Raw genomic sequence first — 72,089 nt, 5'->3', positions numbered from 1 at the left:
AAAATAATACTATCATTTTCCAGACATAAAATCCCTAAGGATTAACTCAGTGTTGAAATGCATTTGTAAAACCATTATTGTGCCTACAATAGCTATGAATGGGCCACTGATGGTTGCTTTCACCAAAAAAAAGCGGTTGGCACTGCCGCTTTTGCCTCTCTTCAAGTCTGCAGCACCGTCGGCTTGCAACCTGCAAAAAAATGGTCAGCATGTGCAGCAGTACGTACATCAACAGCACACACGCATAACACACTCGAAATGACATTGATTGTAAGTTTAAACATATGCACCGCATCATAGGAGTGTGGCGCAGTGCTGAATGCCCCAGCTGCTAAACGTGTTCCTCATTGTTTTATATTTCACATGTCACTCACTAAGTTGCATTGCAAAATGGCACAGCATGAATTATGTGTTGTTTTTTTTATCATTCAGGTGAGATTTTATTTAATGTGTAGTACACAAACAACACTGAAGCCTTTCGCAACTGCAACTGATTTTGTTTATTATCTGAACACTTGTTCTATTTATTCCAAATTTTCAATTGGATCCTTTTTTTTTGCCAGAGGGATTTGTGTAAGTGTTTTAAGTGCTTTGTCTGTTTCGTGTGTGTGTGTGTGTGTGTGTGTGTGTGTGTGTGTGTGCGTGCGCGCTTGGGCAGTTACATTAGGCGTGTGGGTGGCTGCGTAGGAGGCCATTGAATACAGAAAGGAAGCAGAAGATTGGGGTTGCAAATGGAGCTCACAGTTCTGTATTCAGTAGTGTTAAAATGGAAAGTGAAGAGGAAAAAGGATTTTCATTGCATCCTCTCTATTCTACCAAACTGCACCTGACATTCTACTTTTCTTCACCAGTCAGGAAATATTTGCATTTAGTACAATATATGCTTTTGATCGGTGCCCTGGATGGTAAAAATTCCCTTTCATGCAGAAAAATAGTCAGAAATAATTCAGGTATGTCTTGGTAACATTTAAGTTTCACTAACCACCCGGACCTCCTATTCTCAGCTCACTTGTGAGCAAGACCCCAAAATATTTGAACCCCTCCACTTGGGGAAAAAGCTCATCCACGACCAGGAGAAGGTAACGTCAGTGATGCAACTGTGAAAAGATCTAGCGAAAGCTGAAGATTGCAACCCTAACAAAGCCAGTAGGACTCCATAATTTGCCAAAAGCAGAGATCCAATCTTACAGCCCCTAAAGCAGATCCCTTTGAACGCCTCGCTGCATCTAGAAATTCTATCCATTAAGGTTATAAACAGAATTAGTGACAATATTGCAGCCTCACTCTCACTGGAAACGAGTCAGACCGACTGCCGACAATACGGACCCAGCTCTGATACCAATCATACATGGAACGAACTGCCAGGATCAGTCAGTCCGATTTCCTACACTCCCTGAGTACCCGCCACAGCATTCCTCAAAGGACAGGGTGAAAGGTGTTCTTCAAATACACAAAACACATGCATTGTCCTCAAGGAACCACAGGTATACAGTACAGCTGCTCCACACTTTCACAACCAGGACAAAATCCAAATCCAAGGTTTGACACTCCAGTGGACCCTCCTGGCCAATAGACCTCACTAGAGAGGCTGAGGGGTGTAACCCCAAAATAGTTGGAACACATCTTCCCGTCCCCCTTCTTGCTCTTGCCCTGACCCCTATTGTAATTAAATATTTGGAGAGGATTATTTTTATCCATATCGAAAAAGTCATCCTTAAGTATTTTGCTAACTCCCATTTCTCTTATCGAGAAAACAGATCCATGGAGGATGCAGTCTGTCACTTTTCATTTAGCCTTATCTAATGTGGAACATACAACTCACCAACAACATACAACATATGTCATGATTATTTTTATTCATTTTAGTTATGCTTTTAGTACAATACCGCATAACCTGGGATTATCAGCCTCATTGTGCACATAGATCTTGGACTTCCTTACGCACACATTACAGCGTGTTAGGATTGGCAGCCAGACCTCTTCAACCCTGGTCGTCAACACAGGACACTTTTCACGCATGACATTGCTCCCATGTATCCCACCAACACTGTGATGAAGGTGACACCACTTTAGTGGAACTTATCACAAATGGGGAGGAGACATTATATAGAAAGGAAGTCAAGCAACAAATGGTGTCGGGAAAACAACCTGGTGTTAAATGCCGCCAAAACTATAAGGACATCATCATCAATTCTACCAGATACAAACCCTGTTTCTATGAGTTGGAAAATTGTGTTAGATGTAAATATAAACGGACTACACTGATTTGCGAATCATTTTCAACCCATATTCACTTGAATATGCTACAAAGACAACATATTTGATGTTCAAACTGATAAACTTTTTTTTTTTTTTTTTTGCAAATAATCATTAACTTTAACATTTGATGCCAGAAACACGTGACAAAGAAGTTGGGAAAGGTGGCAAAAAATACTGATAAAGTTGAAGAATGCTCATCAAACACTTATTTGGAAAATCCCACAGGTGTGCAGGCTAATTGGGAACAGGTGGGTGCCATGATTGGGTATAAAAACAGCTTCCCAAAAAATGCTCAGTCTTTCATAAGAAAGGATGGGGCGAGGTACACCCCTTTGCCCACAACTGCGTGAGCAAATAGTCAAACAGTTTAAGAACAACGTTTCTCAAAGTGCAATTGCAAGAAATTTAGGGATTTCAACACCTACGGTCCAAAATATAATCAAAAGGTTCAGAAAATCTGGAGAAATCACTCCACGTAAGCGGCATGGCCGAAAACCAACATTAAATGACCGTGACCTTCGATCCCTCAGATGGCACTGTATCAAAAACCGACATCCATCTCTAAGGGATATCACCACATGGGCTCAGAAACACTTCAGAAAACCGCTGTCACTAAATACAGTTTGTCGCTACATCTGTAAGTGCAAGTTAAAGCTCTACTATGCAAAGCGAAAGCCATTTATCAACAACATCCAGAAACGCCGCCGGCTTCTCCGGGCCCGAGTTCATCTAAGATGGACTGATGCAAATTGGCAAAGTGTTCTGTGGTCTGACGAATCTACATTTCAAATTGTTTTTGGAAATACTCGACATCGTGTCATGCGGACCACAGGAGATACAAACCATCCAGACTAGTATTGACGCAACGTTCAAACATCAGCATCTGTGATGGTATGGGGGTGCATTAGTGCCCAAGGCATGGGTAACTTATACATCTGTGAAGGCACCATTAATTGCAAAAGGTACATACAGGTTTTGGAACAACATATGCTGCCATCTAAGCGCCGTCTTTTTCATGGACGCCCCTGCTTATTTCAGTAAGACAACGCCAAGCCACATTCAGCACGTTTTACAACAGTGTGGCTTCGTAAAAAAAGAGTGGTTTCATCTGACCACATGACATTCTCCCAATCCTCTGCTGTATCATCCATGTATCCATTTTGGAATACACTCAACTCGTCGTATTTGGAGGAAGAAGAATACTGAGTTGCATCCCAAGAGCACCATACCTACTGTGAAGCATGGGGGTGGAAAATCATGCTTTGGGGCTGTTTTTCTGCTAAGGGGACAGGACTATTGATCCGTGTTAAGGAAAGAATGAATGGGGCCATGTATCGTGAGATTTTGAGCCAAAACCTCCTTCCATGAGTAAGAGCTTTGAATGGTTTACCAAATACTTATTTTCCACCATAATTTACAAATAAAATCTTAAAAATTCCTACAATATGAATTCCTTGATTTTTTTTTCACATTCTGTCTCTCACAGTTGAAGTGTACCTATGATGAAAATTACTTAACTCTGTCATCATTTTAAGTGGGAGAACTTGCACAATCGGTGGCAGACTAAATACTTTTTGCCCCACTGTATCTCACGAAAGAATACCCCAACGGCGGAGTCAACCCACAACAACAATACTTTAGGTTTTCTCTGTCTAGATTAATTGTTGTAATTGTTGTAAAATGTTCTTTATCACATTGTCTACTTTCTCATGTTGATTAAAGATTTGATTCATGTATGATGACTCCGGTGTGATTCACTACAATAGGCCCCCCCAGCACACAGGATTCTAGTTAATTGAAATACCACAACACTGGATATTGTTCAAAGGAGATACATTTTAATTTAAAAACTTGCACACAAAACATACAAGTGTAAAATACACAGCAAAAATGTTTACAATATAACTCTTTTAAATAACTTCACAGTGAAGTAAAGTTATCTACTGGAGAGATTGGAGTAGATGGACACTCAGGTGGATTTTTGGGGGGATTTTTTTGCGCATGCGTACTAGGTCGCGTTGCGCCGACTGACGGAGGCGGGCGGTGGTCTTAAACGGGGGCATTGTAGTGTGTGGACACGGATAAGGTTAGGTGTGATTTACCCTTATCAGGGGCCTTAATCTGATCATGTATGGCATTTGAGACACCGGACTAACACCTAGGTTGTGCGATTGGAAGCCAGATCTCTTGACTGGGTGTGTGCTGCCTAAGGGGACCCTTCGTATCACACATGCACTAGTCTCAACACGCAGGTTATAACCAGGAAGCAGATACCATTTAATCAAAACAGGCAACAACTACAATTAAGGGGAGACTTTACTTGCTTCACAAATTAAAAGAATAGAATATTTTGAAGAGCATTAATGGGAGAGAAAAAAAACAAAGATTTATTTGAGAAGGCAGCTAAGGAAATTGAGAATGTCTGCTTCATTCTGGGTTTCACTTTGTAAAGTGCTTTGAGTCACTAGAGAAAAATCACCCCAAAAAAAATCCCTATCGGGTCAAAAACGGTCTTCTCCTTTGTATTTAAAACTTTTCCAATCCACAGAGCTTTTAGAATGAACACGGAGTAATTCAAAAGTTTTGTTTCCATGATTCGCCATCCAAAACATTATCCCGCCAGTCTTTCTTTGCTTCGTACCTGCATCCGCTCCAAGACTTTCTTGGCGATAGTGCCATGTTCGTGGCGCAATCTAAGATAATTTCTTGATACTGTCTGTTATTTAACATTAACATAGCCATTATAGATATAATATTTGTAATCTGTGCCAATATTACAGCAGACATCAGGTACAACAGGACTGCGCTATTGACTTGTAAGGAGCCGCAGGTGCCTTGTTATGGTTTGACGTCATAGTCAACCGGAAAAGAAATACATTAATCCGCGATAAAAGGAAAATGGCGCATGGCGTTAAACCAGAAGTCGCATTAGAGAGTGTACATGGACACTGGTACTTCACATGTAGGTGTGTAAATACTATGAGAAATCAGACTCATTTAGTGCATGGAAACCTAGTTAGTGGGATTGAGGAGTACTTTGACGGGTCCACATCATCTCAAGAAGACATGCTTACAGTGATCTGCTTCCTCTTCTTGAGATAGTGGATGCTGATCCAAAACTTCTTTGAAGCCTTCTGGAAGTCTTTCCCCATGGCTTCCCCGAACTCCTCTCACATCGGTGTTTTTTGCCACGGCCACCACCAAAGCTGCATCGCTTGTCCTGACGGTCGGTACCTGTCCGCTGCCACTGAAGTCCCATCGGCCAGAAATGCCCATTGGGCTTCCTTCTTCATCTTGACCGAATCAGGTGGACAGCAGTCCACCTGTTGTGGGATTACCGCCATGGCAGGCACGGACCACTTTACCGTCACAGCTCCAATTGACTGCGACAATGGAGGCATGAAACATGAACCACTCAAATTCAATATCCATTGCTTTCCTCGGAATATGACCAAAGTTTTCTCCCGAAGGTGGAGATTGAAACTCTTTCTGACCGATCACTCAGAGGTTCCCAGCAGACCCTCAAAATACATTTTGGCCCACAGCACCAGCTCTGACCGGCTTCCTCCTGACAGACAAATGTAAAAAAAAATGGCACCCCTTTTATAGGGAATTTTTTGGCCTAGAAAATTTTAAATTTAGGGATGTTATGTTAAATGTTATGGTGTTGTAATGGTTTGAACAGGTTAAGAAATGTGTACATGGTAAGAATAGAAAACCCTGTGGAAATTTGTGCTTGGAAAATGTGAAAGTTCCTTGTGCAACTTGTAGCAGAGTAAAAAAACATTTTCACTGACGACAAAGACATAAGTCTATGTTGCATCTTAAATGTTCAAATGTTTATTTAAAATCTGCAGCATAGTAGCAACATTAACTTCTTGTTTGTAAAGATGTCAGAGCCACTCAAACATCTTGTTGAGTGCCCTTTAAATCTGGTTTACTTAAATAAATTACATAAATACAGTGCCATTTCAAATAGCATGTATCCCAAATGCAAGATAATATTTTTAGTAACAGTGTCACATTGATACAAAACAATGTCACAACATTCTCTGGCCTGATGAACAAACATTCATCACCATTAGTCCAAGTTCAAATAATATAGACTTTCCCTACCTGGAAAAACCTGTTACCATTATCCAGGTCTGTCCATGTGCTACGTCCTCCCCAATCAGTACAACATCTCCAACTTAAAGTGCTGCAGTTTTAGAAGTTACACATGTGTGAGCTGATTTCAAGTCCATTATAAAATCTTTGCACCAGTGGTTTCAAAAGTCTCAGCCGGTGTTTCTATCTTTGACCCAGTTCCTCACAGTTTTCCTCGGCTAAAACTGGTGTAAGAACAGTCTTTAGAGCTCGAGGAGTTAGACAATTACAAATCAAAAAGTAAAAAGCACTAAGTGGCTGCAATTCTAAAGCGTCCCTGTGTGTATACGGCAGTGTTCTGAAGTTTAACCGATGTTGGGTTGGTTACTGAAAACCAGTAACTAGTTACAGTTACTAGTTACTTTATTTCAAAAGTAACTCAGTTACTTATACCAAAAAGTAATGCGTTACTATGAAAAGTCACTATTTAGTTACTTTTTTTTTTTTTTTTAATTTAAGTCTCCCATTCATGCCCCTTTAACCTTCATTTCAGTACTGTTATTGCACTGGAGAATAATACAATATGTTGATCAACTTGACATGTATTTTCTTTACTGAACTCTGCTAAGCAATGTGGTCTACATATAACACACAAAGACAAAGATACGTTTCAAAGGGCCAATTTATTTTGGGCCAGAACAAATTTACAAAACTATTTTAAATAGCTGCAACATAACATACATAAGTAACAAAACCGCATAATAACAACATGTCACAACATAGCTGCAAACCTGGCTTCACCCAAGAAAGGCACACATGACATGATTATATGTCATGTCACTATATACCGCACACATACTGCTATACACACGCCTATCCAGGCTTTTTTTTCTCTCAAGGAATTGTGAAATAAAATCATGTATTCAGGAGATCAACACTGTACTGAAGCCCAGAACACTGTACGGATTTGCCCAGTTTTAGTTAAGAGAAAAGGAAAGATTGGCCTGGCCCACTAGGATCTCTCTTTATGTTTGTGAACTTCATAGTCTATACATTTAGAGTGATGTTATAATCAAACACTCTAGAAGTCTAGAATGAAAGAGTATATGAGAATTGACAGAGTGTGTGTACCTTCAGTGATGAATGATGAGCAGAGGCAGAGTTTGGAGTGTCTTCTTTAGCTTATTTCCATGTTTATGTACTCACTGTCCAGGTACGTGGAACATGTTCTCCATGCCATTTTCTGTTTGATGACCGATATCATGCTAATTAGCTGCCTGAAAGCGGGTGACCCCACTGTAGAAATAGCCTGCATGTCTTTTAGCACATACGCTGCAATGGCTCTATCAATGTTGTCCTGGCTAGCAGTCCCTCCGTTAAAATCCTTAGGTTGTGGTGGAGGTGGAGGTGAAGGTGAAGTGGCATCGGATTCTGTGTCTCTCTTTACTAGCTTTGTCGAAGCGTGTTGCTTTTGTAGCTGTTTCAGCAGATTTGAATTGCTGTTTTGGGCAGTAGATATGATCTTTGATCCAAGACACACCTTACATATAACTAAAATGTTCTTTTCTTTGTGCTCGACAAAAGAAAAGTAGTGAGAATAGCTCAATGTTAAAAAACTCGGTTTTGGCTCCGTAATGATGTCTTGTTAGTAAAGTCAGACCTGACCCCCCGCCCCACACACACCCACACACAGCGCGCCTCTTGTGACCCAGGAAGAATCTGAAGGATGACACCGGAGCTCTCCAATAAAATACACTCAGATCTTCTAAATTTCTCACTGATACTATAATAAAAATAAAATAAAATAATGCAGTAACGCATCATGTAGTAACGGTAACTGAGTTACTGAATATAAAAAATAACGCGTTGGACAACTAGTTACCGACGAAAATAACGGCGCTACAGTAACACGTTACTTTGTAATGCATTAGTCCCAACACTAAGTTTAACACTACGTCAACTTGTCAGTTCTTCAAAGTTCAATGAGGTTGTTGAAGCCATGTCGGATGATCTTCGAACAGAAGTCAAATTCAACAGCTTTGACATGTGAGCATTAATTACTCGCATTAATTCCTTTAAGTTAAAGGCCTACTGAAACCCACTACTACCCACCACGCAGTCTGATAGTTTTTATATCAATGATGAAATATTAACATTGCAACACATGCCAATACGGTCTTTTTAATTTACTAAATTGCAATTTTTAATTTTCCCGGGAGTTTCTTCTTGAAAACGTCGTGTAATGCTGACGTGTACGCAAGACGTCACGGACTGTTAAAAAATATGAGCAGTGCACACACACACAGCTAAAAGTTGTCTGCTTTAACCGCATAATTACACAGTATTTTGGAGATCTGTGTTGCTGAATCTTTTGCAATTTGTTCAATTAATATTGGAGAAGTCACAGTAGAAAGATGGAGTTGGGAAGCTTTAGCCTTGAGCCACACATACACACGGTGATTCCTTGTTTAAAATTCCCGGAGGGGAAACTTTATTATGGATCACAGCGGTCAAGCGAACATGGATCCCGACCAAATGTCAACCAGCAGGTTTCGGAGAGAAAATTGTTGTAAAAAGTCGCTTCTTACCGGATATCAGCTGAGCTTGCGCCGTCCATAAAGCTGCCGTCGACTTCCTTGAGACACTGGCATCAAGACACCCGTGGACACACACCTCAGACTATCAGGTACTGTTAAACTCACTAATACACTAGCAACATAATAAAAAGATAAGGAATTTCCCAGAATTATCCTAGTAAATGTGTCTAAAAACACCTGAATCCGTCCCAATGCAATCGCGTTTTTTTTTTAACTTTTTTTTTTTCTAGTCCGTCGCTATCAATATCCTCAAACACAAATCTTTCATCCTCGCTCAAATTAATGACGAAATTGTCGTTTTCTCGGTCCGAATAGCTATTTTTTTTGGAAGCTCCCATTAAAAACAATGTCAGGATGTGAAGAGCCATCAACATGTGACATCATCGTCTGCGACTTCCGGTAAAGGCAAGGCTTTTCTGTTAGCGACCAAAAATTGCGAACTTTATCGTGGATGTTCTCTACTAAATCCTTTCAGCAAAAATATGGCAATATCGCAAAATGATCAAGTACGACACATAGAATGGACCTGATATCCCCGTTTAAATAAGAAAATCTCATTTCAGCAGGCCTTCAATTCCTTAAAAAGTTTAAATTTGAAGCCTGACTTTCTGTCTGTAAATACCGTACAAGATCATGTTTATACAACATGAAGTGTCACTGACGACGCATGAGTAATATTTCCATTATGATTTGACATGTTGCCAAGAAAGCATTAAATGTGACGTATGTTCCATCCACGCACTAATGCACGTTTGTGTTCCAGCAAACCTCTGAAGGAACTCGCCCACTGGTGCCATTCTCGAACCAATTAGGATCTCATTTCCTCCATAGGAACATCACACACAGTCCAAATGCACTATCACTGCTAGCTTGTCTGCGCGATGATCATTCCACAATCCTTTATCAACAATCCAGAAGCTTCTTCAATAAGTGACTGAAGCTCTGTGGTGGACACATTGAAAATAGTGCCGTTATTTTCAACAGAGATTTGTGTAATGGCTAGACACGGACAATAGTTTGTTAAAATGTTTAATCGGCTGATATTTTAATAAAACCTTTAACACTGTAAGATGTCTGCAGCAACAGGATTTGGTATTTTTTGCCATTAAACTGACAGTGCCAAGTATTGTCTTTTGCTGATTTTTGCAGGATGTTTATACTGTAAGTATTGTACTTATTACACACCAGTTGTTTTGATTGTAACGTGCATCTTAGTTGTAGCTGATTACAAAATTTGGAGGTGATGTAAATGCTCCAATCATGCTCTAATCATCCATCCATCTATCCATTTTTCTACCGCTTATCCCTTTTGGGATTGCGGGGGCGCTGGAGCCTATCTCAGCTACAATCGGGCGGAAGGCGGTATACACCCTGAACAAGTCGCCACCTCATCGCAGGGCCAACACAGATAGACAGACAACATTCACACTCACATTCACACACTAGGGCCAATTTAGTGTTGCCAATCAACCTATCCCCAGGTGGATGTCTTTGGAGGTGGCAGGAAGCCGGAGTACCCGGAGGGAACCCACGCAGTCACGGGGAAAACATGCAAACTCCAGTAGCATGTATATGACTTAACCAATGTGAATTAGCATCGGGTCAGAGCATTTTGAAAAGTGGAGCCTTACTATCAAGCGATTTCCATTAAGCAGGCTTGCTTTGTTTGCATAGAAAATTTCAAAATTACCTGGAGACAGTCTGGCTGTGTCCGCTCTAGGTGTTTATTTCCCCGCCTAATTTTAGGCTTTCCATTGATATATTTGTCATTACAGTAATCCAAGAGGTGATTTTTGAGATGAGGAGGCTTTGATACAAAGCAGAGTGTGGGTTGTTTACAAATGAGTGATCAAAAGAGACAAGCTTTTTCAGATGTGGGTGTTTCTTACCATTGATTTCCGTGTTGTTTGTGTATCTGAGGCTGTCGTGGTATGGGTTGTAATGATCAGAAGGTTTATACAAGCAATATGTTTATTCCGATCAGCTCTCCATGTAGCATAGGATTCCATTTGTCACAACAACAAGCGTCATAACCTACATCCTGTATGCTGTATCAGAATAAAGGCAACAGACAACACCACCTCTCCCTTTCTAGAAAACTGAACGGACTGTAACAAATACAGCTGTGTGTCAGATAATGTAAATTCTGTCAACCTTTTCATGAAATATAAGATGTGTTTTCACTCAAAATAGAATAATGCACTCATAAGACTTCTCAAGAAAAGAACAAACATTGTCAGGAAATATATTTGGAGGCAAATAGTGTAACCACCAGAACACAAAACATTCAACAGTTTTTCTTGTTTTACATCGTTTTTTGCTTTTCACTTTTTTTTTTCACATTTGTTTCTCTTTCCCCCTCCCAGAGTTCACAAGTCCAGTCTGTGAGGTCTTCTCACCACTCTGCCACACCTATTGGTACGACCATGTGTGCGTGTGTATGGACGGGTGGAAGTGCTTTGAGAGTCTGTGTTGGAGGTGACTCAAGGCGTTCCGGAGAACCCAGTGTGGGCTCACCTGGTTGGGGTGGAGAGCTGGTTGTCAGTGTGTGAGATGTGTGCAGAACAGTCTCTGGAAAAGGAACAAGATTGTGTCTATTCCTTCTGATAGAGCCTGTAGGGCAGTGCACAATGTATGAACGTGGGGCGGAGTGGGATGAAACCACTGTGCCTTGACACTTTGTATTTGTAATCCACACTGGTTGACCTGGAGTGAGTTGAATCAGATCTCTCACACGGTACCTTTTGTTGAAACTTGCAGTGTCCTTTACTCTCCTCTCCCTTTCTCTAGCTGCAACGACAATGCTGTTTGGAAGCTCTGGAGTTAGGAGCTTGCCCATGAGGAGTTGAGCAGGACTGTAGCCATTTGCGAGTGGTGTAGCTCTCCAAGCCAACAGAGCTACATATGGATCTTTAACCTACTTTAGCAGGTTTTTCACGGTCTGCACGTGACGTTCCGTCTCTCCATTACACTGATCGAACCTCGGGCTGCTGGTGGAATGAGTGAACCCATAAACAGCTGCAAAGTCCTAGAATTCTTGACTGGAGTATTGACCTTTGTTATCACTGAAAACATGGACTGGAACACCGAGCCTGGAGATTGACTTGAGATGCACAATAACATCCTGCGATCGTGTGGAACTTAGCTTGGCTATCTCTACAAACCTAGAGTAGGAGTCCTCTACAAGTAGGTAGGTGTCTTGGTTGAGTGGAAATAAATAAGAACCTACTTTTTTCCATGGTCTCTCTGGGAGCGCACTGGACATTAATGGCTCCACCGGATTGGCTCATTCTTTGATGGATGTGTTGCAATTTCTCACCAGCTCATTTAGTTGGCTGCCCAAGCCAGGCCACCATACAGCCTCTCTGGCCTGCTCTCTGCATCTGGTCATCCCCTGATGTCCCTCGTGAAGTGCATCGAGGACAAGGTTGCGCATCACTGTGGGAATAAATAGTCTGGAGCCCCTGAGCAGTAGTCCATCGTGTACTGTAAGTATGGCTCTATCAGGCCAGTAAACCTTCACTGGACCTGTGAGCCTGCTGCGGTCAGGGCATCTTTTCTGACAGTATGACATGACCTCTGAGTCTTGATGCAGTTGTCCTCTCGGTTCAGTCAAGTATGTTGAGCTGGTGGGCATGTTTGTGACGACTTCATCTGCGTAGATGTTTGTATCTGACATTAAGTCTCTGTCTGTCAGTTTCGTGCTTGGGTTTTGACTGACAGGCGGGCGTGAGAGAGTGTCGGCTGTAAACAGGTCTTTGCCAGGGGTGTGTGAGATAGTGTAAATGTACCTCATGAGTCTGAGTCGGAACCGCTGGATTCTGGGAGGAAGCTCAGTGAGTACCTGGTGACCTAGGAGGCTGACAAGTGGTTTGTGGTCACTTTCCATGGCAAAATTCCTCCTAAAAAGGAAGTCCCGGAAACGCTCGTAACACCTTGTCAATCGTAGCGCTTCCTTCTCCACCTGGGCGTATCGCTGTTCTGTCTCTGTCATGCAGCGTGATGCGTACGCGACTGGTTCCCACAGTTTTCCCTCCTTCTGTAGGAGGGATGCCCCCAATCCATTTGAAGAGGCATCCGCCGAAAAGTTCAGCTCTTTGTTAGGGTCGTACAGTGTCAGTACTGGAGGTGATGTGAGATCATTTTTCAGCTGATCAAAAGCTCTCTGTTGTGCACATCCCCAGACCCACTGACACTTATTTAAGAGAAGGTCTCTCAACGGCTTGTCCTTTTCAGCCAGACCTGGAATGTACTTTCCGAGCTGGTGTAACATTCCCAGGAAACTGCGAACCTCTCCTGTGTTGGACGGCTCTATCATTGACATGACAGTCTTTACTTTGTCTGGGTCTGGTTGCACACCTTTAGCCGACAGAATGTGGCCTAAGAACTTGACTTCACTTCTGCTCAGCTCACACTTCTCCATGTTTAGTGTGACCCCAGCTTCCTGGAGTTTGTTGAGGACAGTGTGTAGTCTGATGTCGTGCCCTTGTTGGTCTCTTCCCCAGATGAGAACAATATCCATGTGGCATACGACTCCTTCCAGCCAATCGATGATCATAGACATGTGCCACTGAAAATGTTCTGGGGCTGATGCTATGCCGAAGGGCAGCCTGTTAAAAGTAAAAACGGCCAAAGGGAGTTAAGAACGTGGTGTACAGTGACAACTCGGGGGAGGTCAAGCCAGATGCGCACTGAGCCATTTTTTGTAGGCACTAGAACCATGCCTGAACACCAGTCAGTCGGCTTTTCTACTCTGGATATGACTTCAATTTCTTCCATTTTCTTGACCTCCTCTTTTACTTTGCCTAGTAAAGGGATGGGGACACGTCTTGGTGTGGCCAAGGAAGAAGGAATGGTGTCTGGCCTGAGCTTAATAGTGTATGGCTTCTGCATCATTCCTAAACCTTGCTGTCTGCTTCAAGGCTACATTTAGGTCATTGACAACATAAACATCTTCCTGTACCACCTGCTCTCCTTTGCATAGTGACTCTCTGTATCTGCTTAAAACAGATAAGAGGCATGCAGTCTGGCCCAAACACTGGTCTGTTGGGTTTGGTTAGCTGTCTGTTGCCCTCTGTAATAGCATAGTAAATCTTGGCTGGGTTAACTGAGACATTGGCTCCTGTGTCGATCTCAAACCTGACTTTGTGGTTTCTCACAGTTAAATCAGCAAAACATGGGTCTAAGCCTGCGTTTACTGAGCCTAGGAACAAGGGGGTGCCATCATTACATCGTGTCTCTACAACATGTACTGTTTTGGCAGATTTACATACTTTGTTGTAATGGCCTCTCTTTCCACATGTGTGACATGTGACATCTCTGGCTGGGCACTGGGCGTTGGTATGACCAGGGGACTTCCCACATCTGTAGTATGTCTGGCGATCAGTTGATGGCTGTGGTTTTGCTGCTGAGTGTTTTCGGTGACGAGGGGTCTTGAGTGTGAATGTTTTTTGTCTTCTGCCTTTTATTATTGCATCAATGTCCATCTTACCCCCTCCCTTAGGTCTGTTTGCTGACTCTTGATCACTTCGGACTTTCTTGCCATGTTGACTGCTTTTTCCAGCGTCAAATCTGGGTCTAACTGCATCCTCTCGGATAGACTGACGTCTCTCAGCCCCACCACAATGCGATCGCTTATTAACTCTGTCATGGAGTGCTCCGTATTTGCAGTTTTCTGCCAGGGCATGCAATGCAGTAATAAAAACATCAACAGTCTTGTTTGGTTGTTGCACTCTTTGGCTGAATCTTGCCCTCTCATATATCACCTAGGCACAAAGTATCTTTCAAGCATGGCCTTTACCGAGGTGTACTGCTGTCTCTGTACGTCGGTTAAATCATGACCGCGCAGGATGTTGTCTGCTTTATCCCCCTTGCAGTAAATCAGAGTGTTCACGTGGTTAGCTTAAGTGCTAAGATGGAGGTTGCTCTGCTAGCCAAAATCTCTCGAACCTGCGTACCCATCGTTCCCAGTCCAGAGGCTTTCAAAAGTTGAACGCTTCAGGTGGTTGTATGGAGAACGTAGCGCTCAGAAGAGCGTTAGCATTAGCCGCTAGCAGGGGAGGTCATTGTAGCCGTTCTTCCGGTACAGCCGCTCCGTTGCCGCCTTCGGACATCTTAGTAGGTAGGTAGGTAGGTAGGTAGGTCTTTATTATCATTGCAACAAGTACAACGAAACTTTGTTTTCAGCACAAACCTGTTCAAGATTAGACAATTAAACAGTGTACAGGGTTACAGAACAAGAACGCTGATGGGTCGCCATAGGGCGCCCCGTAAAAGATGGGAAAAAGGTAAACGCTGAGGAAGGATGAGTAAAAAAATACAATCCAGACTGGGCTCCTAAGGGGGCCCAGTTAGGAGTGAGAAAAAACCTCCATAGCAAAGCACATATACATATTACAACACACATCTCGAGATATCTAGCAACAGAGGGAAGGTAGTTCAAGGTCATGGTGGTAGGCCGCAGCTCTCAGGCACTGACCATCCATTCATCATCCCTACGGGATTGCGTCGAGGGCGTTGGATTGGGGGACAGGAGGGTGTATGGGTGGCGTATATTTTTTTTGTGGATGTGTGTGTGTGTTTGTATGTGTGTATTAGCCCATAGTGTGTCTCTGTTCCGCGGCCTTGATGTATTTGCCGTCGCTAGTCCAAAGTTCACAACAACAGGTGTGTGTCCATGAGAGACAAAAAAGGGAGTTTGTTGTGTCTTCCTGCAGTTATCTTCGGTAGAGTCTCGAAGCCAGGGAAAAAATCCAAGTTAAAATGATTTGTATGCGAGTGAAAATAAAATTTGCTTTTCACTCTAAAATTGTCTATGACTGGTCTTTAAAAACTGTGGGGTGGATAGTCCGATGTAATCCACAGTTCTTCCCGCATCCTCCAATCATTTGTGGCAGCTTTGGGGTACTTTGAAGACTGCCAGCAACTTCCAATTTGTCGACAAACCAGAGCAACGCTTACTCCAATCCGCAGATGTCCTGTTGTCATAATTCCGAATAGGTGGATATCGTCACGTCCTCGACAGAAAAGGGTCGCTAGGCACACGGCCCTCCTTCTTCTCCCAAGGGTCCTTCGTGTATCCAGCAATAACCGCTTCGTTACGACAGCAGGTTCCCCCAAATCCAAGATCTTGTCAATTTTGTTGAGGCCAGTTAAATAGTTCCAATGTTTAGATTTGGAGAGCAGTGCAAAAAGAGGCAACAAGAAAGTTAAGACAAGACAAAACAAAGATGCAAGCAGGAAAGATAAGGGAGAGGAAAGGGGAGCATCCACCCTCGGTGAGTGCCAGAGAGAAAAAGTCTCGTCTCTCGTTAACGTTATAAAACTCTCCTTTCAGCTCCAAAAGTTGTTTTTTTGCTCTTGCTGACACCATGTCGTGGTATGGGTTGTAATGATCAGACAGTTTATACAAGCAATGTGTTTATTCCGACGAGCTCTCAGTGTAGCATAGGATTCCATGTGTCACAACAACAAGCCTAATAGTGTAACATCCGGTCGGGGACATCCTGTATGCTATATCAGAATAAAGGCATAACAGACAACACCACAGAGGCCAGCCAAGCCCTGCGAGCATATGTTGGTAAATCTCAGTGGTCACCAGGGCCGGTTCTAGGCGGGCATATATGAGGTGGCAGTCAGAAAAGTGAAGGAAGCATCATGTGTGCATGCTGCTCCAGCACTTTTTCTCTGCTAATACATCAGTAACATTGTGTGAGAGGCGGGGCGTGGTCACGCACCGCCTGTCGACGGGGCATGCACAGGAGCCGGCTGGAAGCAAGATGACAGGTGAGTGGATACCTCAGCTGGAACGAGTTATCTAATCACCTGTACCTATTTAGCAGCGTTGGTGACTGCAGGGCGGGGCTGAAAAGCCAGAAGGACCCCAGGAGGTGCTGAGGACGCCAGAAGGGTTGTAGGAGGACTGAGCGAGTTAAAAACTTTGTGAGTGAACGAACTAAGACTGAAAAGACTTGGGGAGCGAACGAAGAAGATGAACTGTTGTGAAAATTAAAAATTAAAAGAAAATCCTTTTGGGAACAAACGAAAGAAGAAATATTGTGTGTAAAAAGATTAAAAATAATTGTCAACTTGAACTCCTGCTGTGATCCTTCGGTCCTGACGACCCCACGACACAAACCTGTCACAGTTGGCGCCCAACCAAGCGAGGACCGAGGAAGGATGACGGCCCCAACCCCCCTGGAGGCACTGGGAGAAGTGCTGGCGGAGGTGTCGGCAGCCACCCAGCAGCAGATGGAGGCAAGCATGCAACAGACGCAGGTACTGCAAGCACTGGTGAGCCAGTCCGGAGGAAAGGAGAAGGAGAAGGAGAAGGGGACCGCCATGCAGAGGATGTCGGAGGGAGAGGACCCGCAAGTATTCCTCGACGTATTTGAGACCACAGCGATCGCATGCCGCTGGCCGGACACCGAGTGGGGTGTCAAGCTGCTGCCGCTCCTGGCGGGGGAGGCGCAGCGGGCGGCGCTTAGTCTCCCAGCGCACGCTCGGGTGCATTTCCCCAACCTACGCCGGGCAATATTAGACCGCATCGGCAGCCACCCGGAGGACCACCGACGCCGGTTCCGTTCCATGCGACTGGGGCCCGAGGATCGACCATTCGTGCTGGCGCAGCAGCTTCGGGATGCGGCCGTCCGGTGGCTTGAACCCCAGGAGGCCGATAGCAAGATGCTGGAGCGGATCCTCCTGGAGCAGTTTGTGAAGGCCATCCCAGCCCGGACGGCCGCTTGGGTGCGGTACCATCGCCCGCAGGACCTGATGGCCGCGGTGGCCCTGGCCGAGGATCATCTGGCGGTACACCGGGAAGGAAGCGCCAAGATCGCCGAAAGACCCACACCAGCGCCACGGGCAGCCGACAGACCCAGAGCAGCACCACGAGCGGCCGAGCGGCCCATCCCCGCAGCCCGGAGACGGAACTGGCAGGCGCAGGAGGCCGCGGTAGAGCAGGTCGCCAGCCCAGACAGGGACATGCACACACACACACACACACACACACACACACACACACACACACACACACACACACACACACACACACACACACACACACACACACACACACAACGTCATCCTCCAGCACTATTGAGGGGGGGAGAGGGGGATTATAATGTGTGTAACATTCCTCCCTCTGTCCAGGTTTCCCGCGCTGCGCAACAAGGGCTTCCCCCGCAGACGGCACCTCGAACACCAGGGCCGGTGTGCGGGGGGTGCGGCCAACCTGGTCACGTGCGCAGGGAGTGCTCACTGATGGAGGTGGGGCAGGTAATACGGGTGGTCGAGCACCCAGCACCCGCCTCTGATCCAGGGGAGGTGTACTGTGTCCCGGTAAGGGTTCAAGGGAGTATATACCGGGCAATGGTGGATTCGGGATGCAAACAAACCATGATCCACCAAAACCTGGTTCGGCCCGGGGCGTTGAGGCAGGCAACACAGGGGCGAATTAGATGTATTCATGGGGATGTGCACACGTATCCCATTGTTCCAGTAGAAATTTGGCATCGGGGACAAAAGCATAGTGTGAAGGTGGCTGTAAGTGCGCACCTTACGCCTCCCATAATATTAGGGACAAATTGGCCGGGGTTTCCACTTCTCGTGACGCAATGTGTGGGGAGGCGTTCACGGACCGTAGGAAAAGGGAGTATCCGCGCGGTTCTCAGTGGCGAGGCGGGGCCTTCCGCCACTGCCGAGTGGGACGCCCCCCCGGCCTCCTATTGGCATCCTATTGATTTTCCCCTCGAGCAGTCGCGAGACGAAACTTTGCGCGCGGCCTGGGACCAAGTCGACTATATTGACGGTCAGCTAATGCGCCCGGGAGCGGCGCGGGTATTCCCTCAGTTCTCCATTATGAGAGATAGGCTGTATAGAGTGACCCGTGACACTCAGACGGGAGAAGAGATCACCCAGTTGCTGGTGCCGAAACGCTTTGTGTTAGTCCTCATGGATTACGCAACGCGCTATCCCGAAGCAGTGCCTCTGCGCTCCATCTCCGCAAGGAGCGTAGCGCAAGCGCTGTTTCAAATTATCCCCCGGGTCGGGATTCCGAAAGAGATCCTGACCGACCAGGGCACGTCCTTCATGTCACGCACAGTAAAGGAACTATACGGATTACGGGGTATCAAAGCGATTCGCACCAGCGTGTATCACCCACAAACAGATGGGCTGGTGGAACGGTTGAACAAAACGCTAAAAACCATGATCCGTAAGTTCACGCACAAGGACAAACCAAATTGGGACAAATGGCTGGATCCCCTCATGTTTGCGATGCGGGAGGTACCCCAGTCCTCCCTAGGTTTTACACCATTCGAGTTATTGTACGGCAGGAAGCCGCTTGGAGTGCTGGACATAATTAATAAAGCTGTGAGGAAGGTCCGAGCTCCAGTAAAACTGAAGTCCAGTACGTTATGGACTTGAGAGCAAAACTACACACATTGGGGCACTTATCACGGGAGAATTTGCTCCAAGCCCAAGAACGCCAAAAACGCACGTACAACCAGGGAACCCAGCTGCGAAAATTTGCACCGGGAGAAAAAGTCTTTTGAGGTCACACGGCAAGTGGACTATGAGGTTCGGCGCTCGGACCGAGGCGGAGACACCCAAATTTACCACCTCAATCTGCTGAAAGCATGGAAGGAGGAGGAGCCTGTTTCCATGGTGACGGTAGTAAGAGAGGAGGAGGAGTTGGGGCCAGAGGTCCCGCGCTCTGCCCCTTCCCCTCCCCTCCCCTGTGATGATCACCTCACGCTCAAACAGAAAGCGGATGTTGCAGCGCTGCAATAGCGCCTTTCTGATGTGTTCTCCGCGCGGCCCGGCCGCACGAACCTCATCCAACATCACATCGAGACCAGCCCGGGAGTTACGGTGCGGACTCGACCATACAGACTTCCCAAGCACAAGCGCAAAGTAGTTCGGGAAGAATTAAAAACCATGCTGGAACTAGGGGTGATAGAAGAATCCCACAGCGCGTGGTGTAGCCCAATCGTTCTGGTGGAAAAGAAGGATGGCTCCGTACGCTTCTGTGTGGATTACCGCAAGGTGAATGAGGTGTCACGTTTTGACGCGTACCCAATGCCCCGGGTCGACGAGCTCCTGGGCACTGCTCGCTTTTACACCACACTGGATTCAACCAAGGGCTACTGGCAGATTCCCTTATCACCAGAGTCCAAGTAAAAAACGGCCTTCTCCACTCCGGAAGGTAATTCCAGTTCGTGACACTGCCGTTTGGTTTGTTCGGTGCCCCCGCCACGTTCCAGCTTCTCATGGACCGGGTGCTGCGCCCCCACGCGGCCGCATATTTGGATGATTTCATCATCCAAAGTAGTGGCTGGGAACAGCACATGCAGCGGATGGGGGCGGTGCTCGAGTCCCTGAGGCGGGCGGGGCTCACCGCCAACCCGGCAAAGTGTGCGGTTGGCCGGAGGGAGGTACAGTACCTGGGGTACCACTTGGGGGGGGCAGGTGCGCCCACAAGTAGACAAAACAGCTGCGATTGCGGCCTGTCCACCCCCCAAGACAAAAAAGGAGGTGAGGCAGTTTTTGGGCCTGGCGGGATATTACCGCCGCTTTATTCCACGGTTCGCGGACTTCACCAGCCCACTAACTGACCTCACCCGAAAGGGTGCCCCAGAGCTGGTCCAGTGGACGGAGCAGTGCCAGCGGGCGTTCGAGCAGTTAAAGACGGCACTCTGCGAGAAACCGGTACTGTGTATGCCTGACTTCACCATCCCCTTTTGTCTGCAGGCGGACGCATCGGGCAGGGGACTGTGGGCGGTGCGGTCCCAGCGGGTGGGAGCGGGGAGACCGCCCCATTCTGTACATCAGCCGGAAACTCTCAGACCGGGAGGCGAGGCACAGTATGGTAAAGAGGGAGTGCCTCGCCATCCGATGGGCGGTCGGGGCCCTCCGCTACTACCTGCTGGGGCGCGCCTTCAGTCTCTGTTCGGACCACAAACCGCTCCAATGGCTCCACCGGATGAAGGATGCAAACGCATGGATCACCCGGTGGTACCTCGCATTACAGCCATACAACTTCCGGGTGGTCCACAGGCCGGGCGCGCAGATGGCCGTGGCGGACTTCCTCTCTCGCCCTCCTGGGGGGGAGGGGGGAGTCGACACAAACCTGTCACACATTGCCTTCTTCATGGAATTTGGTTGTTATCTACATTATTAAGATCCAAATACCACAAAACAGCGTGTGTAATCTGTAATATACCGTGTACTATTAGTGGCCGTGTTGCTTGTGATTTACTAAGACTGCGTGGGCAATTGTGAATTGGTGCAGACGCTTTATTTAAACGAGGATTTTGTTTGTACTACATGGACATCACCACGGAGACACTCTCATTTACTACACAGTAATGTTATCCTGCTCCTCCTACCTCTGGCATTTCGTTGTTTTCAAACATACAGAAGACATCTACAACTTTTTATGGGCATTTTACAAGCAGTCATGCAGTTCATCTACATTGACACCATTTTTTTTGTTTTTCATCTTTTTTAATCGCTGATGGTGCATGGGAGAGAGGCTGAACTTAGGCCGCTTAATACGCAAAAATACACACTTCAAGAATGTTTTTTGCATATGAGAAATGTTCTAATGTTTTATGTTTCAATGAGGATTTTGCCTCGCAACCCCGAGACAGACAGGCTGTAGAAAATGGATGGATGGATGTTGTCTATCCATCATGAGTCTGTGCAGCACGAGCACTGATTTTGCAGCCATGTGTGGAACTGTCAGTTTGCACAATTACTAAATAAAACGCAAATAAGAGCTGGCAAAACGGTGATGAGTGTTGATGAATCACATTGCTTGTGTTAAATTATTATAATTGCATTTTCTTCTCCCAGTATTGTGAGCGTTTTGATGATCAGCATATATTTTGTATATTAATGAAGACAGAGACGCGAAATGGATTGCGCACCTGCTCACTGAAGAGACACAATCCACTTTGCACACGTTAAGTAGATCAGCTTTTCGTTTGCTATCAAGTTTGCACTGGTTTTAGTACACGCAAACCTTCAGTAAATCAGGACCTACCGTATTTCCTTCAATTACCACCGGCGCACTAATTAATTTAAAACCTCTTCTCACCCCTGCGCTTACCAAAGGCATGCGGTAAAAGTAAGCATGCGCTAATTAATTTAAAACCTCTTCTGACTCCTGCGCTTGTGATGTAAGGATACCATCATGAAAAGCACAATTAATAAAACAATGTTATTATGGTCTTACCTTTGTGTAACGCATGTGTCAAATACATACATACATTTGTGGAGACTATTAGGGTCTTGCCTTTCTATTTACTCTTTGCGCGCTTCCTAGTCACGTGACCGCCACAGTCCAATCGGCTGTAGTTGTATGTCGGTAGCAGGAAGTGACTGGTATGCTCTTGATTTTGCTCTTGCTATTTACTCTTTGGGAACTCGGTGCTCTCTCCCTGTCACGTGACAAGGGAGAGAGCACCCTCTCCCTCATCACGTGACGAGGGAGTTCCCACCCAACTCCAGCCGTGCCCTGCCTGTCTGTCGGACCGTCGGCTCCACAGGTATATTAATAATACATAGCTGCTTACTGTTCTCTTTAGCATACCGGTATTCAATAGCTTGGACCTTAAATCCTACTTAAATCCTCTTAATCTTATTCCCTTTATGAGATTTCAAATTACCGGTATTGAAATCAGCCTCCTCCATTTTGAAAATGATGACAGGGGAAGTGTCACTCGTGACGTCACCAGTTTGACCAGGCGGTAATACTAAGCATGCGCTAATTATTTTGCGAAGCGAGTTTGACCCGGCAGTAATTCAAGGCAGGCGCATACTATATGCCCGGCGGCAATTCAAGGAAATACGATAGATGCATACTTGCCAACCCTCCCGATTTTCCCGGGAGACTTACGAATTTCAGTGCCCCTCCTGAAAATCTCCCTGGGCAAACAATCTCACAAATTTCTCCTAATTTCCACCCGGACAAAAATATTGGGGCCGTGCCTTTAAGGCACTGCCTTTAGCAGCCTCTCAAACCTGAAACCTTCACCCCTTAACAGTCGCATGCTGCCTTGGACAGCATGCAGACCTGAGTGAGGACAGCTTGTCATCAAGTCTGCTTTTCCTCCATAAAAACTGGCCCAGTCACATAACATCTACGGCTTTTGGAGCTCAGTGCACAACTGCACACACAACAAGAAGGAGACTATTATATATGTCTCTGTTATCCAAAGTTTTTTCTGTACCCCATTAAGTAGGCAGGCATAGAGCTATTTCTCATCGTTGGTATGTTCCAGCCAGTACGTTAATGCACTGACACACAACATCCGGATTCCCATCATGCATTGCTTTAAAACTACGACAAGTAGTAATGTCCAAAAACATAACAGAGACGAAGCAGAAGAACGAAGAAGAGACATGGCGATGATGAGTATGAAGAAGAAGTACGCTTGCAAGTTCCAAAATAATTGCAAATAAATCATTTCAGTTCATCCAGGAGAGCTCGAAGGGCAACCTGTATGCTGCCTGCAAATTTTGTAGATCAGACTTCTCAATTGAAAACAGTGGCCGAACGGATATATATATATATATATATATATATATATATATATATATATATATATATATATATATATATATATATGTATATACATATATATATATAGGTGGAAACTTGTCCAAGGTGTACACCGCCTTCCGCCCGATTGTAGCTGAGATACGCACCAGCGCCCCCCGCGACCCCAAATCCAATCCAATCCACTTTATTTATATAGCACATTTAAACAAAAATAATGTTTCCAAAGTGCTGCACAGCCATGTTAAACACAATATTAAAAACAATATTATACTCCACCAATGACTGAATAAAAACAAAAAATAAATAAATATAAAACCAATATAAAAACAATATAAAAATAAATAAGATTAAAAACAATTTTAAAGGGTAAAAGCAATTAAAACATTAAAATAGAAATCAAAATGTATAAAAAAACACAGAGGACAACAGAGGACAGAGGACAACACAACTCACGTAGTGTTAAAAGCCAGAGAATAAAAGTGGGTCTTAAGACGAGACTTAAAACACTCCACTGTGGAAGCAGTTTGAACATGGAGGGGCAGAGTGTTCCAGAGCTTAGGGCCGACCACAGAGAAGGCCCTGTCTCCCCTGGTCTTAAGTCTGGTCTTGGGCACCACGAGCTGGAACTGGCTCTCGGACCTCAGAGCGCGCGCAGGAGTGTAAATTTGGATGAGGTCCGATATATACTGAGGTGCCAGTCCATGTAAAGATTTAAAAACAAACAGCAATGTTTTAAAATCAATTCTAAAATGAACAGGGAGCCAGTGCAAACTCTGAAGAATTGGGGTTATACGCTGGCGTTTCCTGGCCCCTGTTAAAAGTCGTGCTGCTGCGTTCTGAAAAACTGCAACCGGGAAAGAGCTTTTTGGCTAATGCCAGCATAAAGTGCATTGCAGTAGTCCAGGCGACTTGAAATAAAAGCATGCACGACTTGTTCAAAAAGGTTAAAAGATAAAAACGGTTTTACCTTTACTAAAAGACGAAGATGATAAAAACACGATTTTAAAAAGCCATTGACTTGTTTGTTAAGTTTAAAATCACTTGGTAATAAGCAGTAGAAAATGGATATATATATATACATATATATATATATATATATATATATATATATATATATATATATATATATATATATATATATATTAGGGGTGGGGGGAAAAAATCGATTCCAATACGAATCGAATACGTTGTGCGATTCAGAATCGATTCTCTTTTTTTTTTTAAATTGATTTTTTATTTTTCTTTATCAATCCAACAAACCACTACACAGCAATACCATAACAATGCAATCCAATTCCAAAACCGAACCTGACCCAGCAACACTCAGAACTGCAATAAACAGAGCAAGTGAGAGGAGACACACACACGACACTGAACAAACCAAAAGTAGTGAAACAAAAATGAATATTATCAACAACAGTATCAATATTAGTTATAATGTCAGCATAGCAGTGATTAAAAATCCCTCATTTAAATTATCATTAGACATTTATAAAAAATAAAAGAACAATAGTGTCACAGTGGCTTACACTTGCATCGCATCTCATAAGCTTGACAACACACTGTGTCCAATGTTTTCACAAAGATAAAATAAGTCATATTTTTGGTCCGTTTAATAGTTAAAACAAATTTACATTATTGCAATCAGTTGACAAAATATTGTCCTTTATAATTATAAAAGCTTTTTAAAAAAAATCTACACATCTGCTAGCATGTCAGCAGACTGGGGTAGATCCTGCTGAAATCCTATGTATTGAATGAATACAGAATCGTTGTCAATCGGAAAAATATCGTTTTTGAATCGAGAAAAAATCGATATATTATCGAATCGCGACCCCAAGAATCGATATTGAATCGAATTGTGGGACACCCAAAGATTGGCACCCCTAATACGTGTGTATATAAATATATATATATATACCCCAAAAGGGAATAAGCGGTAGAAAATGGATGGATATATATATATATATATATATATATATATATATATATATATATATATAAAAATACTTGGAAATATATACACCCACCTCTTACCCCCCATCATTTCAACCACTCCCCCCCCCCAACACCCGCCCACTTAAACCACCATGCATCGACTTTCACACCTGTACAACTTGGGCGTCCCACCTGAAGACTGTGCTCCTGCTGGTATGGCTCTTAGCCACAATAAGGTGGCAATCTCTCAGGGAGGACACTAAGAAATACAGGTAAAATAAAGTATCCTACATCCACATTTAATCAACCATCACAACATTTATCTTAAAGTGAGGGCCTAATCTTACACTATATTTAACCTCTAGTAGGACTTCACACACAATAGTCAATATTTACAAAACTGAAAGGTACAGTTCTCTTATTAATAAAACAAAAACGTTTTCCTCAAACTATGTTGTCATCATTTCAGCTGCATCATGCGACAAAGGTTTTGCATTCTCCACTTATTTACACAGAAATATTTAACAACACAGCCTACACTTCTGACAATGTTTTATTCCAAGTTGTATTTTACTGTACCAACTGACCAGTGAGTAAACAGTTCCCTTTGTTCTTTTAAATAATATTTATTTCATTGTGTTCTCTGACCAGTAAGCATGTAGACACTTGCAGCATGAGAAGGTTCACATTGTGTAATAATGGACAAAAAGCAAAGGTTGTACACAATTACAGTATGTGGAAGTTTATCCATCCATCCATTTCTACCACTTGTCTCTTTCGGGGTACCAAAACAGATAGACAGACAACATTCACACTCAAATTCACACACTAGGGTCAATTTACTTTACAAAAACGCATAAAATAGTAGCCCACATATTTGTTTTCATCACTGTTTGAACAGGAATAGCAACTGTTAGCTCTTTTCGCCAGAACACGTTTGAAGCAGCAAATACACACAGCTTTAACTTAAACAGCTTTGAAATGGTGCGCGCTGACCGGGACCGAACCAACGGCAAGCGGAAAGGAGGGGTGCTTGCTTTGTTTATTAATAAGAACTATTGTCATCCCTGTCATATTACAATAAAAGAGCGCCACTGTGACTCGAATATAGAGATGTTAGCTGTAGGACTCAGACCATATTATTTGCCCAGGGAGATTCCGCATGTTATCATGATGGCAGTATACATCCCCCCTCTGCTAACGCTGCAGCTGCCATGATGTCATCCACAGCTCGTTGGCCAGACTACAAACCAAGCACTCGAAAGCTCTCATCCTCATCTCGGGGGATTTTAACCACGTTACTATGGACAAATCACTCCCCAACTTCACTCAGTATGTCAGCTGCCACACCAGAGGAAATAAGATCCTGGACTTGCTGTACGCAAACATCAAGGATGCGTATAGCTCCATAGCACTCCCAGAGCTGGGCCGGTCAGACCACAACCTTGTTTACCTCAACCCCTGTTATGTGCCTCTGGTCAAAAGACTGCCTGTGACCCAAAAAACTGAGAAGGTGGTCAAAAAGGGTCCAAGAGACACTACAAGGCTGTTTTGAGGTAACTGACTGGCAGGTGCTCATGGAGCCTCATGTTGAGGACATTGACAGGCTCACAGAGTCAGCACAAACTATATCAACTTCTGTGTTGACTCAAATGTCCCATCAAAGACGGTCACCTGCTACCTAAACAACAAGCCGTGGGTGACAAAGACATCAAAGCCATACTGAATGAGAAGAAGAGGGCATTCAATGCTGGTAACAGGGAAGACGTGAAAAGAGTTCAGGTGCTGCTGAAGACCAAACTAAAGGAGGCCAAGGCGAACTACAGGAGGAAGCTGGAAGGGAAGCTGAAGGATAACAACATGAAGGCGGTTTGGAGAGGTATGCAGACCATCACCGGCCTCAAACCGTCAGGGAGGAGGGGGGTGGACGGAGACAAATTTTAAATAGAGGGCCAATGAGCTAAATCAGTTATTTAACAGGTGTGACACAGTGGCTTCGACAAGCTCCTGCCCCCCCCCCCCCCCCCCCTCAAAAAAAACATGCCAGCCGGCCCCCTGACCATTTCAGCGAACCAATCCACCCCCCCGCCCCCTCCTCACAGCCCCCCAACTCCAATGACTACCTCCCCCCACTTAACACCTCACCCTCAGAAGGATGACCCACCCCCCTCCCCCTCCCAACCACCTGAGACCCCCCCCAGTGTGTCTGTCTGCAGAACAGGTGAATGCACAGCTAAATAAGTTACACACAGGCAAGGCCCCGGGTCCTGACGGTGTGAGCCCCAGGGTGCTCAAAGCCTGCGCCTCACATTTGTCTGGTGTGCTCCAGCACATCTTCAACATGAGCTTTAGGCTGCAGAAAGTCCCCACACAGTGGAAAACCTCATGCATGGTCCCCATCCCCAAGTGCACACAACCCAGCACGTCGAAGGACTACATATCATGAAGACCATGGAGAGATTGGTCCTGAAACAACTCCGCCCTACAGTCAAGCCCCACCTGGACCCACTCCATTTCGCCTACCAGCCCAGACTGGGAGTGGAGGACGCAGTCATCTACCTGCTGAACCGATCCCACACCCACCTGGACAAGCCTGCGAGCAGTGTGAGGGTCATGTTTTTTTTTACTTCTCCAGTGCGTTCGATACCATACGGCCTGGGTTACTAGGTGTGAAGTTGGAGAAGTTGCAGGTGGAGGCCCCCTTGGTGTCCTGGGTTGTAGATTACCTGACTGACAGACCACAGTATGTGCGACTGCAGGACTGTCTGGTCAGCAACACTGGGGCCCCGCAGGGCACAGTCCTCTCCCCCTTCCTCTTCACCATTTACACCACCGATTTCCACTATCAATCAGAGTCCTGCCACCTTCAGAAGTTTTCTGATGACTCTGCGATAGTGGGGTGTATTGAGGATGGTGATGATGAGGAATACAGGGCACTGGTGGAAGACTTTGTCACATGGTGTGAAAAGAATCACCTCCAGCTCTATGTGACTAAGACCAAGGAGCTGGTTGTGGACCTGGGAAGGAGGAGGAGTACTTCAGCGACCCCTGTTTCCATCAAGGGGGTGGATGTGGAGATGGTTGAGGATTATAAATACCTCAGTGTACACATCGACAACAAGCTGAATGGGTCAAAACACGCTGAGGCCCTTTACAAGAAGGGACAGAGCCGCCTCTACTTGCTCAGGAGGCTAGGATCCTTCAACGTCTGTACAAAGATGTTGAAGATGTTCTACGAGTCGGTGGTGGCGGGCGCCTTCTTGTACGCCGTGGCTTGCTGGGGCAGCGGGCTGAGAGTGAGGGACACAAACAGACTGGAAAAGCTGGTAAAGAAGGCCAGTAACGTGGTGGGAGTGGAGCCGGATTCTCTGGCGGTGGTGTCAGACAGGAGAAGTATGGCAAAACTCCTAGCCGTTATGGAGAACACCTCCCACCCACTACACTCAGACCTTGCAGAGAGAATGAGCACGTTCAGTGGAAGGCTCGGACTCTCAAAATGCAACACGTAACGACACAGAAGGTCCTTCATACCGACAGCCATCAGACTGTATAATGCATATATTCCTTCTTGACTACACTTAAATGTAGAATATATGTAGAATATGTTATATTATTCATATATTATACATTATATATATAATATATGTTATATATTATTTATTATTATTATTGTGTATTGTGAGCAAACTGTGGTGCTGGATTTCCCTTAGGAATCAATAAAGTATATTCTATTCTATTTTATTCTATTCTATTCTAACTTACAGTTGTGTTGATACGACGATTGATTGCTCGTTCACATATGGCATCTTATTGTGCAAAAATAAAATGTGTTCACATATTGTGATGTACACATATGTTAAAGCCAGACCTTTTGGTTTTGGGGCAGCCGGTGAGAAATTCAACTTGAACCTCCTCATCTGAGGCCCCGTTTACACTAAGCCGGATGACGTTATCTAAGGTAAATCCCACCTAACCTTATCCTTGTCCAACAACATGAAGGAATAATTAATTCCCAAGAAAAACAACAGGGGGTCCATCGTCTGGTGGTGGTTTGGCTTCAAGTGGGAATATGTCAAACAGACAACCGTAATTTGTCAAGTGTGGGGAAAAAGAGTTGCTACAAAAAGTAGCATTACTGCTAATATGTAGCATCATTTGAAAAGTCACCTGCTAAAGAATAAAGAGTGTTTGAAACTTCGCATGTCAACATCTCCATTCTGTGGCAAGCGCCCATACCATCCAAATGCCGAGGCAAACATTTCCAGATCAACACTGTATGAAAAAACTAGTCAACAACAAAAGGAGATAATGTCCACAGTAACCTACTACAAAGCGAAGGATGGACACTATTTGATTTTGTATTATGTAGCTCATTTTTATTTGACAGTTATTGAAATACCTTGTGTGACATCATGCATGTGTCACAAAAGTGCACTTTATTTGTTTTAAACTTTAATTTAGAATTTAGTGTTGTTTTGATATGTCATCTTAGTGACATCATGCTCAAAAGTGCAGTAATAACTTGTTTTAAAATGTCTCTGACAATATTGCACTTTCTGTTTTGGAAATTACATGAATGTTTGTGCCACTGCTTAATAACTGTTTAATAATTACAGTTTTGGTAAATTAAATGGGTTATAATGAATGGGTTGTACTTGTATAGCGCTTTTCTACCTTCAAGGTACTCAAAGCGCTTTGACACTGCTTCCACATTTACCCATTCACACACACATTCACACACTGATGGAGGGAGCTGCCATGCAAGGCGCTAACCAGCCCCCATCGGGAGCAAGGGTGATGTGTCTTGCTCAGGACACAACGGACTTGACGAGGTTGGTACTAGGTGGGAGTTGAACCAGGGACCCTCGGGTTGCGCAAGGCCACTCTACCACTGCGCCACGCCGTCCCACATTGACTTAGTTGTGATTTCCGTCTCTGTATAAACGTTTAAAATGAGCATATATTATTGCAGTATGAACAAGAATGTTTTAATGTAGACACACAGAATCATCATACTGGTGTGATTATTTGCATCAAGTGTAAATTCAAGGCTAAGGCAAAATATCGAGATATACTGTATATCGTGCATCGTGATTTGGCCTGAAAATATCGAGGTATTAAAAAAAGGCCACGTCGCCCAGCTCTAGTAAGAATACACTTCCTGGTCAGAGGTTCGCCGGCACACACAACAATACCACAATTTAAGACCCCTTCTCCCCTAACACGACCTAATACGCATGCGTGGAAAATGCTGACGTCATAGTCATCTCCAGTGTTGCTTTGTGTGCAAGTTCTTAAATTTATCTAAATTCTAAAATTTATCCAAAACAATATCCAGTGTTGTGATATTTCAATTAACTGGTATCCAGTGTGTTGTGGGGCCCTATTGTAGTGAATCACACCTGAGCCATCATAAATTAATCAAATCTTTATTAGACATGTAAACAATGGGATGAAGAACATTTTACATCAATCAAACTAGGGATTGAGATATCTGATCAGGACACTTCTCACTGTTTTGCCTGCACCTTCATTGTTCATTCGTTTTTGGTGACTTTATATACTCTGGACCTAGACGTCAAGTCCGTGACATACATGTGGACAATAACTGATACAGTCTGCTTTGCCAGTCCAAATGCATTCGCCGTTTTCTTCGACGGCCAGGTGATACAAAGCACACGCTACCTTTTATTATCACATCCACGGGAGCTTGCATTCCCCTTGTATCCCCTTTGACAAATGGACTAGGTTTTTCACTGAGTAGAAAAACAGCTGACCTTTGAAAGTTTTCTTGCCGTCTGAGAAGTGTGGTATCCGAAATAGCTGCAATTGCTCTCTGTTAAGGTATTGATGTGTTATTTCCAGAAGCGTCTGTACATGTAGAAGAATAAGAAACACAAGCATGTCTGGATGACTCGCCTTCATATTTCTAGTGGTTAGCTCCGAGTTACGAAACCGCTTTATTATGAAGCTGGCTGTGATGCGTTCTTTCTGACGTCACTTCCTGTGTGGGGCGTGGTCTTTCTGCCGTCACTTCCTCTCCGAACTCAGTTTGTAAACGATCTATGAGTCCATACAAAGCTACAGTAAGAGCCAGAGATTCAAGAAATACACGGCGTATTTACCTGTGTAAACATTTGTCCAAAGAGGGGGACCTTAAACGAAGGTTTAGTGTGGCTGAAACGGGGCTTAGGCTAAATAAATATGTGATCAAGGGGTTAAACGACTTGGTGTAGACATGGCCTTGGAGTTTGGGCTGGAAGTCGAACTGACTGCTCAAGCTTTTAGCTCGACACCTTGTGCTCTCGCACTCGTTCTATCCGCGCGTTGGCTACATTTTTTTAGTTGGAGACTAGCTGGTGTTTATGTTTGATTGCAAACGTGGATAAGGATATAGCAATGGCTAGTTTGGGTTTTGATTCTGGTTAAGTTGACCATCACTTATGTCGACGTAAGTCAGCTAAGAGGGCTTCAACATACACTGCAGGTGATGGTTTGATTTTTGAATCCCAAACCTTTCATTTATGACACGTTACGTGCCTTTTTCAGTAAAAGTCTGTCCATTTATTCTGTTTTTTTATTTTTATTGGTCCGTTCCTCTGAACACAACCTTTGTGTGCTGAAGGGATGACACTCATTGCATTACAAATGACATTCAGTGTAATTTAAAACATCAATAAGATAATGCACAACACATTTGATGTGTTGTTCTCAGTCGAGGAGGAGGGGGAGGTTGTGGTGCATTCGGGGCTGTCGGCTCAGCCAGCGTCTGGCAGGCAGCCAATGGCAGTGCAGGAAGCTGTGCCACTTGAGTTCAGTGTGTCGTGCGTAGTGGGGGTGGGTGGAAGAGAAAGGAAACAGGAGGCAGAGAAATGTTGGGAGGTGGCATCAGGGAAAAGCAAGAAACTGCATTGATAGAATTTGACCTCGCAGCCTGATCCATTTCAAAACAGCATAACTCTAGACTGCATTTACTAAATAGATTTGTTTTCAGATACATACATTCAAAAATTCAACTCAATATTTTCAGAAAATGATGTATAGTTATTACAGCCCGGGGGCTGCAAGTTGAATTACAGTAACATGAATAATAGGAGGAAGTTATGTGGATGAATACTTTCCTGCTTGATTGAATGAGGAGGCTTTAGGTTGGTTGAGGTGTGAAAAATGAACAAGAAGATCCCAGCAGATCCTCAACGAGTACTCATTAGCATCGGCTTTGTGCTGCGGGACTCAGGCGACAAAGCAAAGTGCTTCTGGTCGCAACGCTTTTAAAAATCCTCTTTGGCTACTTGACCCCCTGTGACCAACAACCCCCATGTAAAAATGCAGATGAGGGTTTTGGGGTATATCCTGGGGTTGTCACATGACTGTGTGGTATATAGGAAGCATTTAGTAGTGTTTGTCACGTGACAAACCGCTTCGAACACTTTGTGTTTAAAGGTGAGTTGAGTTTGATATGTTTATGTGGTATTTCCCATTACAGAATAGGTATTTGTACTTGTAAAAAATAAGTATTGCTGACACCGTACAGGAGGAAGTTGCTCTGGATAGGGAAGTCTGGGAGTGTCTGCTGGAACTGTTGTCCCCGTGACCCGATTACGGATAAGCAGTCAAAAATGGATGAATGGATGGATGATACTGTACTTCCTATTTTGTATATTCCCACACTGCAGTAGATGTGGTGGTCATTTCAATAATTATAATTTCAAAAATAAAACCAATCTAAAGTAAATATTATGTTTGCATAAAACAGCTGAATTGTGTTAATAATAACACACCAATTATCAATTAGTTATTAGCATCAACATTTCACAAATACTTAGTTAAAAACAGTTTATTTTGATAACAATTTTAAAAAGTAAATTATAAAGAAGTTGTTTGTTTATATTATTTTATATATATATATTTGTAATAAAGATATATATATATATATTTACATAGATATATAAACTTACATATATATGTATATATAATAAACGAAGAACAAAACATAACAATTTAAAAAATACATTGATATATATGTATATGTATATATATATATATATATACATATATATATATATATATACACATATATATAGATATATAGTCATTATGAATGCATTTTGTTAATTGTTATGTTTTGTTCTTTGTTTTTTCTGTTTAATACTGTAGTGTAGGTAAACATTGTTGCCTTAACAAAGTAGTTTCTTGCAAAGAATCGTTCTAGTCTCTATTTTATTGTAGTTATTAAACTCAGCTTAATTGGCCAATTATATTTTTTACATATATTACTGTACATAAAACATTTGAAATGTTATTGTTTGTATACTTCTTGCATTTGATATATGCATTTTGTATTTTTGCTAATGTGAATAGACTTTATGGACTGTATTTTAGACACGTTGTTAGTGGATGTTATACACATTTAAAAACAAATGAAGTGAAGTGATTTATTTCTCTGGTGACTCAGAACCCACTATCTAAGTTACATTTAAACCGGTGTGGGTAGCACTGGGAGCAGATGGGTAAAGAATCTTGCCCAAGGACACAATGGCAGTGACTAGGATGGCAGAAGTGAGGATAAAAACTGCAACCATTACGTTCCTGACACGGCTGCTCTACCAACCACGCCACACCACTCCCAAATCAAATCAGATGCTTTTGTAAAAATGTAATATTTTTTTATAAGATTTTAATACATACATTTATACTACCATATAGTATATATGTGGATATTGATTTAAATAAAAGTGTCCGCCCTGAGATCGGTAGGTCTTAGTTAAAATCCCGACCGAGTCATACCAAAGACTATAAAAATAGGACCCATTATCTCCCTGCTTGGCACTCAGCATTAAGGGTTGGAATTGGGGGTTAAATCACCATACATGATTTCCGGGCGCGGCACCGCTGCTGCCCACTGCTCCCCTCACCTCCCAGGGGGTGATCAAGGGTGATGGGTCAAATGCAGAGAATAATTTCGCCACATCTAGTATGTGTGTGACAATCATTGGTACTTTAACTTTTGTTGTACAGGCTGATATAAACATACATCCATCCATCCATCCATTTTCTACCGCTTATTCCCCTTTGGGGTCACGGGGGGCGCTGGCGCCTATCTCAGCTACAATCGGGCGGATAATATATTTTTGATAAATAATGCGTATTACAGGAAAAAATATACGTTCATTTTAATTTTTTTATTAATATTATGGAAAGTTTAAGAATAAGGCCAGGGTCATAGTAATGCCCCCGGACCGCTCTTTCAACACAACTGGCAGTTACACAAAAGGCGCAATCGTAAGAGAAGAAGAAATATGGCCGTCCAATTAGAACAAAGCCAACATAGATATTACGTGTAGCCCCGCCCAACTTCAGCCCAACAACCAATCGCCTTAAAGGAAGCAAAATAAAAAAGCAGCACTGCATCATCCCTGCCCAGCCGGTGACGTCATGTCCAGGACTCTCAGTCTGGTTGTGAAGGGACTCAGACAGAAGATTACTTTAAGTATTGTACTTTGTACTACTTGTATTACTGTAGTACATGTATTACGCCACAGTTAGGGCACATTTAGTGGTGGCAAGACGCCCTTTCTCTGCTGATTCGCCGGAACCGTACTGGGACTTTCCTTGCACTATCGCGGAAGACAAAAGGTTGGATGTTGACAGTTTTCCAGACCTCCAGACGCAGACATTTTGGTGTCATTTGATTATTGGTTTACAAAAGCTGCTCACGTCGCTATTTCCACGTCCTCTTCCTCGGGGAAGATGCCCAGCTCGCTTTTCGCCGACGGCAGCCTCCATGGAGACGCACTGGACGAGCAGACCGCCCTGCAGATCGCCCTGGACCAGCTCTCTCTGCTTGGGCTGAACACCGACGACCACCCGCTGTGCGACCCCGACGAACCCCGGGCTAGAAGTGTCAACATGACCGAGTGTGTCCCGGTGCCCAGCTCTGAGCATGTGGCCGAGATTGTAGGCAGACAAGGTGCGTGTGAAGACACTTTTACTGACTCTCTGCTGGTGCTTGAACGCATTTTGTACAATCCTCCAGACAAGCACTTTAACGCATCTTCCCCTTCCGTCCCAGTCTGGACACATCAGGTCGATACTTCCTGTATTGTTTGTCCTACATTCAAATACTCGCCCACAAATAACACATTGTCAACATCTTAGCACTAGGACTTCGTTTAATGAGCTGTATTGGGCACGCTAGTGTGTTGCTACATGGGCTAATTAACACACTTACGTGGGCGATACTGCACGTTTTAGTATCGAAGCGATACCGCACGTTTTAGTATCGAAGCGATACCAAGTAAACAACAGAGGCAAACTTGTCGATGCTGATACCCATCCATACATGAACATGTTCAGGATCAGTGAAGGATTGTGTCATCAATTATATTATTATTCCAACACAGGACAAATGTTTTAAGCAAACTAAATTGTTTGTGAATAATTTAACAATATATAGCGACCCCCCGTGACCCGAAAAGAGACAAGCGGTGAAAGGATGGGTGATGGATAGATTCAACAATATAATCAAAATTAAACAATTTCATTACACCACATTAGACAAGTGCTTCTCGGTTATTTTCTGTTATCTCCACCCCCAGGAAGAAGAAAACACTTCCACACTCTTTACTGTGAGTATAAATAGTATAATTTGTGTAACAAAAGTTATAAATATACCTCTGCGTCTTATTCTAAACGTATTAACATTAATGGAAAATACACACCAGTGATGGGCATTAACAAGCTACATGTAGCTAAGCTACATAGCTTAACTACATTTCCCAGTAGCTACTACTTTTCTAACGAGTAACGATTGAGGTAGCGACTTGTTCAGGGTGTACACCGCCTTCCTCCTGAAAGCAGCTGAGATAGGCTCCAGCACCCCCGTCACCCCGAACGGGTCAAGCGGTAGAAAATGGATGGACTGGATTTAGCTTCGCTACTTTTGTAGCTTACATCAAAGCTACAAGCTACAAAGAGAAAATGGACTGCCAATCCAGGCCAAAAAAAAAATTGAGAAAACACAATGATCTGAATGAATGAGAACATCCATGTATACAGAGATAATTAATGATGATTGGTGTTGGTTACTCAGTGGCCTAGTGGTTAGAGTGTCCGTCCTGAGATCTCTAGGTTGTGAGTTCAAACCCTGGTCGAGTCATACAGAAGACTATAAAAATGGTACCCATTACCTCCTTGCTTGGCGCTCAGCATCAAGGGTTGGAATTGGGGGTTAAATCATCATAAATGAATCCCGGGCGTGGCACCCTGCTGCCCACTGCTCCTCGCACATCCCAGGAGGTGATCAAGGGGATGGGTCAAATGCAAAGGACAAATTTCACCACACCTAGTGTGTGTGTGACAATCATTGGTACTTTAACTTAACTGTTCCCAAACAACATACAAGTTATTAATATTATTATTATTATTTTTTTTTCACAAAATAGATCGATGCTGCTTTTTAGTGTTGGTTGAGAAAATGAATAACATTACATGGGTAGGCCAAAGAAAAGGCAGACTAATTAAATACGTACAGTAGGGTATACATACACTAAATTAAAAATGAAACCGCTATGAATACAACTGAGAAGGGACTTTGTTCTAATACCAGCACACATTTACACTTGAGGTAGCACATTATATATTTTGAAAACGATGTCTAATAATAAAGTTAATGGCATTATGGAAGACAAAGAGAAGCAAAAACTACTAGGACTCTTTCCCGGACCTTATAATACATATAATAATATGAACAAACAACCCCAAAATCCATCCATCCATCCATTATCTACCGCTTATTCCCTTTGAGGTCGCGGGGGGACGGGGGGGGGGGGGGGGGGGGCACTGGTGCCTATCTAAGGTACAATCGGGCGGAAGGCGGGGTACACCCTGGACAAGTCACCACCTTATCGCCGGGCACCCCAAAATCATAAACCCAAATATCAATCTGCTAATAGTATTGACGTTGTCGACATCTGGATCACCTCTAGGCCCCCAGAAGTGCATTGATCTAAACCATATTTAAAAAGAAAAAAAAAGATATATATATATATATATATATATATATATATATATATACACACACACACAGTGAGGCAAAAAAGTATTTAGTCAGCCACCGATTGTGCAAGTTCTCCCACTTAAAATGATGACAGAGGTCTGTAATTTTCATCATGGGTACACTTCAACTGTGAGAGACAGAATGAGGAAAAAAAAATCCAGGAATTCACATTGTAGGAATTTAAAATAATTTATTTGTAAATTATGGTGGAAAATAAGTATTTGGTCAACCATTCAAAGCTCTCACTGATGGAAGGAGGTTTTGGCTCAAAATCTCACGATACACGGCCCCATTCATTCTTTCCTAACATGGATCAATCGTCCTGTCCCCTTAGCAGGAAAAACAGCCCCAAAGCATGATGTTTCCACCCCCATGCTTCACAGTAGATATGGTGTTCTTGGGATGCAACTCAGTATTCTTCTTCCTCCAAACACAAGTTGAGTTTATACCAAAAAGTTCTATTTTGGTTTCAGCTGACCTCATGACATTCTCCCAATCCTCTGCTGTATCATCCATGTATCCATTTTGGTATAAACTCAACTTGTTGTGTTTGGAGGAAGAATAATACAGAGTTGCATCCCAAGAACACCATAGTTACTGTGAAGCATGGGGGTGGAAACATCATGCTTTGGGGCTGTTTTTCTGCTAAGGGGACAGGACGATTGATCCGTGTTAAGGAAAGAATGAATGGGGCCGTGTATCGTGAGATTTTGAGCCAAAACCTCCTTCCATCAGTGAGAGCTTTTAATGGTTGACCAAATACTTATTTTCCACCAATATTTATGTATAAATGCCCTAAAATTCCTACAATGTGAATTCCAGGATTTTTTTTTTCACATTCTGTCTCACAGTTGAAGTGTAACTATGATGAAAATTACAGACCTCTGTCATCAATTTAAGTGGGAGAACTTGCACAATCTGTGGCTGACTAAATACTTTTTTGACCAACTGTATATGTATATATATATTTCCAGTCAAACGTTGGCATGTATTCATGCATCGATGTAGTCGACACGTACACTATATCTGCTTTGTTGCCATGTGATGTTAATTTAAGTCAGCTATGATGATAAGGATCAAACCAGGACAACAGTCATGATGTAACCGCACAAAGACCCAACTTTAAAAATGTTACATATTTAATAGACTCCAGCAACATCACTGCCACTATGACTATTATCCTTTTAATTTTATCTCAATACATTTGGCATATACATTACTACAAGTTAGCCAAAGTAAAACATTCAAGATACACAACTAACACATTGTCACATTAAAAGCTAAACAACCAAGACTCAAAATGTGTTTAAAAAGTGACCAACACAGCTTTATTTAATAATGGTTGTCATCTGACTATCACAGAATATTCCCCTAAATGGCAGTTTGTCATTTCCTAAAGCATTTTTCTTCCCATTATGTGTCATTTTAAACCCATTGTAATGCTTTTATAAGGTGTCAAATATAAAAATTCAACTGTTCTTCCTAAAAATCTTCATTTGCATTCAACAAGTTAGCAAATATTACCCTTGATTAGCCTGGCCTTTTTTTCTCTCAAAATTGTAATTCGAAGCAATGGAACACCAAAACATACTAATAAATCACTGAATACATGTAACTGTTCAAATGATTTTCCTTCCGTAAATGTTCTTTTGGGCAATTCAAAGTACATTTGTATAAACCAAGGAATACATTTACTATGAACAATTTAACATCACATATCTTTCAAATCAATTAGTAGTGTTTTACTAAAAACGGAACCATCTTGTGTTTTATCCACTTGACCTTAAATGGCTCTAGATTCCTAAAGGGGATGTTTGCAATCTATACAGATGCCTAGAGGGCGACAATTTTGAAAATATGTTTTTAAGCATATATTTCGGCCAATTGCGACTTTGGACGTTATGACGTACACTACGTAAGTACGTAAGACATGGACGCGCTTTAGCTTTGTGTGTTGTTAGCGACTTTGATAACATACATTAGCTATCATTTTTATATATTCTATCCTAACAACAACATCATTTCAAATTGTTCATTGCATCTCTAGGACTCTTTTGGTGTATGTGCAAGCGCTCCCTGCGTGTGCATGTTGTTGAGACAACGGTGCCTGACAAGCCTGAATGCCAAACAAATTCCTTGGGCTGACATGTTTTTCTAATCAATATAATTGGTAATTACTCAAAAATATATATTTTAAAAGTAACTGTGACCAGGTTGCAAACAGACCCTTTCAGGGTTATGCCCTCATGTTTGAACAAGATTTATTATTGCTGTCTTCCTGGTCCGACCATGTAAGCTTTGCCCCACTAATACAATTATCATTTTTTGTTACAAAAGCAGAATTTGAAAAACTGCTCGCAGATAATTATCTAATAGATACATTTTTTTAAACACAAAAAAATATATACACAGTGCTTTACTTTTTATTCCAAAATTTAATAAATTCATAAATTTTTGCAAATGTATTTAATTTAAAAAAACTAAATTAATCACATGTACATAAGTATTCACAGCCTTTCCTCAATACTTTAGTTGATGTACCTTTGGCAGCAAGTCATTTTGAATATGATGCCACAAGCTTGGCTCACCTCTCTTTGGACAGTTTCACCCAGTGCTTTTTGCAGCACCTCTTAAGCGGCATCAGGTTGGTTGGAAAGGGATGATTTTCATCCAGGATGTCTCTATACAATGCTGCATTCATCTTTCCCTTTATTCTGCCTAACCTCCAAATGCCTGCCGTTAAAAAACATCCCCACAGCACGATGCTGTTACCACCATGTTTCACTATAGGGATATTATTGGCCTGGTGATGAGCTGTGCTTGGTATTCACGCCAAAGAGGTCAATATTTTTCTCATCAGAACAGATCATTTTGTTTCCCATGGTCTGAGTCGTTGAGGTACATTTTGGCAACGTTTTTGGTGAAAAATGGCTTCTGTCTGGCCATGCTAAAATACAGCCCTGATTGGTGGATTGCTGAATGGTTGTCCCTCTGGAACAGGCCTGGGCAATTATTTTGACTCGAGCCACATTTAGAGAAAAAAATATGTCTGAGGGCCGGTATATCTATTTTTAGGAACACTAATACAAAACCTCACAATAATGTCTGATTGAATGCTAAAACGTTATGACAGACCACCTTAAACGTAATGGAATGTTAAATTTTTCTATGAACGATAAAACACTGAATATTGACAAAACATGAATGTCACACCCCCTTTTTATCTACATATCTTACAATCAAGTGAAATGCAACAAAAATGCAACAAACACAGAGAAATATGAAGGTGAAGGGTACAAAATAAATCCACATAGAATCAGTTATATCTGATAGATCACTAAGCTTTATAACTTTGTTGTGAAAATCTCCTACTGCGTCTGTGGAAATGTTTCCCACCCACACTGCTCAATGGCTCATCTGAGCTGCCGTGACGTAGATTACCATAGTAACTAATTAGATTAACATAGTAACTGGTATATCATACAAAAGCGCAGATTCCAACCATTGAAATACTTTGTACAGTTAAAGACTTACGGTCATTACAAAACATCACTGCACATTATAATAGCAGCTACAGTTTCCATCCTAAAGATCTAAAAAAAAAATAGTTGGGAATGTCTGGCGTGCCAGATTGAAACGCTTTACGGGCCGCATGTGGCCCCGGGGCCTTAATATGCCCAGGTCTGTTCTGGAAGAATGGCCACCCCGGGCAAGGCCCCAGGGGTGGATGAGACCCGCCCAGAGTTCCTTAAGGCTCTGGATGCTGTGGGGTTGTCTTGGTTGAGAAGACTCTGCAGCATTGCGTGGACATCTGGGGCGGTATCTCTGGATTGGCAGACCGGGGTGGTGGTCCCTCTCTTTAAAAAGGGGGACTGGAAGGTGTGTTACCATGAATTGATTAACGTGGACCCCGACTTAAACAAGTTGAAAAACTTATTCGGGTGTTACCATTTAGTGGTCAATTGTACTGAATATGTACTGAACTGTGCAATCTACTAATAAAAGTATCAATCAATCAATTAATGTTCCAACTATCGTGGGATCACACTCCTCAGCCTTCCCGGTAAGGTTTATTCAGGTGTACTGGAGAGGAGGCTATGCCAAATAGTCGGACCTCGCATTCAGGAGGAACAGGGTGGTTTTCGTCCTGGTCGTGGAACTGTGGACCAGCTCTATACTCTCTGCAGGGTTCTTGAGGGTGCACGGGAGTTTGCCCAACCAGTCTACATGTGCTTTGTGGACTTGGAGAAGGCACTCGACCGTGTCCCTCGGGAAGTCCTGTGGGGAGTGCTCAGAGAGTATGGGGTATCGGACTGTCTGATTGTGGCGGTTCGCTCCCTGTACGATCAGTGTCGGAGCCTGGTCCGTAATTCCGGCAGTAAGTCGGACACATTTCCAGTGAGGGTTGGACTCCGCCAGGGCTGTCCTTTGTCACCGATTCTGTTCATAACTTTTATGGACAGAATTTCTAGGCGCAGTCAAGGCGTTGAGGGGTTCCGGTTTGGTGGCCGCGGGCATAGGTCTCTGCTTTCTGCAGACGATGTAGTCCTGATGGTTTCATCTGGCCAGGATCTTCAGCTCTCACTGGATCGGTTCGCAGCCGAGTGTGAAGCGACCGGAATAAGAATCAGCACCTCCAAGTTCGAGTCCATGGTTCTCGCCCGGGAAAGGGTGGAGTGCCATCTCCGGGTTGGGGAGGAGACCCTGCCCCAAGTGGAGGAGTTCAAGTACCTCTGAGTCTTGTTCACGAGTGAAGTAAGAGTGGATCGTGAGATCGACAGGTGGATCGTTGCGGCGTCTTCAGTAATGCGAACGCTGTATCGATCCGTTGTGGTGAAGAAGGAGCTGAGCCGTAAGGCAAAGCTCTCAACTTACCGGTCGATCTACGTGCCCACCCTCACCTATGGTCATGATCTTTTGGTCATGACCGAAAGGACAAGGTCACCGGTACAAGCGGCCGAATTGAGTTTCCTCCGCCGGGTGGCGGGTCTCTCCCTTAGAGATAGGGTGAGAAGCTCTGCCATTCGGGAGGAACTCAAAAGTAAAGCTGCTGCTCCTCCACATCGAGAGGAGCCAGATGAGGTGGTTTAGACATCTGGTCAGGATGCCACCCGAACGCCTCCCTAGGGAGGTGTTTAGGGCACGTCCAACTGGTAGGAGGCCTCGGGGAAGACCCAGGACACGTTGGAAAGACTATGTCTACCGGCTGGCCTGGGAACGCCTCGGGATCCCCCTCGAGGAGCTGGACGAAGTGGCTGGGGAGAGGGAAGTCTGGGCTTCCCTGCTTAGGCTGCTGCTCCCGTGACCCGACCTTGGATAAGCGGAAGAAGATGGATGGATGGATGTTCTGGAAGGTTGTCCTCTCTCCACAGAGGAATGCTGCAGCTCTGACATTATGTTCTTTGTCACCTCCCTGACTAGATTAAGATGAACGCAGCAATGTACAGAGACATCCTGGATGAAAACCAGCGCTTCCCATCCAAGTTGATTGAGGTTTAGAGGTGCTGCAAGGGGGAATGGGAAAAACTGCCCAAAGACAGGTGTGCCAAGCTTAAGGCATCGCATTCAAAACAACTTCAGACTGTAATTGCTGCCCATAGTGCATTAACAAAAAAACAAACAATACTAGATTTACAAAAAAAACAAAAACAATCATCTTGTCATAATGGGGTTTTGTGTGTGTATAATTCTTTGAACAAAAATTGAATTATTCAATTTGGAAGAAGTCTGCAACGTAACAAAATAATGAAAAAGTGAAGCGCTGGGAATACTTTCCAAATGCACTTTATAATAGTTAAGTGCAAGGGTGTGAATAATTATTATTTTTTTTAGCCAAGTTCCTTATTGGTACAGCATTAAGTTTGTAGTTCTGTTTCTCATCTCTGCTAAACATACTGCTATCATCTTATTTACTTGTCTTTGTTTACATACAAACTGTATTTCACCGGGTGTGAAAAGTGTTAGCAAACCGGAAGCTTTAACCAGAGACGACACCTTTCAAACACTGCACTGCACTGTATTTGTTAAACCGAAAAGATGCTACAAACAATTCCTGTCTCATCCCTGTTGTAAATCAGTATGCCTCTTTACCGAAATGAAGGCTAAGTACAAAAAATATGATTGTCCATGTACCGTTACAACCCTAGTAAACATCTAGTACGTGTTTTAAAAATATGTACGAAAAGGGTGTGAACCTGTGATATCTGGTACATTGCCTTCATGTTCACATTTTGCTCCCTTTCTCAGGTTGTAAGATTAAAGCCCTGCGAGCAAAGACCAACACCTACATTAAGACCCCAGTCCGAGGTGAAGAGCCCGTTTTTGTGGTGACGGGCAGGAGGGAGGATGTGGCAATGGCCAGGAGAGAAATCATCTCAGCGGCGGAGCATTTCTCAATGATTCGAGCTTCCAGAAACAAAAACACCAGCCTGAATGGGAATGCTACTCCTGTTCCTGGCCCACCAAACATACCCGGTCAGACCACAATCCAGGTGCGAGTGCCTTACAGTGTCGTGGGTCTTGTCGTTGGTCCAAAGGGTGCGACAATCAAGCGCATTCAGCAACAGACTCATACTTACATTGTAACTCCCAGCCGGGACAAGGAGCCGGTGTTTGAGGTGACCGGGATGCCAGAGAATGTGGACCGAGCCCGCGAGGAGATTGAAGCTCACATCGCCATGAGAACAGGCGGAGTAATCGCGCTTCAGGATGAAAATGACTTTCATGCCAATGGGACGGATGTGGGTTTTGACCTGCATGGACAACCCATGCTGTGGTCCAAGAAGGCTGGGATGACGCTCACCTCTGTGTGCAAAACCTTCTCCAAATATCGCAACGATTCGTCCTCCTCCCTTGGCAGCGCATCCACTGACTCTTACTTTGGTACCAGTGGCTCCCGCATGGTAGATTACAGCCCCCCCAGTCCCACGCTTAGCTACACAACCAATAACATCAACAGCAACAACAACCACAACATCACCATCAACACGAATGGAAATGTTTGCGGAAATGAGGCGATCTCTCCAGACTGCAGTGACCCGACTTTTGACTCGCCACCAGGGCTTGAAACTGCGCCAACCCCAACTGGGAGGTTCTGGTCCCAGTATGAAAACCGAATCACCCCCTCCTTGACTGTAGGCAGTTCTCTGACCGCCACGCCGGCTAGTCACCCCGCCAATGCCAACGGTGTGATGGTGAGTCAAAGTAGGATCAACAGGGACTCATCCCAGTCCAGAACATCACCTCCACCTCACGCTGAGCAGGTGTTAGCGCAACGGGGACAAAGTGATCCCACTGGAGACTGGCTCGGTTTTCCTGGTAACGCACTGACGAGCGCTCACCTTTCGTATGACTCCTCTGCTTCCTCTTCGTCGTCTTCTACCTCGTCTACCAGCCGAAAAGGCAGCCGCGACTGTTCAGTGTGCTTCGAATGCGAGGTGATCGCAGCGCTGGTCCCGTGTGGACACAACCTCTTCTGCATGGAATGTGCCAATCGCATCTGTGAGAGAAGCAATCCCAAATGTCCTGTCTGCCAAACCAGCGTCACTCAAGCTATACGTATATTTTCATAACACCTGACTGGTTTTGAACGGCAGGAATACAACCTTGAGAAGTATCAATAATCATGATCAATTTGCAAAGTGTACAGTGGAATACATAGTTATGTTCCAGGTTGTGGTATCAGACGCTTGTTTTCAGGTGTCCAAAGTCTCTCTTGGGGGCCGCCTGTGGCTCGTGACTCTTTTTATTGGCCCGTGGCAAAAAAAAGCCCCTAAAGCAATTCTAATACGTTTTTTAATCAGATTACAGGAAGCAGTTTCAGACTTTAGGGTCTAGGGGTTCACCATCCAGTTTCCCACAAAAATTTCTACAAAGTCCAAATCAAGACGTGCCATTTAATGAATGCCATTGCTCTTCCACACGCGATACAGCATTCATGGACTTGTCTTTGGACTTTATGACGTGCATGAATGTACTTTAGAGTGCCACATTTTTCATTTGATACTTTTCAATTTTTTTTTTCATTTCTATTAAGAAATTCCACCGTCAACTTTCCTTCCAGGACCTTCCAAGAAGAACGTCAGAAAGACCGTTGGAAGTTTCTTCAAAGCAGAAGAAGACAATGAGGACCCCGAATATTAATGATGATGATAATCTAACACAAAACAAAGTGATTACTTAAAATGTAAGCACATGGTGCTAACATAGTGGACACATTTCCTCATGGAATCGTGATCCCAAGTCATCAAATGAAGATTTCCAGAATGGAGATCGGATTAATCGCATACAAAAGTGAAATATATAAATCAAGTGCCCCCCTGCATTCTTAGTATTTTTCTGTATGCAGGCCTCGTTGGACAAACTTTGGACACCCTTTCAATGTTTGGGTCTGTCGGACGAATACAAATCAAGGACTGTATTAGCTAGCGGAAATATTTTGAATCTTAAGTGCATGTTTTAAGTATTACTAAACAGTAATCCATTTTTGTAGTCTGTTCCATATATCCATGTGACAGGATGCCGCTCTGTTGATCAAACTGTGGACGGTTAGCGGGCCAAGCTAATGGAGTGTGTTCAAGTCTACGGACATCCAAAAATACTGTACTGACGTTTACAAAGCCATCCTACACGTTGGCGTATTGAATGCATTTGCTCAAACATTCAAATAGCGACAAGAAGATTGAAGTATTTGATCCACTTTTGACTTGAAAGTTGTATTTCTTATTACCAAGATGTTTACGGATATTTTGAGTTCAGTGAACTTTTTGTAGCGGGATTTAAATCTGGTTTATTTTTTAGTAATTGATCACTGTTTTATTTTGACATCACACAAATGTGTGCAGGAGAACAACAAGATACTGTATGTATTGAATTTGACAGTATTGTATTGGAATGACATTTTTTAAGCTTTTGAATATGCTTCACTTGGCATATTTTATATTCAGTAATATAAAGTATTCTATATTGTTATTTTAAAAATTTTGACATGTACAAATCTTAGTAAGGGAACAGTTTGTATGACTTACATTTGTGTGGGAATTACAGGTTTCTGTTGCACCACTACAGCTTTAGTATTTCTATTTTAATACATTTATTTATCAATTGTTTACACATATGTAGTTAGGTTAGGGTAAATGTGCTTAATTTAGCACATTTTAAGAACAAAATATATTTTATTTCATGATAAAAGGCCTTTAACCTCCTGGTTATTATTTCCCAAGACAAGATTTGAAAATGAATCAAGAGTTTTATTTTTCTGACATTTTAAAGTTCTACATAAGTAATGGTGCTACTTGTTGTTTTTTTTTAAGTATTTCAAATAAAGAATGGTACATTAAAAGGTGGATATTTATTCCAGACTTGTCTGAGTACAGAATTGTCCAATGCAGAACCATCCATCCATTTTCTGCCGCTTATTCCCTTTGGGGGTGGCGGGGGGCGCTGGTGCCTATCTCAGCTACAATCGAACGGATGGCGGCGTACACGCTGGACAAGTCGCCACCTCAGCAAATGCAGAACCTCCACACTTAAAAACGCCCTCCTCTCCCTGCCATCACAATCTTTGACGGTTCGTAGGATTTTTTTTATTGCTATTTAAATAATGTTGCAATCTTTGGCATCATCTTGGAGACGCCAGCTGCTCTGATGGTGAAGTATGATCATCCATTTTCTATCCCTTATTCCCTTTGGGGCTGCCGGGGGCGCTGAAGCCTATCTCAGCTACAATCGAGCGAAAGGCGGGGTACACCGTGGACAAGTTGCCACCTCATGGATGAATTTTAGTAATCATACGAAAACAAGGCAGATGTTACATTAAACAAGTATATTTAATATTTTGGCCGCTAAAACATTACACACAGTTTGAACAGTAACACTGTATTTAGGTCAGTGATTCTTTGGCGTACCACTAGATGGAACCTGTTGGTACATGTACCACAATTTCACTGTCATGGCAATTATGAACATCAATAACAAACTTACTTTCATAGAACTGCAATCATCATCTTTTGAAATGGGTCTCAGTGACTTGAAGTAATGCTGTAGTTTGTAATAAAGGTCCGTGACTGTCTGGTGTGCGTGGCCGCACCAGTTCTACATGAATGTTCCGGAAGACCCGCTCCTGATCTTTTTTCCCTTTGCAAAAGCTCAGCTTGTCTTGCGGTCCCGTTGGAAACCATGGCGCTTAAACACATTCTTTGTAAGATAGTAAAGGCAGGCTCTCATGACAGGTTTGAAATGGAAACATTCACCAGAGGCCAGCAGAAAGTGCCCTATAAACCATATTATTAGGAAGCAATCTTACTGCCACAGAAAAGAGCTGACAAGTGTTTTCAGCGGAGTGTGCAACACATGGAGCGCACATTTTCCCTCTTTTGCTCTTAAGAATCTCTGAAATAGGACATGGACTGTACTCTTGAGCCTTAAATCATCCAAGGAGAACATCCAAAGGATTTGTCTTTACTGCATATGCAAAATTAGTCTTCAATTCATCACCTACAATCATCTATGCCAAATGTTTATGTTTTGATCTGGCACTTTAGGGGCCAAACTGGCCCCCAGGTTCTGTTCAGAGCTTAGGAGACAACATTTTTGCAGAAAATTCCTAAAAAGACGAGAGTACTCCAGATGTACAGTATAGAGCGGAGGTCGGCAACCTGCGGCTCTTTAGCGCCGCCCTGGTGGCTCTCTGGAGCTTTTTTAAAAGTTTTTGAAAAATGGAAAAAGATGAGGAGGAAAAAACATACTTTTTGTTTTAATATGGTTTCTGTAGGAGGACAAACATGACACAAACCTACCTAATTGTTATAAAGCACACTGTATGAAACATGCTTCACCGATTCGAATATTTGGCGAGCGCCGTTTTATCCTACTAAATTTGCTGTTCCTTGAACTCACCGTAGTTTGTGTACATGTATAACTTTCTCTGACTTTCGAGGACCTGTTTTTTGCCACTTCTTTTTCGGTCTCATTTTGTCCACCAAACTTTTAACGCTGTGCATGAATGCACAAAGGTGAGTTTTGTTGACGTTATTGACTTGTGTGGAGTGCCAATCAGACATATTTGGTCACTGCATGACTGCAAGCTAATCGATGCTAACATGCTACTTAGGCTAGCTGTATGTACATATTGCATGCATCATTGTGCTTCATTTGTAGCTATATTGGAGCTCATTTGGTTTTCTTTAAGTCCTCTTAATTCAATTTATATCTCATGACAGACTATCTGTATATAATATGGCTTTTATTTTTTTGCGGCTCCAGACATATTTGTTTTTGTATTTTTGGTCCAATATGGCTTTTTCAACATTTTAGGTTGCCGACCCCTGGTATAAAGTAACTCGGACCTACTGTAAACACATTGGCAGGTCCTAAAATGACATTTTAACCTTGCTAGCTAACAGAAAAACTGGTGTCCAAACTCGTGCTATATATAACTGAGGTGTTCCTCAAGGTACCCCTTTAAGTCCTCTCCTTTTTGGCAGTTATGGAAGGTTATCTGGGTAGTTTGTATGTTCTCCCCCTGACTGCATGGGTTCTCCTTGGGTACTCCGGCTAATTCTTATGACCTACAAAAACGTGCACCTGGGGATAGGCTGATTGGCTACACTGAATTGGCCCTGCTACCATAGTGTAGTCTACCTATCTTTGTTGGTCCTGCGATGAGGTGGTGACTTGTACAGGGTGTACTCCGCCTTCCGCCCAAGTGCAGCTGGGATATGCTCCACCTTGAGAGGAACAAGCGGCCGAAAATGGATGGATTCATGTAAGTAAAGTGTTGCTCTAGCTCAGGCCTGGGCAAATTAAGGCGTGGGTACCACATGCAGCCCGTTAAGCTTTTCAATCTGGCCTGCTGGACATTCCAAAATTTTTTTTTAGATCTTTAAGATGGAAAGTGTAGCTGCCATTATGATATGCAGTAATGTTTTCTAACGACCGTAAGTCTTGAACTTTACAAAGTATTCCAATGGTTGGAATCTGTGCTTATGGCTGATATACCAGTTACTGTGGTAATCTAATCAGTTGCTATGGTCATCTAATTAGTTACTATGGTAATCTACGTCACAGCAGCTCAGACAAAGCATCAAGCAGCGTGGGCGGGAAGCGTTCCCACAGACGCGGAAGGAGATTTTCACAACAAAATTCTAAAGCTTGGTGATATATCAGATTGTAGGTGGGTTTATTTTGTACCTCTCGCGTTGTAATTTCACAGTTGCAATTTTGTTGCATTTCACTTGATTGTAAAATATGTCGATCGAAAGGGAATGTGACATTCATATTTTGTCAATATTCAGTGTTTTATCGTTCATAGAAAAATGTAAAATTTCATTACGTTTTTTAAGGCAGTCTGTCCTAAGGTTCTTAGAATTTAATCAGACATTATTGTGAGGTGTTGTATTAGTGTTCCTAAAAGTAGATATACCGGCCCCCAGACACAATTTTTTCTCTAAATGTGGCCTCCGTGTCAAAATAATTGCGCAGCCCTGCTCTAGCTTGTTGACTTCAGATATAGCCAGAAGTTTAACTTATTTAGTTTTACTAGTTTTGTTTTTCAAGGTTCCAATTAAGGTCCTCTCCAACCATCCATCCATTTCCTACCGCTTATTCCCTTTGGGGTCGTGGGGAGCGCTGGAGCCTATCTCAGCTCCAATCGGGCGGGAGGCGTGTACACCCTGGACAAGTCGTCACCTCATCGTAGGGCGTAAGGTCCTTCCTTTTTCACCATTTGGGCAAATGGGTGCATGCAAGTTCAGTTAAAAAAACTTTTTTGCAGAATGTCACAAAACAACAACAACAGGAAAGCGATGCTGCAACTTTGCCAAAATACATCCAAAACTAAATCTTATGTCTACTCTATTGTAATTTGTGTGGATATTTTCATGTATCACAACACACTAAGACGCTTTGTGTCCACTTGTGGTCATCCACGTGACACACATACAGTGTATGTTGATGTTCTGAGTAGCTCGAGACCATGGAAGTACTAACAAACAGATCCAAATTAAACTCTTTTCCTATTTGGGTATGTTTTGGATTTTTGGTAAGTTTGAGTCTGGACTTTGTGTAAAAAAAAAAATAAAAAAAATCCCATTGGTGTGAATTTTAGTGAAATAACTAAAATCGGAGGAAGCTGTTATTCCCCTTTTTTTCTGATAACACTAGCACATCTTTTTTAATCAGCATATTTACAAACCCCGTTTCTATATGAGTTGGGAAATTGTGCTACATGTAAATATAAACGGAATACCAAAATTTGCAAGTCCTTTTCAACCCATATTCAGTTGAATGCACTACAAAGACAAGATATTTGATGTTCAAAGTCATAAACTTTATTTTTTTTGCAAATAATAATTAACTTAGAATTTCATGGCTGCAACTCATGCCAAAGTAGTTGGGAAAGGGCATGTTCACCACTGTGTTACATCACCTTTTCTTTTAACAACACTCAACGTTTGGGAACTGAGGAAACTAATTGTTGAAGCTTTGAAAGTGGAATTCTTTCTCATTCTTGTTTTATGTAGAGCTTCAGTCGTTCAACAGTCCGGGGTCTCCGCTGTCGTATTTTACGCTTCATAATTCGCCACACATTTTCGATGGGAGACAGGTCTGGACTGCACTCTTTTACTACGAAACCACGCCGTTGTAACACATGGCTTGGCATTGTCTTGCTGAAATAAGCAGGGGCGTCCATGATAACGTTGCTTGGATGACAACATATGTTGCTCCAAAACCTGTATGGACCATTGAGCATTAATGGTGCCTTCACAAATGTGTAAGTTACCCATGCCTTGGGCACTAATACACCCCCATACCATCACAGATGCTACCTTTTGAACTTTGCGCCTATAACAATCCGGATGGTTACTTTCCTTTTTGTTCCGGAGGACACCACTTCCACAGTTTCCAAATATAATTTGAAATGTGGACTCGTCAGACCAAAGAAAACTTTTCCACTTTGCATCAGTCCATCTTAGATGATCTCGGGCCCAGCGAAGCCAGCGGCGTTCCTTGGTGTTGTTGATAAATGGGTTTTGCTTTGCATAGCAGAGTTTTAACTTGCATTTACAGATGTAGGGACCAACTGTAGTTACTGACAGTGGTTTTATGAAGTGTTCCTGAGCCCATGTGGTGATATACTTTACACACTGATGTGGGTTTTGGATGCAGTATTGCCTGAGGGATCAAAGGTCCGTAATATCATCGCTTACGTGCAGTGATTTCTCCATATTCTCTGAACCTTTTGATGATTTTACGGACCGTAGATGGTAAACTCCCTAAATTCCTTGCGTTGAGAAATATTGTTCTAAAACTGTTCGACAATTTGCTTACAAATTGGTGACCCTCACCCCATCCTTGTTTGTGAATTACTTAGCATTTCATGGAAGCTGATTTTATACCCAATCATGGCACCCACCTATTCCCAATTAGCCTGCACACCTGTGGGATGTTCCAAATAAGTGTTTGATGAGTATTCCTCAACTTAATCAGTATTTAGTGCCACCTTTCCCAACTTCTTTGTCACGTATTGTTGGCATCAAATTCTAAGGTTAATGATTATTTGCAACAACAAAAAAATGTTTATCAGTTTGAACATCAAATATGTTGTCTTTGTAGTGCATTCAACTCAATATGGGTTGAAAAGGATTTGCAAACTCATATGGAAACGGGGATTGTAATACAATGTGATTCTTTTTAGATTCTGGTTGTGTTTGGTTATGTGTTGGCTAACGAGGAGAGCAATCTGCACTGCCCGCACTTGCAAGATGCAGAAACCATCATGTTCCATGTAAATAGGCCACATGCAAGCGGTTGACACATTTTATGTCTGCCATGCCAACAGCGGCTCACCACGCGTCCACAAGGAGAGTCATCAGATATAGCTCATCCCTGCACTGCTTCACTTCCACCTTGATGGATGCAATTAGATGAGATACATTTAGTGCGGAGGAGTGGAGTAGTCTTTCGGGGCCACGTTTTTTATCTGCAGTTTTTTGAGGAACGCATACTGTACTTGAAGATAAGAAGGTTAATTAAGGAAGGCTGTATTCACACATGTAGTTTGACCCTCCGCCTATTATCTCTCCTCCCACCCTGGTCAGCTCAGCTTGAAACTTTTGGCACGTCTGCGAGCCCTTCCTTTACACTGCAAAAAAGAGCATACAAAATATACGATAAAAGACAATAGTTTCAGGGGAAAAAAATACTAAAAAACAAGAAAATATATATCTGTCCATGCAGGTAGTTAAGTTTACTTGATAATATTGGTATATCTAGAAATTAGCAGGACTCTTTATGTAGAAATAAGTATTTTATTCTGAAAATAAATTGCAATTCTTAAATTAAGCATCCTCAGATTGTTGCAGGATCTTTGAACATTATTTAATATGTGGGGAATACCAAAATAACTTATTTGAATAGTCATTAAACAAGAATAGACAAAATATAATTATTTATGTTACAATTAAGATTATGATGTAAGGTCCATCACTGAAAATAAATAAATAGCTCTAAAAACATGATTTTAAATTAAATGTTTAATCCTGGCAAGTGGTAAAAATGTTGCAGTCATAATTCTTCATGACCGTTTTGTGTTTTGCTCTGTATTTAGTTGATGTCTCCTGTCTGCCTTTTTGTTTTATCAGTATAACTTCCTCTGTCCAGATATAGCGATGTGTTTCCTCACCTGACATATACAGTAGTGGTCAAAAGTTGACATCCACTTGTAAAGAACATAATGTCATGGTTGTCTTGAGTTTCCCAACATTTCTACAACTCTTATTTTTTGTGATAGAGTGATTGGAGCACATACTTGTCATAAAAAAGATTCATGAAGTTTGGCTATTTTATGAATGTATTATGGGTCTACTGAAATTGTGACCAAATCGGCTGGATCAAAAGTAACCATACAGCAATGTTAATATTTTGTTACTTGTCTCTTGGCAAGTTTCACTGCAATAAGGTGCTTTTGGTAACCATCCATAAGCTTCTGGTTGAATTTTTGACCATTCGTCTTGACAAAATTGGTGCAGTTCAGCTAAATGTGTTGGTTTTCTGACATGGACTTGTTTCTCCAGCATTTTATATATATATATATATATATATATATATATATATATATATATATATATATATATATATATATATATATATATATATATATATATATAATCTCCCGATTTCCACCCGCACAACAATATTGAGGACCCTGCCTTTATCGTACTCTACAACCTGTCGTCATGTCCTCTTTTCCTCCCTACAAACAGCGTGCCAGCCCAGTCACATAATATATGCGGCTTTTACGCACAGAAATGTATGCAACGCATACTTGGTTAACACCCATACTGAAGGTGGCCGTGTAAACAACTTTAACACTGTTACAAATATGCGCCACACTGTGAACCCACACCAAACAAGAATGACAAACACATTTCGGGAGAACATTCGCAACATAAACACAACAGAACAAATACCCAGATTCCCTTGCAGCACTAACTCCTCCGGGACGCTACACTATACACCCCCTCCCCCCCGCTACCACCATTTTTTTTATTTTCATTTTATTTAATATGCCATTGATATTCTTTCATTTGTTTTTTGAAAGTTGATTTTGCACTGTTAATTTATATAAGCGTTGCTTGTTTTATATTTGGTGTTAAAGCAAATCAGTTTAGCAAACTGAGCAATAATTAACGTTTTTATTCTTAGACTTTCTCTGGCTACTTGAATGTTTGATTCATTCTTTATTGTTATTTTATTTTCAAATGTATTATTAGCCTTTGGAAAAAGTTTATTTTAATACTTACCTCAGAGGGCTGCAAATACAAAAGAGGCATTACATTTTTATTCAGATTTTATTTGATATGCCATTGATATTTTTTAATGATTATTATTATTTGAAACATAAGCTTTGCTTGTTCAATATTCATTGCAAAACTTGTTTAGGTCCTATTAAAAGGTTAATTTGTTCAATTTTGGCCCGCGGCTTTGTTCAGTTTTTAAATTTTGGCCCACTCTGTATTTGAGTTTTACACCCTTGATATAAATAATTAACATTCATATCTGCACAGGGAGTTATAAAGAATGACAGGTATTATGTAGTTGTTACAGCTTTCCAACTGTTTGCAGACTGAGCACAGGGCAGACGTTCCCTTCATTGTCGATGTTTTTGTCGGAGGTAACACCCTTCACTTTACAATGAGTCTGTTAAACTCCGCTTCCTGGTCAGATTCGAGGCCGCCAATTTGTAACATTGTGGTTGCTTTATTATTCGTTTTGCAGGACACAACCGGACCCGTTGGTCACTGTACTGCGCAGTGCATGCAAAACCTATCCCTCTCTTTACTCGTTCACTCACTCACTGAAGTCAATCAGACAACACGTTGCCATTCTCATAAACACACATACTCTACTCCCATAAGTTAAACAGCTCCCCTGCTGTGCACATGTATATAAATAACATGTAGATACATAACATGTACATGCATAGACGCGCACACAGCTGCTTGGATTGATGCCAAATATTAGTGGCGTTAAGACGCATCAAACGTCAACTGGTAAAATAGTACAAAGCCCAACGACTGACGTCGGGACCAGGGGCGTCACTAGACCTAATACTGTACTGGGGCACACCTGGGGCAAAAATAATTCTTGTGAGCGTGCAAAGCGCGCAAGCAAAAACATTTTTAGCACTTATTTATCATAAAAAATACATAAATAGTGCTTTAAACTATGAAATCATATCAGATTATGTTGTATGGATCTTTGATTAACCACCTGAAATTAACTAATGCATTTGACCTACTTGTGCACTTTTTTACTCCAGACTTCTAAACTGCTACTGGTAAAAGCAAAAAGGAAGAGCAATAACTCTTTTTGAAATATTTATTGCAGTAATCATCTGCAAATGTAACATCTACAAAAGTAAAACAAAAAATAAAGCACCCCTACATCTCTGGGTTCTTTTATATTATTTAATTTCCATTTATGGCAATGTGGCTAATCCTATTTCAGATACACAAAACTATAAAATATACACAAAACAATAAAGCCACAGTAGTAGAATAAATGAACAACTGTTGTGTGTCTGTTCAGGGAATCATTTTCTGAGAAGTAAACTGTAACGTCTCGTTTTCATTTTTGCAAAGTGGTCAATCACTCTGGACAGACATGGAAATATTACAGTAACTGTTATACAGTTGACCAGTGGTTCCCAACTGCAGGGTCGTGACATTAAAGTGGATTGTGTGTCATTTTCAGTGAGTCGCAGTCAGATGTGTGCATGAAAAAAAAAAGTATAAGGAGAAAAACATCTAATTGTGGCAACAAAACCTGATATTTTTAGCCATTTTTCTAGTGACTATTAGTGAGTATTTTAGCAAAAGGCAAACCGACTAACAAGTTGGAGGAGGACTCAGGACAGACATGGAAATATATATATTTTTAAATCTAAATGGGGCAACAAAACCAGATATTTTCAGCCATTTTTCTGAAAACAAATACAGAAATGTTACTATTTTTTCTGGAAACAAAACCAGATGCTTTAGCTGTAGCCATTTTTCTGGTGACAAAACAAGATTATTTTAGTCAAAGTCACAAGACAAGTCTACTGTGCTATTTTTCTGTGAAATAAACTTGAATGATTTAAAAATGTGGCTCACGACTTGATGATATGGAAAAATGTTTTTTTCCTGAAGATAAACCATTTGAGAAGCACTCAACTCACACATGCTTACTCCAAATCATCATTGATGCAGAAGCAGCAGACAATAACCAACATTATGTTTCATATTCATTGGAAATTCCCCCGACAGCTCGTACAGCAAATTAATATGTTTGTCTTGATACAAGGAATAACGTTAGCTAACTTAGCATCAACTTAAGACAATGATGTTGCCTAGCTAGCTAGGACTTCACTTACATCTCTCATTCCTGCTGTTTCTTTTCTGCTGCGGGCGAATAACTTTCTGATATCCATCTAGGAGTTACAGTTTGAGTCAAATCAAAATCAAAATATTGTAATTAACAAATTGTTGTTGGCTAACGTCACCTACCTCACGCAGTGATTCGAATCCCCTCTCTCTCTCTTTCTCTCAACCGAAGTCTCGATCCACACATGAATAAATTACCATATTAAGTAGCCATGTGCTCACTGTTTTGTGGAGTGAATACAGTAGCAATCAATTACCATACTAAGTAGTATGTGCGCTGTTGTCTATGTTATGTAGACTTAAAACTCTGAAGCGTTTTTTTTTATTGGTGACATTTTTACTGGGGCACTGCAGATCAACAGTGGGGCACGTGCCCCAGTGAAATATGTCTGGCGACGCCCCTGGTCGGGACTCTAATGTACAATCTTTGTTCTCCACAATACCAAAATAAGTCAGTCCGTGCCCAAGGGCCTATTTTTGAGCCATTTAACAGATTGGTGCACCAGGAACCGTCAATGTCACCCAATTTGTTGGGGGACGAATATAGGCCTGTGAAATTCAAACACGAGTAATCACATTTTTGGGCTGAAAAAGGGACTAAGTCAAAAAGCAACAGGGTCATTGTGAACATCAGTCCTTTAAAGGGGAACATTATCACAATTTTAAAAGGGTTAAAAACAATAAAAATCAGTTCCCAGTGGCTTGTTGTATTTTTTGAACTTTTTTTCAAAATTTTACCGGTCCCGGAATATCCCTAAATAAAGCTTTAAAGTGCCTTATTTTCGCTATCTTCGAAACCACTATCCATTTCCCTGTGACGTCATACAGGGCTGCCAATACAAACAACATGGCGGTTACCACAGCAAGATATAGCGACATTAGCTCGGATTCAGACTCAGATTTCAGCGGCTTAAGCGATTCAACAGTTTACGCATGTATTGAAACAGATGGTCGGAGTATGGAGGCAGAGAGCGAAAACGAAATTGAAGAAGAAATTGAAGCTATTGAGCGAATAGCTATTGACGCTATTCGGCCATAGCGTGGGTGTAGCTAAAGAAGTGGCCCTTAGCATGGCTGCCTTATTAGCATCGCCGGTAAAATGTGCGGACCAAACGATCAGGACTTTCGCATCTTGTGACACTGGAGCAACTTAAATCCGTCGATTGGTAAGTGTTTGTTTCGCATTAAATGTGGGTATCTAGTTTCAACTGTACATACAGCTAGCGTAAATAGCATGTTAGCATCGATTAGCATAGGATGTTAGCATCGATTAGCTGGCAGTCATGCCGTGAGCAAATATGTCTGATTAGCACATAAGTCAACAACATCAACAAAACTCACCTTTGTGATTTCGTTGACTTAATCGTTGCAAATGCATCTGTAGGTTATCCATACATCTCTGTGCCATGCCTGTCTTAGCATCGCCGGTCAAATGTGAAGACACTTTGGTACATTCAATGGGGGTCTGGCGGCAGATTTCTTGCCAGTGGTGCAACTTGAATCCCTCCCTGTTAGTGTTGTTACACCCTCCGACAACACACCGGCGAGGCATGATGTCTCCAAGGTTCCAAAAAATAATCGAAAAAATGGAAAATAACAGAGCTGAGACCCGGTGTTTGTAATGTGAGAATGAAAATTAATATGGCGGGTGTGTTACGTGGGTGACGTCACATTCTGATGTCATCTCTAAAAGACCGATAAACAGAAAGGCGTTTAATTTGCCAAAATTCACCCATTTAGAGTTCGGAAATCGGTTAAAAAAAATACATGGTCTATTTTCTGCAACATCAAGGTATATATTGACGCTTGCATAGGTTTGGTGATAATGTTCCCCTTTAAGAGGAGTCGTCAGGATCGTCATCTTGGTCAAAACAGGTAAGACTCACCAGGGCCGTCAGTTGGGGATCAATATCAAATTCTTCACCTATTTCGATGACTCAACTAGTTATGCTGAAAACAAATAAGAGAAATTGGACAACATCGAACATATGTATGGGCTGGTCTCAAGCAAGGAATATGATACAGCAGTTAACCAAGCCTGGAAGATCTACATAACCGTTGACGGCAGCTCAATGGAGGGAGATCTCTCTCTGCGTCGTCTTCTGGGCTGTCAGACTGTGTTGCAGCCTCGTTCTTCTGTGATCTGGGGTGAGAGGTTACCAGCACATCACCCCCTTTTGTGGCTAACAGTGAATCTTCTGTCAGCTCCTGTTCATCATCGGATGCCACAGGCACAAAAGGCACTGTTTGGGGGTCAAGTGGAGCAGATGATGTGGCAATGTCAGCAATGACCTTTGTTAAGGATCTACCAGGTTCTTCAGCAGGGGCGCAGAGGGAGAGGTGGTACCAGGTGACGCCTTTGCCAGCAAGTTAAAGGGTGTGGTACATCCACTCCACAACCTTGAAGGGGCCTGTCCACCTTGACTCTGTCCACTTGCGCTTGATGACCTAGACCTTGACCCACTCAACGGGCGGAAGGTTGTCGTCCTTGAATATGTTTAGAGAAACTGGCACACAAATTCTGAATTAAGTCAAAATACCATTTTGGTTTCATGCTCATCCCTCTTTCCAAAGGAGCTGCTGGTCCTGGAAGGGCTGACCTGTATGCAATTCATTGGGTGAAAAAACTGTTTTATTCACGGACATCAATGAAGCCAATGGCAACATGTCAACCCAATTTATTTTGTTCTGTGCACAGATTTTTGCCAATTTCATTTTGATATTCTGATTCATCCTTTCAACTTTGCTTTGAGATTGGGGATGGTACACCAAACCGAATTACTGTTCAAGTCCAAGAGCTTTCTCGACCAAAGCTAAGTGAGTATTTTTAAGATTAGATCAGACCATTGTCTGATGTAATCTTTTTGGGGAAACCATGTCATGATATGAGGTCATTCACAAGCCATTTAATAACGGATATTTTCTACTTTTCTAGGGTGTACCCCGCCTTCCGCCTGTGTGCAGCTGAGATAGGCTCCACCCCATAAGGGACAAGCGGTAGAAATAGATGGATGGGATGGCATCCTCTTTAGAGGTTGGGGTTGCTTCTGGTCAGCTGTAATTGTCAACACAATTTAGTAAGTACCTTTTCCCTTGTACTGAATTGATCATATCAGTGAAATCAAAAAATTGACGCGCTCCGCCCACATCTCCTCCCCCTTCTGTTTCTGAAAAAATAAAAAGGACTGTGTTAGTAGTACTGTCACTTTCAGAAACATCTAAGAAAAAGGGCAGCTAATAGTTAGGCATAGCAAGGTCTGAGGCAGAGCACAGGTCTTGCTTGAGGTCAGTGAAAGCCGTTTACAGTGGGGCAAAAAAGTATTTAGTCAGCCACCGATTGTGCAAGTTCTCCCTTTTAAAATGATGACAGAGGTCTGTAATTGTCATCATAGGTACATTTCAACTGTGAAAGACAGAATGTGAAAAAAAAAATCCAGGAATTCACATTGTAGGAATTTTAAATAATTTATTTGTAAATTATGGTGGAAAAATAAGTATTTGGTCAACCATTCAAAGCTCTCACTGATGGAAGGAGGTTTTAGCTCAAAATCTCACGATACATGGCCCCATTTCTTCTTTTTTTTAACACTGATCAACCGTCCTGTCCCCTTAGCAGAAAAACAGCCCCAAAGCATGATATTTCCACCCCCATGCTTCACAGTAGGTGTGGTGTTCTTGGGATGCAACTCAGTATTCTTTTTCATCCAAACACGACAAATTGAGTTTATACCAAAATGGATACATGGATGATACAGCAGAAGATTGGGAAAATGTCATGTGGTCAGATGAAACCAAAATAGAACTTTTTGGTATAAACTCAACTCGTGGTGTTTGGAAGAAGAAGAATACTGAGTTGCATCCCAAGAACACCATAACTACTGTGAAGCATGGGGGTGGAAACATCATGCTTTGAGACTGTTTTTCTGCTGAGGGGACAGGATGATTGATCCGTGTTAAGGAAAGAATGAATGGGGCCATGTATCATAAGATTTTGAGCCAAAACCTCCTTCCATCAGTGAGAGCTTTGAATGGTTGACCAAATACTTATTTTTCCACCATAATTTACAAATAAATTATTTAAAATTCCTACAATGTGAATTCCTGGATTTTTTTTTCACATTCTGTCTCTCACAGTTGAAGTGTACCTATGATGAAAATTACAGACATCTGTCATCATTTTAAGTGGGAGAACTTGCACAATCGGTGGCTGACTAAATACTTTTTTGCCCCACTGTAAGCCTCTGTGGACCATTGGAGGGCGACATTAGAGTTGCGGACCCCATGGCGATATCGACTGATTCTTATAGCGATAGTGACCCTACATTTTATGCAAATTATTCGATACGGTGAAAGTCACAACATGTCTTTATATATATTGACACAAATATAAGAAACATACTAACCTTATGATGGATACTTTTGCAATGGTAATTAGATTTTTTGCAACACCTAGTGGCCACAGTAATGGTGCAGAAAGTTGAACGATTTGGACACGTTTGTTACTGGATACTTTCCATCAGACTTCTGTTTTGGAGACTTTGTGTACATAATAAGTAACTATTATTATTTGATATAATTACGTGTTGTGTAGCTGTTAGCCCCTCATAGCCTACAGTAGGGGTGTCCAAAGTGCAGCCCATAGCTATGTTGTTTAACAGAGTATGTGGTATTTGTGTGTCGGTCCAGTATGTGGTGGTTATGCCCTGTTTTGTCATTGGACCTAGGTCTTTGGCTTAGTAGGCGGGGCAGAGAGGTAGGGAGAAATGTGGGACTGCCGTAGCGTCCATCTTCAACCATTTTTTCTGTTAAGGGCTGAGGTCAACATGGGCGGTCACACCTTGAGCTCCAGCAAATATGTAAGTGTAGACAAGGGCCATTCTTTCCCCGCAATGGAGTCAAGGCCTCCTGGTATGATTCGTCTGACTGGTGATCGTAATAAATGGTAACATGTGGCGGGTCGGGTGGCAGGACATACGGACGCAGCTCAGTCAGCCAGGGCTTCCACTGATAGAACATTTGGAGCAGTCCTTGCCCTTCGCTAGTTTCCGGGAGGAGGCGTGCCCAGTAGATGTCAGCCATTTGTGTTACCTCAGATTAAGATATGAACACGAACATGGAGGAGCCCTTTTAGTGGTGTCGCAGCTTGGTGGTCATGCCGTCAGGTAACACCAAGACGGTTCCTTCTGTGAAATATAAAATGTCAGGGTACAGTTTGTAAAGCTGATCATTACCAAGCAGGCAAGATGTATGCAGATCGACCACAAAGGGATGCTTCAATGTGTGTTCAGCAATCTGAACCAGAAGTCATTTGGTGACAGGTAGCAGTCTTGTGAACCCAGCAATGCCTTCGACTTTCAAAAAGGAAGCACCCAGTTACTTTGAAACCACTGCATTCAGAAGTGAGTGTGTAGCACAATGTCAATCATTAACTGATAACATTGTCCATTGACAACTATGTCCAGCAGGGGGCCTGTCTGTACTTCCTGCTAGGGATCCTGCTGTGGGCAGCTTTAGAAGGCCGCCCCCTGGTCCTCGTTGTCACCCAGGAAGTAGGCGGAGGCACCAGGCGCTTGGGCAGACCTTGGAGGGTAGTATTGCTGAGGGCGTGGCTGCTGCTGGGAGGAGCTTTGCTGTGGGCGTCCTCTGCCACGTCCTGGTGCTGATCTATTGGCATGGCCAAGCCTCTCCTGCTCGGAAATGTTAGGACAGCGCGGCCCAGTGATCAGGCTGGCCGCATGTAAAACAGTTTCCACCCTGGCCTGGCCTCGGAACGCTGCGTCCACCGTCTGAGCCCCACGATCGGTGGTTGAGTTTATTGAGGATTTTCTTGTCCATTTCCTGAAGCTGGAGAGCATTGCTGAGTGCGCCTTTCCTGATTTTTTTAGTTTTTGGTTCTTTCGTCAGTCTTTTCGCGTCAGCCAATTGCAAATTCAGTAGTTGTTTCCTTGCAGCCCTCCCACCTTCCTTGCCACCCTCGTCCTGCATTTATTGTCCTAATAAAGGTTCAATCAATCAATCAATCAAAGTTTACTTGTATAGCCCTAAATCATGAGTGTTTCAAAGGGCTGCACAAGCCACAAAAACATTCTCGGCTCAGATCCCACATCAGGGCAAGAAAAAACTTGACCCAATGGGATGACAATGAGAAACCTTGGAGGGGACCACAGATGTGGGGACCCCCCTGCGCGATCAGTGCAATGGACGTTGAGTGGATCTAGCATAATATTGTGGGAGTCCAGTCCATAGTGGATCTAACATAATAGTGTGAAAGTCCAGTCCATAGTGGGGCCAGCAGGAGATCATCTTGAGGGGAGATAGGTCAGCAAAGCAGACACGTCCCGAACTGATGTACAGATGAGTTGTCCACCCTGGTTCCCAACTTTGGACAACTAGCGCCTCATCTGTGGTCATCAAATCTGTGCATCAGTTGGAGAGGGGGGCAGAGCAGAAAAGAAACAGCAGATGAACTGGTCTAAAAGGGGGTCTATTTAAAGGCTAGAGTATACAAATTAGTTTTAAGATGGGACTTAAATGCTTCTACTGGGTTAGCATCTCTAAATGTTACCTGGATGGTATTCCAGAGTACTGGACCCCAAATAGAAAGCGCTCTATGGCCCGCATACTTTTTTTGGGCTCTGGGAATCACTAATAAGCCAGAGTTCTTTGAATGCAGATTTCTTGCCGGGACATATGGTACAATACAATCAGCAAGATAGGCTGGATCTAGACCGTGTAGTATTTTATACGTAAGTAGTAAAACCTTAAAGTCACATCTTAAGTGCACAGGAAGCCAGTGTAGGTGAGCCAGTACAGGCGTAACATGATCAAACATTCTTGTTCTTGTCAAAATCTAGCAGCCGCATTGTGTACCAACTGTAATCTTTTAATGCTAGACGTAGGGAGGCCTAAAAATAATATGTTACAGTAATCAAGACGAGACGTAACGAACTAATGAATCATGATCTCAGCATCAAATTATTATTGCTAATTCAAAGGTTATACATATTACTTCATGTAATTTACCTGCACCTCTAAAAGCACGTCTCTAATCATATACTGAAAATCTTCATGCTTTCCTATGTGCCAAGGAATTTAAGCAACATTTTAAACCAACTAAACACTGTTTGTAAAGGAATCAAACTATACTTTTACGACTAAGAAGACACATTCCTCCAATTATTTCTATTTCTATTTGCAATTATTATTCAAAAATATTCAAATCAAACAGTTGGTACTGTTATAGTTATACATATGTCCATGCACCGACTGAGAAATAGTGCTATTTCAGCAGCACATAATTTAAATGTCATTATTTTACTGATTCTTGCGTTTTGGGCTTCTAAACTATTGTCTGTGTCTGACATTTACATCCGAGCAGTCTGTCAAACCACGCTTTTCACTTGTGCACTCAGTTTTTCTTGTTGTGTGTGATAATCTACAAAATAAAAGCATGCATTTATTCTTTTTTTTTATTATCGCATTATTCTATCAACATATATCGCATTCATTTTCACACTGCTGTAACCGCATAGCAAAAGAGTTGCACCCAAAGCTGTCAAACTTTTACATCAACGCAGAAACACACTAAGCCACTCGATCTCGCTGTTTTTCCAGCTCCTCATTCGCCACACACGCACGCACGCACGCACGCACGCACGCACGCACGCACGCACGCACGCACGCACGCACGCACGCACGCACGCACACACACACACACACACACACACACACACACACACACACACACACACACACACACACACACACACACACACACACACACACACACACGCACACATTCCAAGACAAAAAGCAAGTCAAACCAAGGCTCTTTCCCTATATTTCACTTCTCCATATAACTTCCACTTACTTTTCACATCACCAAACGACTGTACAAATGTTGTAAACTGCCTTTTATCCCTTCGGACTTCTTGTCCTGGCCGCGGGTCATTTCTCTTGAAACGTTCTCTTTTCCTTTTATCTCTACCTGCTAATTCCATTGTCGCCAACAACACATTTAATTGATCATTGAATGGTAACCAGTCATCACATTTTCCCCATCCTCCATCTCATTTTACCCTGTCAAACTCCCCCGTCCATTGTGTCACTTTTGCCTTAATTTTAGTGCGCACGTTAATGCCACAAGGATCTCGACACCCGAGAATCATTATTGTACCTTTTACAAACGGCCTCCAACCGCGGAATTTATCGTATCATACGAAAATCAAGATAAAGCCAGCTTTTGCCCTTCTGCTCCACAAAAGGTTTCTGTCCTCCCTCAGGTATTTAAGGCGACCATCAACGATCCCTGGTAACCACACCCGACTATTTGCATACTTGTCGGTGAAGCAGCCCATCATGGTAGTCGAGACACAATGATGTGAGTTGACCACTATTTCACAACTATTTTGAAGAGGCAGGTAAGGTCAAAAATACACTCAAAATCCACACAATAGTATCCCGCCTTCAGCCCCAATGCAGCTGAGATAGACTGCAGTACCCCGAGACCCTGAACGGGACAAGCCATAGAAAATGGATGGATGGATGGAAAGATTATAATTTTATCCATGTGGTTCCAAACTGTGTTTGATTTACAGACTTCAGGACAGACTTCTAATGCAGATTTTATAAAAGGCTCTGCTTACCTTAAAGGCCTACTGAAAAGAGATTTTCTTATTCAAACGGGGATAGCAGGTCCATTCTATGTGTCATACTTGATAATTATGTGATATTGCCATATTTTTGCTGAAAGGATTTAGTAGAGCACATCCACCATAAAGTTCACAACTGTTGGTCGCTAATAAAAAAAACCTTGCCTGTACCGGAAGTAGAAGCCGATGTGCGTGTGACATCACCGGTGTGAGGGCTCCTCACATCCGCACATTGATTACAAGCAGACACCAGCAGCGCAAGCGATTCTGACCAAGAAAGTGACAATTTCCCCATCAATTGGAGCGAGGATGAAAGATTTGTGGATGAGGATAGTGAGAGTGAAGGACTAGAAGAAAAAAAAAAAAACAGGGCAGTGGGAGCGATTTAGATGTTATTAGACACATTTACTAGGATATTTCTGGAAAATCCCTTATCTGATTATTGTGTTACTAGTGTTTTAGTGAGATTATAAAGTCATACCTGAAAGTCGGAGGGGTGTGGTGACCGCCAGTGTCTCTGAGTGAAGCCATGGAGGAGCCAAGAAAGTCGCAGCTGCCTCTTTGACAGCTGCAGGAAGAACGACACAAGCTCCGCTCAAGTTTACGGTAAGAGCCAACTTCTTACCACAATTTTCTCACCGAAACCTGCCGGTTGACATCTGGTAGAGAAACATGTTCGCTTGACCGCTCTGTTCCATATTAAAGCTTCAGAACAAACAAAGAAACACCGGCTGTGTTTGTGTTGCTACAGCCGGCCGAAATACACTGCTATCCACCAAATGCATTCTTTTTTGTAATATCCATTATTAATTGAACAAATTGCAAAAGATTCAGCAAAACAGATGTCCAGAATACTGTGTAATTATGCGATTAAATCGGACGACTTTTAGCCGTGAGTGGTGATGGGTTAAAATGTCCGCTACAACCAATAACGTCACAAGCACGCGTCAACATAAGCGTCATCATTCCGCGGCGTTTTCAACAGGACACTTCGCGGGAAATTTAAAATTGCAATTTAGTAAACTAAACCGGCCGTATTGGCATGTGTTGCAATGTTAATATTTCATTCATTTATGTATAAACTATCAGATTGCGTGGTCGGTAGTAGTGGGTTTCAGTAGGCCTTTAATTTTTGCTTTGGCCAGGTGAGTCTGTCCAGAAGAGTGCAAGAGCGGACAAAGCTCCTAATTGTTGCGCACCACCAGTGTTCCTCACAGGGGAAAAAAAATCACTGGTCAATCTCAAGTTCTTTCGGATGACATATACTGTATGTAGGGTAAAAAGGACCACTGGACAGAATAGCACTTGGCCAAATTTTACTAAAGTTTTAGGAGACCAGCCCTTACAACGCAACAATAACATCAGCAAGAAGAGGTCTAAATTCAAACATAAAGAGTCATCTTATGTAGAGCAAAGACAGCCCCTCCCGCCCAGAAAGAACTGCAGCTGCAACTTCAAAACAGATAAGGTACTGGCCAAAACAGCTCTGTGCGCCGACAAACAGGAGCCCTTAAGACAAAACAAAGAGTTTACTCGCGGACATAAGATAAAAGCTAGGAGATCACGAGAAGACACACTACATGAGAACATACTTGCTGCTTTAAACATGACTAATTAAGAAAGAACACTTAAAATATCTCATTCTCACAATCGTCAACAAGGTGCATGTCATATTTAATTTTATCTGTGAAGCCTCGGTCTTCTTCTTTGAATGCAAAAACATGTGAGTACTGAGTCAGAGGTGCAACGAGTTTAGCATGCTTATCTGGTGACCCGCCAATGTTCAACTTTTCCAGATGGGACCTCTGTTCAGATGCTGGTGAACTTTCCTTTCCTTTTTCAATTAACACCTCTTCTGGTCTGTTGAGATGCGGTTAAATTGAACCTTCGTTGCCTCTTCTATACATTCAACCGCACTGATGATACCTATCCTGGTTTTGGGTTTCAACCACACATCCTCTGGTGAAAAATTTACCACCTGAAATGGGAAGACAGACTTGTGAGCTTCAACCAGCGTTGGAACCACTACTAGACCAGTAGGTAAGGACATGTTTATCGGTTCCAATAGCGTCAATGGAGAGTCATCTGAGACTTTTCTTTACCCATTTGCCTGCAAAGTTGCAACTGAACCTGCTGGTAAGTGGATTGGATTTCCCCCCACTAATCTTGCAGTGGATAAAGGTTCCTCAACCTTGCCAATTTGCACTTTCTGAAAAGCCTCTCATATGAACCTAATACCACCACCATTTCCCTACAGAACATTTGGTATACTGTGTAACACATTTTTATTAGGAATATTTACCTCCCAAAAGCTACGAGTTCACTCAAACACACTTTTTTTTTCATAATTCTTTAATCTGGCTTCTTCGCAGTCTTACCCCTTTGCCAGGTTGCAAACACACCACATATGCAACACTGACCCCTAGTGGAGTTCTCTCGGAACTATATTGTAAAATTCCTTTATCCCACCTGGCTACATTATGTTAATAAAGCAGTTTAATTATATTGTAATCCAATTCTTGATTATGGAAAATGTTTATATTTTCTTTGAGTGCAACAAGAAAAACACAATATGTTTAATACCCTTTAATTTAAATTTTTACCTTCTAAAATTGTTCCTTGAGTGCAATAAGAAATTGTAATAGTATTGTGAGATTTTCTGTTAAAATAAAGCCAACATTGACATTTAATTACTACTTCTCTTTATTTGGAAAAGTATAGAAACGTATGGATGTAGTATCAGTAGAAACATTTAAGTCCCATCTTAAAAGTCATTTGTATACTCTAGCCTTTAAATAAACCCCCCTTTTAAACCACTTGATCTCCCGTTTCTTTTCTTTTCTCCTCTGACCCCCTCTTCCTTGTGGAGGGGGAGGCACTGGTCCGGTGGCCAGGGATGAAGTGCTGGCTGTCCAGAGTCGGGATCCGGGGGTAGACCGCTTGCCTGTGCATCGGTTGGGGACATTCTCTGCGCTGCTGACCCATCTTCGCTCGGGATGGTCTAGTGCTGGCCCCACTATGGACTGTACTTTCACAATATTATGTTAGACCAGTGGTTCTTAACCTGGGTCCGATCGAACCCTAGGGGTTCGGTGAGTCGGCCTTAGGGGTTCGGCGGAGGTCCAAACACACCCAACTCATTGTGTAAATACAAACTTCTAACTATCTGCGTTTTATGGATCCGGCAACAGCTGACTGATTTGCAGGTGTGTAATTTGTTGTGAGTTTATGCACTGTGTTGGTTTTGTTGTTTGAACAAGGTGATGTTCATGCACGGTTCATTTTGTGCACCAGCAAAAAAAAAACATGGTAACACTTTAGATGTGGTATAGCTCGGTTGGTAGAGTGGCCGTGCCAGCTAGTCACTGCCGTCGTGTCCTTGGGCAAGACACTTTACCCACCTGCTCCCAGTGCCACCCACACTGGTTTAAATGTAACTTAGATATTGGGTTTCACTATGTAAAGCGCTTTGAGTCACTAGAGAAAAAGTGCTATATAAATATAATTCACTTTAGTATGGGGAACATATTCACCATTAATTAGTTGCCTATTAACATGCAAATTAGAGAAACTGGAAATTGCGATGTATCTTGTTGTATGCTTGCATGTTCGAAATAAACTCAAACTCAAAAATTAGTAACATATTGGATCTTAACTAGTCATTATTAAGTACTTATTAATGCCTTATTTTGCATGGCCTTATTATAACCCTAACGCTCTAACCCTGACCCCAACCCTAGCCAAGTAACTCAAAATTAAGACTTTATTACTTAGAATATGTTCCCCTAGTGTCCAAATAACTCTAAATAAAGTCTTTATTACTTAGAATATGTTCCCCTAGTGTCCAAATACCTGTAAATGGAGTCTTTTTTAGTAAGAATATTTTCCCCTAGTGTCCAAATACCTGTAAATTGAGTCTTTGTTCCTTAAAATATGTTCCCCTAGTGTCCAAATAACTCTAAATTGAGTCTTTATTAGTAAGAATATTTTCCCCTAGTGTAAAAATAACTTTAAATTAAGTCTTTATTACTTACAATATGTTCTCCTAGTGTCCAAATACCTGTAAATTGAGTCTTTGTTCCTTAAAATATGTTCGCCTAGTGTCCAAATAACTCTAAATTGAGTCTTTTTTAGTAAGAATATTTTCCCCTAGTGTAAAAATAACTGTAAATTAAGTCTTTGTTACTTAGAATATGTTCTGCTAGTGTCCAAATAACTCTAAATTAAGTCTTTGTTCCTTAAAATATGTTCGCCTAGTGTCCAAATAACTCTAAATTGAGTCTTTTTTAGTAAGAATATTTTCCCCTAGTGTAAAAATAACTGTAAATTAAGTCTTTGTTACTTAGAATATGTTCTGCTAGTGTCCAAATAACTCTAAATTAAGTCTTTGTTACTTAGAATATGTTCCCCATAATAGTGTTACCAAAAACATATAACTTAGTCTTGAATGTGTAAAAAAAAACAAAAACATTTCATTTTTCACCAAAGAAGGGTTCAGTGGAAGTGTATATGAAACTGGTGGGGTTCGGTACCTCCAACAAGGTTAAGTAAGAACCACCGTGTTAGACCCACTCGACGTCCATTGCATCTGGTCTCCCCTGAGGTGTTTGTCACCCACATCTGCGGTCCTCCTAAAGGATCCTCATAGTCATTCACATTGACATCCCACTGGGTTGTGAGTTTTTCCTTGCCCTTATGTGGGCTTTGAACCGAGGATGTGGTTATGGCTTGTGCAGCCTTTTGAGACACTTGTAATTTAGGGCTATATAAATGAACATTCATTGACATTGATTGCTACATTTTGGTACCAAAATATTGGTATGGGGACAACCCTACACTAATGTATCTAGCTGCTATAAATTCAATATTTATTTTTAACACGTTATTTTTCTCTCAAAACAGCAGTAATCATAGTACTCACTGTTTTTTCAGTCAAACCTTTTGTTTTAAACTTTCATTTATAATTTAAATTTCAGGTATATCGATCTGTGCTCGGCAAGTTTGCCATCCATGAGATGGGTATCTATCCAAGATCGTTTTAAAAGGGAATCGATCAATTTTCGATTTTATCGATACTAGAAAAAAAAAACATTGGATTTAAGAACGGCAGACTTTATATGAAGTATAGCACTTTTAATAATAAAGAATGTTAAGTTAACTTTGTCAGCCCGTTTGTGGCGACATCAAAACAAAAATGGCCGAAACCTATGGTGTTTGAGAAAGGTCATACCAAACGCAAACGCCATAAGACAATATCATAAATTACAACACAAAAACATTGTGCTACAGCACACACAATAATATAAACTGACGGGCTGAGACTAAGGGACGCAAACATACTGGAGAAGCTGGTAAAGAAGGCCAGTAACGTGGTGGGAGTGGAGCTAGACTCTCTGGCGGTGGTGTCAGAGAGGAGAAGTCTAGCAAAACTCCCAGCCATTATGGACAACAACTCCCACCCACTACACTCGGACCTTGCAGAGAGAATGATCACGTTCAGTGGAAGGCTGAGACTCCCAAAATGTAACACGGAACGACACAGGAGGTCCTTCATACCAACAGCCATCAGACTGTATAATGCATATATTCCTTCTTGACTGCACTTAAATGTAGAATATATTTATATTATTCATATATTATATACTATGTATATAATATATGGTATATATATTATTATTTATTACTATTATTGTCTATTGTGAGCGAACTGTTGTGCTGAATTTCTCCCAGGGATCAATAAAGTACTTTCTATTCTATTCTATAAAGCCACAACTCAACTTTAGGCTACAAAAAACATGACTGACACAATGGAAGTGACAGCGGAGCAATTTAAGGGGAAACACCGACTTCCGAACATGCAACTGGCTGCCAAGAAGTCACTTTATCAGAAACAAATACATCCAAGTGATAGATGAAGAAAGCTATGAAAATTAGGAAGCGAGGGGCCAACACCATCAACAGGGATGAGGGGACATACATGCTTCCGGACACCTGGAACGCTGTGCTTCATCGGCGATGTCAAGGCAGAGAACAGAATACATATATTGTTACGTCAACAAACTCTATTTCAAAGGTAAATCTACTTTTAAAATGTTGGTTGTTACCAATGTTCCCTCTAAGCTGCACGCTGGAGAAATCGCACACTGCTCGGACATTCTCAGCACACAAGAAAATCTATGCAGCGCATAAAATAAAATTCAACATAAACGTATTAATTAATATATAATATTAGTCCTAATCGTATCCAATCAATTCAACCATAAATAATAATAATAGTACAAATAATTTGGTTTTCTGTACCATTTTGCAACCAAACTCAGTGAGTGACGGGTGTCCAGCCAATGATACGATTTGGTTCACTTCAGCTACGCAGCCAATCATAGCATACACACTATTGATATTGACAATAACTCCTTATCATGGCGAAACGAACAGGCAGCGACACATCCACTCACCAACCCGTTGTAAAAAAGAAATGCGGTTCTTTTAAGATGGAATGGCTGTCGGAGTATGTTCAAATAGAAGAACAAGCGGTGAAACTGGGTGAGATTTTTTTTTTCCGAGTGAGAAGGGTCTACTCTGCAAAACATGCCGCGAAGTTAAAGTAGCAAATGAGTTTTCCGAGGGAAAATGTGGACTGAATGGAAGTTGGACTACTTCAAGCCTCACATTCAGCAGAAAAGTCATTTGAAAGCTGTTGGAATTGTATGAAGACTCAAGATGGGACCGGGGATTGGTACATTATTGCGGGAAAACGCAAAAGACAGAGAGAAAAGGAACGAGCTGTCACACAAAACAAAATCTGACCCCAAGCAAGTTAAAGTTGTCATTGACAACATTTTACTTGCCATCAAAATTAATGCATCAATGCTGTCAGTTCAACAAATCCACGATCACATGGCAAAGTATGTGAGTATACCAGAAAGCTGGCGAAGCAAAAACTATGCCTTTGAATTTGTAAACTCAATCAATGAGATGTGCAGTGTTAAAAATGCACCCTGGCAT

General features: G+C 42.3%; 1 protein-coding gene across 1 annotated transcript; it reads left to right on the top strand.

Moving 5' to 3' along the window:
• Positions 1–34,855: 34,855 nt before the first annotated feature.
• On the top strand, positions 34,856–46,847 carry mex3b (mex-3 RNA binding family member B). Its single transcript, XM_061884321.1, has 2 exons — positions 34,856–35,419; positions 43,754–46,847. The coding sequence occupies exons 1-2, from the start codon at positions 35,200–35,202 to the stop codon at positions 45,076–45,078; spliced, it is 1,545 nt and encodes a 514-aa protein (XP_061740305.1). The 5' UTR covers positions 34,856–35,199; the 3' UTR covers positions 45,079–46,847.
• The last annotated feature ends 25,242 nt before the right edge of the window (positions 46,848–72,089 follow it).

Source organism: Nerophis ophidion, linkage group LG02 (assembly GCF_033978795.1).
Source record: "Nerophis ophidion isolate RoL-2023_Sa linkage group LG02, RoL_Noph_v1.0, whole genome shotgun sequence".
NCBI classification, from domain to species: Eukaryota; Metazoa; Chordata; class Actinopteri; order Syngnathiformes; family Syngnathidae; genus Nerophis; species Nerophis ophidion.
Note: the sequence above shows the minus strand (reverse complement) of the source record. Positions and strands in the feature narration are given on the sequence as shown.

Coding starts and splice junctions, on each gene's coding strand:
- mex3b (XM_061884321.1), top strand. CDS start 35,200: ATGCCCAGCTCGCTTTTCGCCGACGGCAGCCTCCATGGAGACGCACTG. Junction 35,420..43,753: donor CGAGATTGTAGGCAGACAAG/GTGCGTGTGAAG, acceptor TCCCTTTCTCAG/GTTGTAAGATTAAAGCCCTG.